This window comes from Littorina saxatilis, linkage group LG11, assembly GCF_037325665.1.
Source record: "Littorina saxatilis isolate snail1 linkage group LG11, US_GU_Lsax_2.0, whole genome shotgun sequence".
In the NCBI taxonomy this organism is placed as follows: Eukaryota; Metazoa; Mollusca; class Gastropoda; order Littorinimorpha; family Littorinidae; genus Littorina; species Littorina saxatilis.
The window spans coordinates 36,083,761-36,153,373 of NC_090255.1; the positions used below are offsets into that span (position 1 = coordinate 36,083,761).

At 41.9% G+C, this 69,613-nt stretch overlaps 2 protein-coding genes and 1 long non-coding RNA gene across 5 annotated transcripts in view; 1 reads left to right on the forward strand and 2 right to left on the reverse strand.

The window, feature by feature from the left end:
• Positions 1-29,346: 29,346 nt before the first annotated feature.
• On the reverse strand, positions 29,347-47,933 carry LOC138980369 (sodium/glucose cotransporter 2-like). Of its 2 annotated transcripts, XM_070353237.1 has the most exons (6): positions 47,554-47,933; positions 44,829-44,897; positions 40,861-40,965; positions 40,161-40,220; positions 39,533-39,607; positions 36,845-37,502 (listed from the first exon to the last, which is right to left on the reverse strand). In XM_070353237.1, the coding sequence occupies exons 1-6, from the start codon at positions 47,632-47,634 to the stop codon at positions 37,389-37,391; spliced, it is 504 nt and encodes a 167-aa protein (XP_070209338.1). In that variant the 5' UTR covers positions 47,635-47,933; the 3' UTR covers positions 36,845-37,388. The 2 variants fall into 2 exon arrangements, with proteins under 2 accessions (XP_070209339.1, XP_070209338.1); XM_070353238.1 differs by lacking the exons at positions 36,845-37,502; positions 39,533-39,607 and adding an exon at positions 29,347-29,755.
• A 7,000-nt stretch (positions 47,934-54,933) lies between these two features.
• On the forward strand, positions 54,934-57,986 carry LOC138980364 (uncharacterized). Of its 2 annotated transcripts, XR_011460307.1 has the most exons (5): positions 54,934-55,575; positions 55,981-56,121; positions 56,699-56,768; positions 57,060-57,282; positions 57,534-57,986. It is a non-coding gene; the product is annotated as an uncharacterized lncRNA (long non-coding RNA). The 2 variants fall into 2 exon arrangements; XR_011460306.1 differs by lacking the exon at positions 57,534-57,986 and having other exon boundaries at positions 57,060-57,395.
• Positions 57,987-64,567: 6,581 nt separating this feature from the next.
• Positions 64,568-69,613, reverse strand: part of LOC138980905 (eggshell protein-like) — a 9,242-nt gene continuing 4,196 nt past the window's right edge. Inside the window, exon 4 of the mRNA XM_070353773.1 lies at positions 64,568-66,058. Within this exon, the coding sequence (XP_070209874.1) occupies positions 65,765-66,058 (294 nt within the window). The 3' untranslated portion in view covers positions 64,568-65,764. The remainder of the gene's footprint in view (positions 66,059-69,613) is intronic.

Sequence of the window (69,613 nt, forward strand, 5' to 3'; positions counted from 1 at the left end):
AGAATATGGGGGGGGGGGGGGGGGGGGGGGGGGAGGGGAGATTAGTTGTGTGTGCGACTTTGAAAACGTAGAATGGAACTCCGCATAAAAGAACGTTCCAACGTAAAATCAAACTAACTCCTTTATACCGTATTTTGCCATGTTTAGGCACGGTCATGAAAGGGGTTCCAATGGTGCAGCCATAGTCGTATTTTTAGAGTATGCACAAACACACGCCTCATCCCCTAGATCATTGGTGACCTGAAGAAAGCAGTTAGAGCTGGGTTCAACGCCATGCCTATTCAGGAAAGCTTCCGCGCCATTGACAATTTCGGAGGTGTAATTTGATAAAGGTAAATGTCCGACCATTTTACCTATAGACTCGAAACTTTGTAGAATGGTCGTGGACGAACTAAAGTTCATGCACAACAGCTATCAAAATATTTGTTAAATTCAAATGACTGAAAAAATAACCCCTTCGTTGTAAAGTTTCACTTGCGCAATATGCGCAAATTTAATCAATGATATGAACGCATTCATCCATGGGAAATGTCCTGATCCTGCCTGCAATTGCTGTATTGAAGGCATTGATTGTCTAATGTTGATTAATGTATACTATGTCATTTGAATTACCCCAAATCCACTCATATACAGAAAAATGAACGACTGAAACGGGAATCAAAGGTGGGAGCAGCAACTTCAATCACGGTATCATCAGTGGAAGAAAAGTGACTAAAAAGGAGGAAGCACCAATCCACACATAAGGCCAAAAAAAAATTGTCTGTTTAGGGTAACCCGACCGACCCTATCGATTTGGCGCCGACCCAAAAACTTTTTTTTGATTTCAAAAATAAAAAAGAAAAAAAAAAGAGGTATTATAAGTGAATTTGAACATACACTATAGAATCTCTCTTTCTCTCTCTCTCTTTCTCTCCCTTTCTCTCTGTTTTATTTATACGTTAGTTTTGAAACATGTATTCATCAAATATAAAAAGTGAATGTTCAGCCAACATAGCATTTACACACAAAAAAACAAAAAACAAAAAAACAAAACAAAAAAACCTACCTACCTACCGACCCTTCTTTTTTTGGTCATGTTACCCTAAACAGACAATTTTTTTTTTGGGCCTAATCACAGTAACATGTAACACAAGGTGACTCGGATGAAGCAGCCACCCAATGTATTATGACAATGAGCAATCTGCACAAAACATAAAACCCTCAAAGCGATGTTCCTTAAAATAAAATGGTATCCAGGTCACTTGGGTTCAGTTATGTCATAGCATAAAACAGCTCACTGCTCCCATGAATTGTTCTGAGCCTTGCAATGATAAGTAAAGCAATGAGAGCAGATCTGATGCAGTGCACTGTCAATCATTGGCCGGCTGAAATATACTGCAATCTTGATGCAAATTACCATGTAATTTTCTTGGTGATATGGTCATCACTGTAGGCAGTAAAAGATCACCCAACGTTTTGCAATGAAGAACAATGAAGTTATTAGTAACAGACGAATAAAGATTGAAAATTGTCAAATGCAATGGGGCTGGATCTCCCTGTTGAAGAACTTTGAGCAAAAGACCGCAAATGAGCTAACAAAGAATACTGTACGAAAGTACGAAATGTTACATGCCACTGCAAGATCTCCCTGTTGAGAAACTTTGAGTAAAAGATACCCATTTTATTGCAAAGAAGACATACAGAATAACATGTATATGAACAGAGTGCAAAGAATTCAAACAAAGAAGACCCGACATTTTTAAAATTATGTCAAATGCAGAGTGGCGGAAAATGTGTTTCGTGAGGAACTTACAGCACACACAAACACAACTATTTGCAAAGTGTAAAAACAACACGAAGAGAGTGAGAAGAACGAGTAACAATTAAAAACATTGCAAGAAATAACAAAATGTCATATGCAGTGACGATTCTGCTGCGGAACTTTTAGTTTTAGTAACAAGTTACGAAGTTCCTGTAAATAGTTAACACGGTGTTCAAACAACATGAACAAAATGAGAAAAAGAGCAAAATAAATGCAATGGTGACAGTTCTTCGCGTACAGAAATGTTCAGTGTGTCGGTGACCAAAACAAGGAATTCTTGTGAAACCTAGACATATTGCATAACACCAGCGGCGGAGCACGCAAGAATAATGGTTCTATATGAAGACTCGACAGAGTAAACCCTATCATTATCTCCAAAGCGCTTCCAGTAGAGGCTGCCCGCGCTCGTTCACTGATACAAAAAGGTACCAAGTGTCGGTGTCTAACTGTCCCTCTCAGCGGGAGAGTTGCTTTGTCATAACCCCCTCCGTCCACTTCTGTTGTTTCAATGCCGGGGTGAGGTCAACGGTCAATCACAGCCCACCCCAGTCGCGAGACACTCAGCTGGTCGTGGGCTTTGCTTTGCTTAATCCGAATGTTGTACTCCGATGTAAGTAGACATAATGATAAAGAAAATTTGCTGATTCAAATCAGCAGGTTCCCAGACGTTCCTTCATGTAATTTTTAGGTGAATGGTCAAAGTGGTTTCTTGCACACACTCAGTCATCTTGCACAACAATGCAACACAAAGGAACTTAGTCGATAAATATCGACAGGGGGCCGACAAATGGTTTAAATGTGAAATGTGTGTATATGGGTGTGGGTCTGAAACAAACAAACAAACAAACCATGTGAACCCCAAAGTCATGCGCCCACACGAACACACACACACACACACCCACGCGCGGGCGCTGTAGAACACACACATAATATAGTAAATACTTCAACACAGTGTGCGTATAATGTTGTATTTGTTTAGTTTCACTTTCAAAGAAACCACAAAAAAAGAAATCAACATGAACAACTTCAGAGCTCTTACTTTGATTACAAACTGCATGATTTGGATAAAAGTTGATCGGTTTGATCTAATGCTGATTTCAGTTTTTTTCAGCGGCATAAGTCAGTGCTTCGTCTCGTATCGAAAACAAAAGCAGACGACAAATTTAGTCAGTTGGAGTTGTCTCCCGTACTCCTGTAGCATGCACTGATCTAAAAATAATCCACTATTCAGTTTAGATCAGTGCGCTGCACCGAGACGGTTCGGGAATTCCCAACAATCGAAAAGATCCGCACACGGTACTGGCAACTTCAGTGTCAGCTGAACACGAGAGCGTTCGGTCTTTTAGAAGATTTGTATCTTGAAATGAAAATTAACGAATATCGCGCTGTCCGAAGGAATGGAGTACATATCGGACAATGACCACGCTCAGGCTAAAACGCATAGGACATCTGACCGACATGCGGCAATGTGAATCGGACATTTGGGGATTTTCATCTATGTCCGATGTCCGACGCCTAACGACATCCCTGCCTACATTATTCTGATTGATCACAACCAAACCTACTATCATTGGACACATCCAAATGCAAGCGTCTGTTCTTGAAAATTTCCCACTGATCTAAAAATAAAACCAGTGCAATTTCCTCGGTCGGGCTTTGCCACAGAAACTCACGGTTTAGTAAAATGTACAATGTATTTTCTGATTTGTGCGCAAAAGCTTTTTTTTCTTTTTTCTGTTTTTTAACATAACAATCACATTTGTAAAAAAAAATGTTAAATTAGAAAATAAATAACATTTTGGTTCATGATTTTTCCTACACCTGTGCTGAAAATAAGAAATAAAAATGTTGGTATATAAGTCACTCAAATACAGGTAAGTATGCATGGCTCGGTTTGAGTTTGTTGAGGTTGACCCTGCACAATTCTATCTCTGATGTTTTTGTTGAACAATTTTGTAATTCACAACTTCCTGTGTTACACAAACTCAGTGATGACCAATTTTGCCTTCACACCTCCCATAGGGTGACGGATTTCACAACTTTCTACAGATGAACAACAATGTTGCCTTCACCCCTCCCATAGGGTGACGGATGTCATAACTTTCTGTGTACACAAACTGATGACGACATAAGCGCATGCGCAAACGCCTGCCGACACCCATAAGCTTTCAGCTATACATACATGTGAGCCAACGCCAGCGTAGTACTAATTTTAGGCTTATGGTCCTAGAATTAACACGGCTTGTGTGTGTGTGTGTGTGTGTGTGTGTGTGTGTGTGTGTGTGTGTGTGTGTGTGTGTATGTGTGTGTGTGTGTATGTGTGTGAGAGAGAGAGCGAGAGAGAGCGAGAGAGAGAGAGAGAGAGAGAGAGAGAGAGAGAGAGAGAAAGACAGACACACACACACAGAGAAAGAGACAGAGAGTGTTTGTGATAGCGTGTGTGTGAGCGTGCGTACGTGTATGCGTGCGAGCGTACGTACGTGTGTTTTATTTTAGCTCTCGTTTGTTTATTTCCTGGTGTGGTAAGCCTTCAGAATACAATTTTGGTAGACTCATTTACTGAGAAACCACACACTATTTTCCCCCACAATACCCTCGTTCCCAAAGACCCACGGAGCCTCCACCCTCACCCTGTCCCACGGCCTACCAACTCATGACGGGTACTATGGCCACCAGCCTGCCAACCCGGACAATCACCCGTGTCCCGTGTTGGAGCGTCGTTACGTGGAGCAGTATGAATGCAGGGCGCCTTCGGAAGCCACCGATGCCATCTGCGATGTTCTACAAGACATCATGGAACGACAAGGATGTGATATTGGTGAGTGGAGAGAATGAATCTAAAAACAAGAAAAGTAAGTTGTTGGACGTTTAATTTGACCAAAAAAATCTAACATTCACAAATATTTCGACCCAACGGTCTTTTCAGTGCACAGACAAACACTAATTAGACAACACTTAGCTTGACGAAATGTGCGGCCGCAAGTGTTTGATATGATAATGTTAATTCTATTTTATCTTATTTTATTATGCCGGTTAGCAGTGAGTTCACTACATTCCAAAAACATATAAATATGTTATATTTGGATTAAAAACAAGCTCTGAAAATTAAAAATATAACAATTATGATCAAAATTAAATTTCCTTGTCGGTTCCTGATTCGAAAAACAAAAAGATATGATATGTTTGGATTAAAAATGTGTATGATGTGCATGATGTGTTGTTTGAATCTGACAGTGATTGTATGAATTTTGTATACATGTATTGTTGTCACGCGCTTTGAACTTCTGATAAGGCGCTTTATAAATGCCCGTTATTGTTATTACACCCCTGGTATAGGGGTGTGTATAGGATTCGGTCGATGTGTTTGTGTGTGTGTTTGTGTTCGCATATAGATCTCAAGAATGAACGGACCGATCGTCACCAAACTTGGTGAACAGGTTATATACATTCCTGAGACGGTCCTTACAAAAATTGGGACCAGTCAAACACACGGTTAGGGAGTTATTGGTGGATTAAAATTATACGACTTATAGACGGACACCCCCGTTGGTCAAAGGGAAATAACCTTTTCAGTTGGTGGCAGTGAGAATGGTTATTTCCCTTTGACCAACGGGGGTGTTTTTCCTACCTCGGAGGAATTTCTTGTTATTATTAAAAACACGCTCAGAAAGTTAAAACCAAGAGAGGTGCAGAAAAGCGTGCTATCCTTCTCAGCGCAACTACTACCCCGTTCTTCTTGTCAATTTCACTGCCTTTGCCACGAGCGGTGGACTGACGATACTACGAGTATACCGGGTCTTGCTGAAAAATTGCATTGCGTTCAGTTTCTTTCTGTGAGTTCGACAGGTTGACTTGTTCTTGTTTCTTCAGTCCGTGAAGCAGCACGTCTGTCTTCTGCCCTTTTCTTGCCGCGGCGTATCTGTGACGGGGTTTTGCGTCTGGGAGTGAGAGAGGAAGAGTGTTTTTTTTTGTTTTTTGTTTTTTTTGTTGAAGAAACGGTTTGTAGACCTGTCTTTTCGGTTATAAAACCATATGTTTTTGATTTTCTTGATTTAATGACGCTATATCGTGCCCTTTTAATCAATCGAACAATAAGATTATATAACAAACTTATAAAACCATATCATTAGTGGACAATTTAGGAGTGTGATGCTGTGGTACCCTTTGTCTAAACACCGCGAAGTGAGGTATGTATTGTTTACTTTTTATATTTAGTCAAGTTTTGACTAAATATTTTAACATCGAGGGGGAATCGAAACGAGGGTCGTGGTGTATGTGCGTGTGTCTGTCTGTCTGTGTGTGTGTGTGTAGAGCGATTCAGACTAAACTACTGGACCGATCTTTATGAAATTTGACATGAGAGTTCCTGGGTATGAAATCCCCGAACTTTTTTTTTTCATTTTTTTGATAAATGTCTTTGATGACGTCATATTCGGCTTTTCGTGAAAGTTGAGGCGGCACTGTCACGGCCTCATTTTTCAACGAAATTGGTTGAAATTTTGGTCAGGTAATCTTCGACGAAGCCCGGACTTCGGTATTGCATTTCAGCTAGGTGGTTTAAAAATTAATTAATGACTTTGGTCATTAAAAATCTGAAAATTGTAAAAAAAAATAAAAATTTATAAAACGATCCAAATTTACGTTCATCTTATTCTCCATCATTTGCTGATTCCAAAAACATATACATATGTTATATTCGGATTAAAAACAAGCTCTGAAAATTAAATATATAAAAATTATTATCAAAATTAAATTGTCCAAATCAACTTAAAAACACTTTCATCTTATTCCTTGTCGTTTCCTGATTTCAAAAACATATAGATATGATATGTTTGGATTAAAAACACGCTCAGAAAGTTAAAACAAAGAGAGGTACAGAAAAGCGTGCTATCCTTCTTAGCGCAACTACTACCCCGCTCTTCTTGTCAATTTCACTGCCTTTGCCATGAGCGGTGGACTGACGATGCTACGAGTCTAATACGGTCTTGCTGAAAAATGGCATTGCGTTCAGTTTCATTCTGTGAGTTCGACAGCTACTTGACTAAATATTCTATTTTCGCCTTACGCGACTTGTTTGTTCTATATGACGGTTCTCATTTATAATTCAATAGTGGTATCTCCTTTCTCCTTTCTCCGGTTAGTCCTTGAACTACGGAAATAACTCTGTCGGGTTGGATGGGCTATGAAATAGTTTATACTATGGCTTCCATTAAGGCAAACTTGTTACACGTGCCCTTTATCCACGTGTTTGAGACACACCCCTCGGTAGTGAATGACCTATAGATACGTAATGTCACGTGGGAAAGTTTGCCTCAATAAAAGCAGGAGTAATCACCCTTTCACAATCCATACAAAACCGACAGAGTTATTTCCGAACATCGTCTATTGTGTTGATATCCAGCTGCAGCTAGATGAGCCTACGAGCAGTGTCAGAACCATCTTTTTTGGAACGTTTTTTTTTGTTTTGTTTATAAAACTAACACCTTACTTTTCTGAACAACATTCAGTAACGGGTCTCTTCGACATTTGTCTTTACACTACGCAGATGATGGTTTTGTGTGTCATGGTTCTGACAATTTACTTTGAATACACACATTCATTTGACAACGAGTCTAGCGTTGTGGATGCTTGGGAAAACAGAAAAAGGTTCCTGTACGTGTGAACGAACTATCTTTATCACTCAAGGGCGAAGATTTTAGGCACAAAATTGGTTACATTTAAAAACAAACAATCTCAAACATGACCCGGACAGAAGTTATTTTATAGTCAACACTAACAGTACAATGTTACAAAGTACTGCATTACATGTACGGATAAATACCACAGAAGAAGAAAAACCCCAAACAAACGATAAAAACAAATTACATGTGTGTGTGTGTGTGTGTGTGTGTGTGTGTGTGTGTGTGTGTGTGTTTGTTTTCATGTATGTGTGTGTGTGTGTGTGTGTGTGTTTGTGTGTGTGTGTGTGTGCGTGTGTATGCGCGTGTGTGTGTGTATGTGTGTGTGTGTGTGTGTGTGTGTGTCAGTATGCGCGCTAGTGTGGACTGGCCTTCACACGATGGCAGCTCCGTTTACTTGCGCAATTACAGTATAAGCGGAGGCGATTGGTCTTTGAACATTACAATTAACGTACGACGGTTACCTCATTTTTTTTTTTAAGAGTTGGTGTGGGCACGCAAGGGTGTGTGTGTGTGTGTGTGTGTGTGTGTGTGTGTGTGTGTGTGTGTGTGTGAGTTGGTGCGTATGTGTGTGCGCATGTGTGTGTGTACGTGTGACAGAGAGGGACAGAAAGAGTCTTTGTGTGTGCATGTGGGTGTGCTTGTGCAAGAGTGGTTGGTTCAGTGTGATTGTCAGTATATCTTTGTACATATTGTAACTCCCTTTGTCTAAAGGGCTTTTTAAGCTGATGACAATAAACCCTCAGAGCGTGTCTCTCTCTCTCTCTCTCTCTCTCTCTCTCTCTCTCTCTCTCTCTCTCTCTCTCTCTCTCTCTCTCTCTCTCTCTCTCTCTCTCTCTCTCTAACAAAGCAATGTTACAGTCGGCAAAGTGCATGACCAAAAAAGTCGGAGGTGACGCTGAAGGTAGAAGTGCGTCCTCATGGTTTGATGTTGAATGTTTGGAAAAGAAGCGATCTGCGAGACGGTTGCTGAGAAGTTACCAAAGAATTAAAACAGAAGATAAAGAAGAAAAAGAGATAGCAAAGCAAAAGTACGCTGAAGTCAGAAAGGAGTATAAAGACCTTCTTCGAACAAAGCGAACAGAGTACAGGTCAAAACAAGTTCATAACTTATTGCTCTCTGCTGATAAACCAATGGAATTTTGGAAGGAAATAAGGAAATGTAATAGAAAAGAGGTGCACTCCAACTCCGTACCAAAAGAGGCATGGTACGAACATTTTAAGGATGTTTTAAACACCGATACAATTGAAGGTGAACCCGAAGACGATCAGTTGCCTGATACAGGTATCAGTGACGAAATTCTTGACAGTGAAATAACTGAAATTGAAATTAGTAAAGCAATCAGAAATTTGAAAAATGGTAAAGCGGCAGGGTTTGATGGTGTGTCGAATGAAATGTTGAAAGTGTCTGAAAGTCTTATTTTACCCTTTTTAGTTAAATTGTTCAACAACATTCTCGAGAAGGGGGTGTACCCAAGAGAGTGGTCCAAGGCCATTATTGTGCCGTTACATAAAAAAGGAGACTGTGATAACCCTGATAATTACAGAGGAATTTCCCTCACCAGTACGGTGAGCAAAATGTTTATGTCTGTTCTGAACGACCGCCTGTCTGTGTGGTCAGAAAATAATAACATTTTCAGGCATGAAAATTCTCCGTATTTTCCGTATTTTTGAAAAAAATAAACCGTATTTTTTTTTAATTTCCGTATTTTTCCTTTTTTTTTTTTTTTTTTAATTTTTTTTTTTTTTTTTTTTTTTTTTTTTTTTTTTTCCTAGTCACAGTTATAGTAAAATAGTTTTGGGGCCATGTTTGAATCCAATTTTAAGGCTCAGATAGCCCCAGATTGCACCAAATTGCACCCTTGAAAAAAAAAATTTCCGGGGGAGCATGCCCCCGGACCCCCCTAGAAGTCTTGGCGCTTTGCGCCTGCGAAACTTGGCGCTACGCGCCTTCGAATTTTTTTTTCAGTATTTTTTTTTTCTTTTCAGTTTTCATGCCTGATTTTAGATGAAAGCCAGGCTGGCTTCCGGAGGAATTACTCAACTATTGATCATGTGTTTACCCTTTACGCTTGCGTCCAGAAACAATTTTCACAAAAGGCCAAACTGTATGTAGCCTACATAGATTTTTGTAAGGCTTACGATAGCATTAAGCGCCCCGTGCTCTGGTCAGTGCTTTTTCGATTAGGCATACAAGGCAAAATATTTAAGGTGTTAAAGAGCATGTATGAAAATGTGAAAGCATGCGTGCGGTGCGGAAACGAATACACTGATTTCTTTGAATGTATGCAAGGCCTTAAGCAAGGTTGTGTAACCTCACCGACAATTTTCTCGTTTCTGATCAACGAACTGGCACAGGATGTCATACAACGAGGCAGACATGGGATACGTTTATCTCCGTCTGAGTTAGAACTGTTTGTAATGCTTTTTGCTGACGACATTGCGTTGTTATCCAGCACTGTAGTAGGCCTACAAAACCAGCTTAATGTCCTGCGCTGCTCTGCAGATAAACTGTGTCTGAACGTGAACTTGACAAAGACTAAGGTCATGGTTTTTAGAAAGGGCGGGCACATTGCACAGAAAGAGTAACAGCTATTGTGTTTTCAGCGTAGCAATAGGGTCCGATATTTAGACGAGACAAGTATAATGCGACGAGTCGAAGACGAGTCGCATTATACTTGTTCGAGTCTAAATATCGGACCCTATTGCTACGCTGAAAACATAATAGCGATTATATAGCTGTTATGACCTTGATTTGTTGTTCCAAACTTACAAAATGACAGTTTTTGCGTCGATGCGTTGATCTCAGGTTTTGATAGCAGACAAACGTCTTACGCGCATCATGTTCGCGCAGACATGCACACCGCTACACGCTTTCTGACTTTGGAAGAAAAACTGACTCCAAGTGCATTCGATTTCACAACACAGTTGTTGAAACAGCTTTTTAAGTTGTCAGTGTATGCTGTTGTCGATAGAAACATCGCCGCGTGGTACAGATGTGTAAACAGGAACCATGCGTCGGCCATTTTTGACTCACATGCGAAGCAAAAGTGAGTCTATGTACTCACCCGAGTCGTCCGTCCGTCCGTCCGTCCGGACGTCCGTCCGTCCGTCCGGAAAACTTTAACGTTGGATATTTCTTGGACACTATTCAGTCTATCAGTACCAAATTTGGCAAGATGGTGTATGATGACAAGGCCCCAAAAAACATACATAGCATCTTGACCTTGCTTCAAGGTCAAGGTCGCAGGGGCCATAAATGTTGCCTAAAAAACAGCTATTTTTCATATTTTTCCCATTTTCTCTGAAGTTTTTGAGATTCAATACCTCACCTATATATGATATATAGGGCAAAGTAAGCCCCATCTTTTGATACCAGTTTGGTTTACCTTGCTTCAAGGTCAAGGTCACAGGAGCTCTTCAAAGTTGGATTGTATACATATTTTGAAGTGACCTTGACCCTGAACTATGGAAGATAACTGTTTCAAACTTAAAAATTATGTGGGGCACATGTTATGCTTTCATCATGAGACACATTCGGTCACATGTGATCAAGGTCAAGGTCATTTTGACCCTTATGAAATGTGACCAAAATAAGGTAGTGAACCACTAAAAGTGACCATATCTCATGGTAGAAAGAGCCAATAAGCACCATTGTACTTCCTATGTCTTGAATTAACAGCTTTGTGTTGCATGACCTTGGATGACCTTGACCTTGGGTTAAGGTCACATGTATTTTGGTAGGAAAAATGTGTAAAGCATGTGAGTCGTATGGGCTTTGCCCTTCTTGTTCTCAATATGCTTTTGGATATTGAGTAAAATGGCCGACTTCCGCCGCATTATGCTTTGATGATCGGAAGAGACCATCCAATCACAGCCCCCGAATTCCCCCACGTGTTCATCAGAATAGCTATATAAGTGGTTCTACGGAATGGATCGTCTTGAGATTGTGAACTCGTTTAAATATCTCGGTGTAACCCTTTCCACCCAACTGAGCTGGAACATTGCAGTAGAAACAAAGACAACCATGGCGAAAAAGGGAGTGATCGAAATCGTTAGATTACTGAACAGACTTGGCTGCCATTCGGCAAAGGTGTTTTTCAAACTGTTTGACGCACGGATCGCCCCTATGCTCTTGTATGGTTCAGAGCTATGGGGATATGGAAAGTATGACTCTGTGGAAAGGGTCCACCTGTTTGCGTGTAAAAAGTTTCTGAAAGTGACAATTCGAACTCCAAACAACATTGTGTATGGTGAATTGGGAAGACATCCGCTGAATATTAACTCTGCAGTCAGATGTGCGAAATACTGGTTTACACTGCAGAAGCAACCTGATTCAAGATATTCCAAGATTGCATATAAAGCTTTATGTAATTTGGCATCGAAGGGCCACACAAATTGGGTCTCACATGTGCAGAGTCTTTTATGTTGTAATGGTTTTGCTGCTGTGTGGATGTACGGAACGGTTGGGAATGAGAAGTGTTTCTTACAAGAGTTAAAAAGACGTTTACAAGATTGTTTTTGTCAAGAATGGTTCTCCTTTTTAGAATGCAGTGAACGTTTCGACATTTATAATTGTTACAAAACATGCTTGGAAAAAGAGAAATACATTGAATTAATCGAAGATATTAAGTACAGAGTTGCTCTTACTCGTTTCCGCGCAGGAGTATCCGAAATCAACGCTCACAAGTTTCGGTACGCACCAAACCAAACGACAAGAAACTGTCCTCTCTGTACAGCTGATAAAGAAGATGAACACCATGTTGTATTTTTATGTCCTTTTTATCAAGACCTTCGAGCAAAGTATTTGAAAATCTCGAACTCTAAGACGCTGCAACAACAACTTGTGTATTTCTGTGGCAATATTGATGAAAATGTGATGAACAGCTTCAGCAGATTTGTGTTCTTCATGCTACAGAAGAGACGAACCCTTATAAATGAGGTTCAGTGACATGTCATCAGGGTTTTAGTGTATTTGTTGAATTTTATGCGTGACTATAATTTATAACTGTGCAGATACTATTGCTGTTATTTTAACCACTATTGTAAGGGGCTGTGGCCTTAGACAATTAAAGATTTGTTCTTGTTCTTGTTCTTGTTCTTGTTCTCTCTCTCTCGGCTCTCTCTCTCGGCTCTCTCTCTCTCTCTCTCTCTCTCTCTCTCTCTCAGTTCGCTGCTCTACCGGTATGTATGTTTCTCTGTCAGTCTCTCAAGCACGCACGTACGCACACTCACGCACGCAAACACACAAACACACACTTACACACATACTCACACACACACACACACACACAGTGGTTCAGCGGTGCAACATGAACTCTAAATACTTGATATTAACGAAGCTTATTGATTCTGTGCGTGTGTCAGTGTTTGTGTGCTGGTTGATATGTACACTATCATTATCATACCAAAAACGGGTTTTTCGAGGAAGGGGGGTGAAGGGGTGCGGGGGGCGGGGTTTTTTGGTTGGTACCACATGCTAACTCATTGTCCCAGCGATGATCGCACATCTCCCTTTCACACAAATGTACTTTTGAGTCTCCTTGTCACTCTGTCACTCTTTCCTCCACGCACTTTCTTTACTTTAGAGCCTTCCCAGCCCCCCCCCCCCCCCCCCCTCCTCCTTCTGCACCCCCACCCAACCCCCCGCACTCCGTTCACGATTTTTGCCAGTAATAGAAGGTCTGTTTTCGACGCTGAAGTCAGCACAAAGTTGCAGCCAGAGAAACTCGTGAAAAGCGTGCGGAGCACGGGATAATGCGTAACACGTTCGTTTCAAAGCCTGAGTCGTTTCATTTGTCGTTTGCAAGTCTGGCGGGTAACTTCTAGTAGACAGAGACGACTCGATCTGCGCGCGATAAATTACAAGTCCAGTATGATTAAATAACGCTGTACGGAATTCGTGTATACAGTTGTGACTGTCAGTGACTCGGCTAATTCTCGAACATTCTCTCGGTCTCCAAGCAGCACGTCGAGTCAAGTTTCTTCCATATCAAATCATTTTTTTCATGCAGAAGCGTCGCCTGTGCCACGTGTTCAAGCCAATGGCGACAGGGACCTGAGGTAAGACGAAACTGATTTTATTTCCTTGGCTTTTCTGTGTAACACAGACCATCCCATTGTTTCTCTGGTGCTGTTTGCGTCATTTTTGAACGACAAAGAAATTCACGTTTAAAGAGATCTGTCTGTATCGTTCAAAATGCTGTTTGTGTGAACGCGGCTAAAGTTCAAGATTACCACGAAATGCATTCGTACAGTTCATCGGAGTTCATTCTGTTACATGCATTTAACACACTAAAATTCAAGATTACCCATATGAAAACATCTATTTGTCTGTGTCCTCTCGTCGTTGGTTTTGTAGTTTGTACAGTGGAAACCACACCTCGCGCCCCCTAATTGGCGTAGAGGCGCGTCCCCCGGGTGGTGGAAGGGGGAGCCTTCTCTACTAACTTCTGAGAGAAGGTCGCATCACTCTCGATGCCGTGAACCTAATTAGGATCTTTTTCTTGTTTCTTTATTTCTGCCTCCCCAAAGTCCTTTTACTTTCCTTTTCTCACCCATAAAATTCTTCACTTATTACCCTTGTTAAGTGGTTCTTGTATAGAATATAGTCAATGTTTGTAAAGATTTTAGTCAAGCAGTATGTAAGAAATGTTTAGTCCTTTGTGCTCTGCTGGAAACTTGCATTCTCCCAGTAAGGTCATATATTGTACTACGTTGCAAGCCCCTGGAGCAATGTTTTGATTAGTGCTTTTGTGAACAAGAAACACTTAACAAGTGGCTCTATCCCATCTCCCCCCTTTCCCCTATCCCATCTCCCCCCTTTCCCTCGTCGCGATATAACCTTCGTGGTTGAAAACGACGTTAAACACCAAATAAAGAAAGTGAAAACCACCTTTCAAGACTGACCCTCCCAACCTGATTGTAAGAATCGCCCCTTTCATTTAATGACCTTGTTTTCCGGATTTTTAGGGACTTCCTTTACTCCGTAACCCCCCCCCCCCCCCCTTCTTCCAGAAGAAAAGTACACGCCAGTGAATACAGCATACACTTGCGTGACATGTAAAATTAACTTCAGACTAAATGTATCTCCGCAAATGTCAAGCGCTACAATAATATTGGGAGTTATTCGGGAGATTTTGCCGTTATCTTTCTGGGACAAGTAAGAAAGCTGACCGAGAGGAGATGGTAATGTGCATATGCGTCCAATATTCGCTTGAACGAATATAGGCCTACTGATCCTAATATCAACATTTTGTTTTCAGATTTCTGTTCCACACTGCGCCGCGTGACTGGTTTTCCCAGAGTTGAAACAGCGCCGCAGCCACCGACAGCTCCCATGGGGTCGCCTTCACGCGGCGGGAGTGTTTCCACCGAGCTACCCCACCCCTTTACTTTTGAAAACGACGTTAAACACCAAATAAAGCAAGTAAAGAAACCCCTTTACTTCTTCTTTTGTCTTATTTCTGACTTACCAGTCCTTTCACCTATATTTCCTTCCAAGAAAACTCGCCCTGCATGCTGTTTTCCAATTCCTTTCTTGTTATCTTATTTCTACCTGACTGGATCCATCACCTTTATTTCACTTACCAAAAGTCTTTTCCACATCCTTATTTCTCTGCCCCCCGCATGTCGTAAGAGGCGACTAACGGATTCTGTTTCTCCTTTTACCCTTGTTAAGTGGTTCTTGTATAGAATATAGTCAATGTTTGTAAAGATTTTAGTCAAGCAGTATGTAAGAAATGTTTAGTCCTTTGTACTGGAAACTTGCATTCTCCCAGTAAGGTCATATATTGTACTGCGTTGCAAGCCCCTGGAGCAATTTTTTGATTAAGTGCTTTTGTGAACAAGAAACAATTAACAAGTGGCTCTATCCCATCTCCCCCCCTTTTCCCCTATCCCATCTCCCCCCTTTCCCTCGTCGCGATATAACCTTCGTGGTTGAAAACGACGTTAAACACCAAATAAAGCGAAGCCACCGACACTCAACACCGCCTCCTTGTGGGGCTGTGAGAAACGGGTTTAGGGCAAGACGGCAATGCAACACTTTCAGGCACCTGCGTACTTCCTACTGCTATGTCTGCAAGTGGTGCATCTGTCCAGCGCCTCAATACGCCAGTATCACGTGGACAAGTTTTGAGCAGGTAATGAGACATCACTGAATAAAACTCATTTATTTTCAAACTTTTTATCGAGATGCACAAACATTCATGGCAGATAAGTTAAGAACAGGTAATCAGAAATTCCTGATAAAGTTTTTCTTACGGATTTCTTAATTTCTTAACTATTAATTTCTGGTTTCAAACCAACGATAATTTTGAATCCAAAGTCCTGTCTCATGTCCCAAACTCTTGACATACAGGTAAGTTTCACCCAACGAACAGACTTTTCATTTCTTTAATTCAATGCAACTGTTTGTACCTAACACTGGTACTTGATCGCTATGGTGAAAATCTGAAAGAACAAACAAAAACCACTCTCAGAACATTTGTGACCCTCCACCACGGAATGAGTGGCATGTCACCTGACCTTTGCATGATTTTCATATTTTTACATTTTCATGACGAGATTTTTATGCTCTATTCAGTGGTGAAAACCGTTTAGAAAAGAGCGAAAACTGTTTGAGTTGTAAGCCTGTGACTAAGGTGACACACACACTGTTACCAGACACTCCCCGGACTTATATTAAGCCTAGCGCAGAACCGCGCGAGGTGACATGCGACTTATTTCGTGGTGGAGGGGCATATTTCTGAGACAAATACTTTTCCAACTCAAGGAAAGTAATAAAAATCACACACTAAACCACCTTGAAGTGGAGTACACCAAAAACGAAATGAACAAATATCCAAAAAATAGAACATTGTACGATTTCCAACAATTGAAAGGCAGCAAGAGAAAGAGTGAGTTTCATTTTGAGTTTGACAGATTGACTAAATGTTGTAATTTTGCCTTATGCAACATTTTTTTCTTTCAGCTTGACGAAAGGGACGGGATGAAGTCCACCCTTGGAATTTTAACTAACAATTGAAATATGTTATTTGTATTTTTGACCAAAATATGACGTTTTACACATATCTTGCAAGAACCTTGATTTCCTTGATTTGTGTCAAATATATTTTTTCTCAAAAATACAAATTACCTATTATTGTAAATGTAACATTTATTTTTAACATGGCTGCTTCCGTGGTTATCATTATACCTGACGGTGTTGTATTGTTGGTTGTGCTTGACAGAAGCGGAACGCAGAGAAACGTTTGGCCAGAGAGCTACTGGTGTTCCTGGAGCAGACGACAGGACATGAACTGTCGTTTGACTATGTCGTCGCCCAGTACAGGCACCACTTCAAAAAAAACCTGCGCTGTTCTGATTTCGGTTTACCAGGTTTTAGGCCCTGTACGAGAGTCTGTCGCACATTGTGGAGGTATGAACAAGTTTTTCTGCAGATATGTCTCGTTTTGTTCACGTGCGACTCACTTAATTAATCAGTGTTATAGTAATGAGCGGTGGTCATATCTTTGACTGGGTGACGATTTGTTTTTTATTTAAAGGGCGGTCCGAAAAAAGCGTCGTATTTTCTTTTTTTTTATTTTTTTTTTTATCTCATTTGACTGCAAAGAGAGATTTGGACATTTGTTCACCAAACAATAGCTGATTGGTGGAAGATAATGTCTTGCATATTTGGTAGAAACGGGTCTGCCCTTAGTAGTTGATAATTTTCTTGTGTTGAATGCCTTCAGACGGACACGTAGAAAGGATGTGTGAAGCCAGGATTCCCTAACACTCGAGCAGAACCCTGAGATGTCTCGTTGTTCTATGCTTTCAGGTTGACTCTGTGAGCCGAGTGCTGCGCCTCCCAGGCAACGCAGCAGCTCGGCTCACCTCCCTTTTCAACGAGGCTGCAGAGGGCACCCCGTTGCCCCTGGAGGAGATGTGCCGTAGGTACAGAATGACCTACGGCACAGACCTGGATCCCCAGGAGGTCCTGGCCATGAGGGACACTTTGGAGGTGAGACATGATAGTACTATGTGCTCACGCGTCGAAGCTGTTATCTGTTTACTTAACTTAGCCCCTGGTTTATTTTTAGTTTTTGTCGTGATATTTTTGCAGGTGCATTGACTATTTCCGGCTTCAGTGTATGAGTGTGTTCTGCGCGAACTCAGAATCCGGTTTCATTCTAGAATGGACCGGGTCCAGGTTGGAATTCTAACCCTGCGCAAGTACAGGGGTGCCATTCTAGAATGAAACCTTTGAATAAAGGGGGCCGTAATGTTTGTAGGTAAGACAGAGTTGTCTTCCCTTGAATTATCTCCACCTGCACCTTCCCTTTGATAAAATGGGGCTGATTTGTCTACCCCTGAAAAAAATCCTTTGGCGATCTTGCGATGTCAATGTCATGTCAAGAAAGTTGACACTCCTGAGTACGCAATAAACAAAGGCAGACCATAGCAAGGGGGACTACCAGGGCGGTATTGTTTGCAGGGCAGTTGTTTTTGTGATGAGAGCCGGTTGCGGCCGCTTGCAATGTCAGCGCTGTCTCCCTCTCGGAAATGTCCGGTTTCTTGACAATTTTTTTGACAGACAGACAGACAGTCAGACCGACTAACCGACAGACAGACCAACAGAAGGACAGAGTGAGTTATAGAGCTGTTGTCACAGGTTTAAAAAAAAGTTGACATTATATCTTCACAATTCAGAAGACCAACTTCATGTATATGAATAAGATTAAAAGTTACAAGCGAGATCGGCAAAACACTGTCAGTCCGGAAATTTCCGTTCGTAGCGATCAGTGCTGAGTGTCTCTCAAAATCGTAATCACTTTCAGAACATCACAATCCCAATTCACGATGTCTTTGAGTAAAGTGTAAAAAAACCAACAAAAAAACCCAACCAAACACACAAAAAACAAAAACAAACAGAAAATCCACATTTGTGGCTTTGGCTGTGTGATAGTCTAACTGAAATGACTATTCCAACTTGGACCCAAATTCCAACCTTGCGCACGGCCGATTCTAGAATGGACCAGCAACAAGGGTTTCATTCTAGAATGGTACCCCTGTACTTGCGCAGGGTTAGAATTCCAACCTGGACCCGGTCCATTCTAGAATGAAACCGGATTCTAAGTTCGCGCAGAACAACTGCATCTGTTTGTGTGTGTACGTGCAGTTTGTGTGTGTGCGTGTGTGCGTGTGTGTGCCACTTCACGACTTGAGTTCTATTTCTTCCCTGATATAAATAGAATACTTATATTTGTGAACTGTCTCACTTTCAACAGTTATACTTTGTATGAGTCGAGCTTCGGGTTGGAAATAAATCGCACATAACACACATCGCACATCACGCTTCTTCTGCGAACATAACTTCTTTGCTGGCGTTAGTTTCGTTGTGCGCGCGCATCCGAGCGGGCAAGAGAAAATGAGGTGGGCTTTGTTCTTCTCTCTACATCTAGCTAATATTATCATGGCTGAGCTATATTTTTGTGAAAAATAAATAACATTGCTTCAATGAAAAGCTTATACAAAAATACAAATTACCTATTGTTAATGTAACATTTATTTTTTAACATGGCTGCTTCCGTGGTTATCCTTATACCTGACGGTGTTGTATTGTTGGTTGTGCTTGACAGAAGCGGAACGCAGAGAACAGTTTGGCCAGGAGCTACTGGAGCAGACGACAGCACACCAACTGTCGTTTGACAGTGTCGGGACGCTATACAGGCGCCAGTTCCACACAAATCTGCGATGCAGTGATTTTGGTTTCACCAGGTTCAAGGCCCTATATGAGAGCCTTGCTCACATTGTGGAGGTATGAACAAGTTTTTTCTGCAAATATCTGTCTCGTTTTGTTCATGTGCGACTCACTTAAGTAATCAGTGTTATAGTAATGAGCGGTGGTCATATCTTTGACTGGGTGACGATTTGTTTTTTATTTAGAGAGCGGTCCAAAAAAAGCGTCTTGATTTCTTTTTTTATCTCATTTTTGACTGCAAAGAGAGATTTGGACATTTGTTCACCAAACAATAGCTGATTGGTGGAAGATAATGTCTTGCATATTTGGTAGAAACGGGTCTGCCCTTAGTGGTTGAAAATTTTCTTGTGTTAAATGCCTTTAGACCGACACGTAGAAAGGATGTGTGAAGCCAGGATTCCCTAACACACTCGAGCAGAACGCTGAGATGTCTCTTTGTTCTATGCCTTCAGGTTGACTGTGGGCCGAGTGCTGCGCCTCCCAGGCAATGCAGCAGCTCGGCTCACCTCCCTCCTCAACGAGGCTGCAGATGGCCTCCCGTTGCCCCTGGAGGAGCTGTGCCATATAGGTACAGAATGACCAACGGCACAGACCTGGACCCCCAGGAGGTCCTCGCCATGGACACTTTGCAGGTATGATTACCAGCTGTTATTTGAACTCCTATGGACTCAAAACAAGTCGGGTAAGGCAAAACTACTACAATTAGTCAAGCTGTTGAACTTGCGGACTGAAACGCACTGAATTTTTTCACTAAGACAATACAGCTTCGTCGAGAATGAAGTCGCTCTTTTATTTCGTGAAAAATGAAGTGAAATTGGCAAGCCAGAATAGGGCGATAGCATATTGCGCTAAGCACGCTTTCCTGTATTTGTTTGTTCGTTTTTAACTCTGAGCTTTTTTTCTTAAACGACAACCTATATCTATATATTTTTGGAATCAGTAAATGATAAAGAATAAGATGCAATACTTTTTCGGTCGATTTCATAAATTATAATCGTAGCACTAATTAATTTATTTGTGTTATTTGTGATCAAATTTTAAGAGTAAACATGACATATGTATATATTTTCAGATTCAAACTTTGATGAAAAATACGATGCAATCAATTTAAAATCGGTTTAAAAAAATTGAAATTAATGACAACTTTAATGAGCAAAATCAAAAATGAATTATAAAGCCTCCAAGCTGAAATGCAATACCAAAGTCCTGGATTCGTCAAAGATAACTGGACCAAAATTTCAGCCAATTTGGTTAAAAGATAAGAGCGTGACAGTGCTGCCTCAACTGTCACGAAGACCCGCCATAGAGCATAAAAGCCATTTGCATTTGTCCTGGTGTGGATAGCATACATACAACCATGCACTACTTACAGATACAGATGTACCATGCAGTATAGTAAAAGGCCCAAAGGCTAACAAGTCTTAAGTTGTTGAAAGAGCCTTAAATCGCGTGAAGCCGAAATCTGAACACCGAAGAGGTCTTTTGTAGTGGCGCCTGTACTCCTTGACGTAGAGGTCTTTTGTAGTGGCGCCTGTACGCCTTGACGACGTAGAGGTCTTTTGTAGTGGCGCCTGTACGCCTTGACGACGTAGAGGTCTTTTGTAGTGGCGCCTGTACTCCTTGACGACGTAGAGGTCTTTTGTAGTGACGCCTGTACTCCTTGACGACGCTGTCAAACGACATTTGCTCCGCTCTTGTCTGTCCGAGGAGGACCAAGAGTTCCTGACCAAAGATGTTTGATCGTTCGGCTTCTGTCAAGCACAACCAAAAATACAACACCGTCAGGTTTGATAATAACCACAGAAGAAGCCATGTTAAAAATAAATGTTAATCAATCAATCAATGAGACTTATATCGCGCATATTCCGTGGGTACAGTTCTAGGCGCTCTGCAGTGATGCCGTGTGAGATGAAATTTTATACGGCCAGTAGATTGCAGCCATTTCGGCGCATATTTACCTTTCACGGCCTATTATTCCAAGTCACACGGGTATAGGTAGACAATTATTAACTGTGCCTAAGCAATTTTGCAAGGAAAGACCCTTTTGTCAATCGTGGGATCTTTAACGTGCACACCCAATGTAGTGTACACGGGGGGTGGGTTCGGACACAGAAGAGTCTGCACACAAAATTGACTCTGAAATAAATTTCCGCCGAACATGGGATCGAACTCACGCTGACAGCGGCCAACTGAAAATCAAATCCTGGCGCGCTACCAACTGAGCTATATCCCCGCAATAATAGGTAACATGTATTTTTGACACAGATCAAGAACATCAAGGTTCTTGCAAGATCATATTTTGGACAAAAATACAAATAAATTTCAATTGTTTGAGTTAGAATTCCAAGGGTGGACTTCATCCCGTCCCTCCCGTCAAGCTCAAAGGAAAAAGAAAAATGTTGCGTAAAGCAAAATTACAACATTTAGTCAATCTGTCAAACTCAAAATGAAACTCTCACTCACTCTCTTGCTGCCTTTCAATTGTTGGAATTCGTACAATGTTCAATTTTTTGGATGTTTGTTCATTTCGTTTTTGGTGTACTCCACTTCAAGGTGGTTTAGTGAGTGTGATTTTTATTACTTTCCTTGAGTTGGAAAAGTATTTGTCTCACAAATATGCCCCTCCACCACGAAATGAGTCGCATGTCACCTCGCGCGGTTCTGCGCTAGGCTTAATATAAGTCCGCGGAGTGTCTGCAAACAGTAGCTAGATTTAGAGAGAACAAAGCCCACCACTTTCTCTTCGCCACCTCATTTTCTCTTGCCCGCTCGGATGCGCGCGCACAACGAAACTCAACGCCAGCAAAGAAGTTATGTTCGCAGAAGAAGCGCGATGTGTGGTATGTGCGATTTATTTGCAACCCGAAGCTCGACTCATACAATTGAAAGTGAGACAGTTCACAAATATAAGTATTCTATTTATATTAGGGAAGAAATAGAACTCTCAAGTCATGAAGTGACACACACACACACGCACACACACACAGCCCGTACACAAACAGATGCACTCATACACTGAAGCCGGAAATAGTCATAAATGCACCTGCACAAATATCACTACAAAAACTAAAAATAATCCAGGGGCTAAGATTAGTAAACAGATAACAGCTTCGACGCGTGAGCATATAGTACTATCATGTCTCACCTGCAAAGTGTCGCTCATGGTCAGGACCTCCTGGGGGTCCAGGTCTGTGCCGTAGGTCATTCTGTACCTATGGCACAGCTCCCCCAGTGGCAACGGGAGGCCACCTGCAGCCTCGTTGAGGAGGGAGGTGAGCCGAGCTGCTGCGTTGCCTGGGAGGCGCAGCACTCGGCCCACAGAGTCAACCTGAAGGCATAGAACAAAGAGACATCTCAGCGTTTGGCTCGAGTGTGTTGGGGAATCTTGGATTCACACATCCTTTCTACGTGTCGGTCTGAAGGCATTCAACACAAGAACATTATTAACTACTAAGGGCAGACCCGTTCCTACGAAATTTGCAAGACATTATCTTCCACCAATCAGGTTTGGTGTACAAATGTCCAAATCTCTCTTTGCAGTCAAAAATGAGATAAAAAAGAAAATAAGACGCTTTTTTTGGACCGCCTTCTAAATAAAAAAAACAAATTGTCACCCAGTCAAAGATATGACCACCGCTCATTACTATACTGACGTCCAAAAGAAACGCGAAAAACAGTGTCTAGTGTCATTTATTGTCTAATAAAAAAAATCGTACAAAAATTTAAATTTCATTATTAATGTCCAATTGTTGGTAGAGTAGAACACTGACTTATGGTCCATAACACCGTACGGTTGCGGAGACGATGCGTTATTAGCGCTTAACAGAACAGTCAATAGCGTGTGTGGCCCCCATTAGCATCGATGACGGCCTGGCATCGGCGGTGCATTGAGCGGACCAACGTGTTGCTGGCTTGCCTGGGAATGTTGGTCCAGGCTTGCCGGACGGCCCGATCAAGATCAGCGACAGTTGTGGGCCTTGGGACCACCCTGTTGAGCTGTGTCTGGAGCAAGTCCCAAAATTGCTCAATAGGGTTCATGTCAGGAGATAACGCTGGCCAAGGCATCACCTGGATGCCTGAGCGGTGCAGGAGATCCTGAGTGGCCCTGGCGGTGTGGGGGCGCGCGTTGTCGTGCTGGAAAACCCAGTTTCCATGGGCTTGAAAAAAGGGCAGCACATGAGGGTGCAGCACCTGGTCCATCTAGCGCTGCGCTGTTACGCCCTTGCCGGGTCCAGGACCCAGGCCTTGGAAGATGACGGGACCTAGCACCTGATTGTGGCCGATGGCGCCCCACAACATGAGGCTGTGCCCACCCCAGGCGTTGTTCTCCACGACACAGTTGTCAGCATAGCGGTAACCACTTCTTCTCCATACCCGAACACGCCCGTCGGCATGGTCAATGCAAAAACGGCTTTCATCGCTGAAAAGCACGTTCTGCCAGCAAACATTGTTCCAATTGAGGTGGCCTTGCGCCCAAAGCAGGCGTGCCTGTCTATGGCGCACGGTGAGGACGGGTCCCCTGGCTGGACGGCAGTTCCTCAGCCCCCTGAAGCGCAGTCGCCGGCTGGCCGTTTGCCTAGAAATGGGTGCCTGGTGTGTCCCTATAACAGTTCTGGCTGTTTCTGCAGCTGTTCTGAAGGGATGTGTAACATGGCTGCGGAAAATGTGCCGATCTTGCCTTGGCGTCGTCACTCGGGGTCTGCCGCTTCGCTCGGCATCAGTAGTAGAGCCAGTTATCACAAACCACTGCAGGAGACGATAAATGGTGGATATGTGACATTGGAAAGTCGCAGGCACGGCTTCCGGCGTGTCCCCAGCCTCCAGACGTCCAATGGCTCTCTCGCGTTCAGCAGAAGTGAGTCTTGGCATGGTGATAGCGTCGAATGAGGGACTGATGAAACCTGTAACTTTGTGCCATTTTTATCCTCTAGTGACAGTGAACACCACTCACTGATCAGCTTTTGTGATTTTCTTGCACGTGCAGCTGAACTGCACAAGAAAAATGTCTCCGCTAACTCGGGCTTTACGTGGATTGCAAGTGCGCTGATGCGGTAAAATTCACAATACACCTTCCTCAAACATCGGTCTTGATATACTGGCTGCCAAAAATAACGCAACTTTTGTTAATCCAGAAAAACATTATTTGTGAAATAAATATTTTTCGCGTTTCTTTTGGACGTCAGTATATAACACTGATTACTAAAGTGAGTCGCACATGAACAAAACGGACAGATATCTTCAGAAAAACTTGTTCATACCTCCACAATGTCTGACAGACTCTCGTACAGGGCCTTAAATCGGGTAAAACCCAAATCCGAACAGCGCAGGGGTTTTTGGAAGTGGCGCCTGTACTGGGCGACGACACCGTCAAAGCACAGCTCGTGCCCTGTTGTAAGCTCCAGGAGCACCACTAGCTCCTGTCCAAAGGTTTCCCTTCGTTCCGCTTCTGTCAAGCACAACCAACAATACAACACCGTCAGGTATAATGATAACCACGGAAGAAGCCATGTTAAAATAAATGCTACATTAACAATATTAGGTCATTTGTATTTTTGAGAAAAAAATATATTTGACACAGATCAAGAAAATCAAGGTTCTTGCAAGATATGTGTAAAACGTCATATTTTGGTCAAAAATACAAATAACATATTTCAATTGTTTAAGTTAGAATTCCAAGGGTGGACTTCATCCCGTCCCTCCCGTCAAGCTCAAAGGAAAAAGAAAAATGTTGCGTAAGGCAAAATTACAACATTTAGTCAATCTGTAAAACTCACAGAATGAAACTGAACGCACTGTATTTTGTCAACAAGACATAACAGCTTTGTCAATCCCACGGCATAGACATCGCTCACTTTTCCAGTGCAACATGAAGTGAAATTGACAAGCCAGTATGGCACAATATCGTATTGAAACGGGTCAATCCAAGGTCAGAACAGCGCAAAGCACGCCTGAAGTGGCGTCGATATGCGGGGACAACCTTTGCGAACGTTATTGTTTTTAGGGCATACCATTTAATTCAAATTTAGTTTTCCTGTGTTTTGACATCATTTTCTTCATGCATTCGTTCTTGAATCGCATTTACTGCTGCAGAGACGAAACAATAAATTACCATCCAGACACAAACCACAAACGTTCAAGATGAAGAAATATTAGCACTATTTTTGAGTCACTTGAGAAAAAGTGACTATGTAACGGTCAGTGTTAGTCTGTCCGGACGGCCGTCCGGCTGGCCGGCCGTCCGTAGACACCACCTTAACGTTGGACTTTTCTCGGAAACTATCAAAGCGATCGGGCTCATATTTTGTTTAGTCGTGACCTCCAATGACCTCTACACTTTAACGATGGTTTCGTTGACCTTTGACCTTTTTCAAGGTCACAGGTCAGCGTCAAAGGAAAAATTAGACATTTTATATCTTTGACAAAGTTCATCGGATGTGATTGAAACTTTGTAGGATTATTCTTTACATCAAAGTATTTACATCTGTAGCCTTTTACGAACGTTATCAGAAAAACAAGGGAGATAACTAGCCTTTTCTGTTCGGCAACACACAACTTAACGTTGGGCTTTTCTCGGAAACTATAAAAGTGACCGGGCTCAAATTTTATGTGAACGTGACTCCCAGTGACCTCTACACTTTGACGTCTGCTTTGGTGACCTTTGACCTTTTTCAAGGTCACAGGTATGTCTTGAAGGAAAAAAATTGAAATATCATATCTCTGAAACTATTCATCGGATTTGATTCAAACTTTATAGGATTATTCTTTACATCAAATTATTCAGGTATGCATTGTGTTGTGAATAGCAATTTCTTCCTGTCCATCTGATGCCTCATATAATATTCAGAACTGCGAAAGTGACTCGATCGAGCGTTTGCTCTTCTTGTCTTACTTTGGTTTTACAACCATGACCTCAAGATTTCTGTAAGAGCACACACTATTGAATGGCATAATTTACGCTTTTGACTGCGTTTTGCCTTAAAGGACATTGTTGTGCTGCTTATACTCGTCTAAATACTCGTGCGAGTCAATGAAAACCAATCCATACTACATAATAAACATCACAAGACAAAAAGATCTTTGTCTTGATCGCAGATTAAAGCCAATTGGCAGCGTGAAACTTGCTTTGCTTCTTTTTGAAAAGACTTGACTCAGTAAAAGGGGCTCTAACTCTACCACACAGCTTACAATCCTGGCAGCTATTTTCGAACATCTCCTTCAACAACACCGGCACGGTTGGCCTAGTGGTGAGGCGTCCGCCCCGTGATCGGGAGGTCGTGGGTTCGAACCCCGGCCGTGTCATACCTAAGACTTTAAAATTGGTAATCTAGTGGCTGCTCCGCCTGGCGTCTGGCATTATGGGGTTAGTGCTAGGACTGGTTGGTCCGGTGTCAGAATAATGTGACTGGGTGAGACATGAAGCCTGTGCTGCGACTTCTGTCTTGTGTGTGGCGCACGTTATATGTCAAAGCAACACCGCCCTGATATGGCCCTTCGTGGTCGGCTGGGCGTTAAGCAAACAAACAAACAAAAACCCTCAACAATAGGAAAGCACGATTTCATAACCTGATATAGAATGTGACTTTCTTTGTAGCACTGAATGAAATCTAAATGTCTCTCATAACTGTCCATATGACATGTAACGTCACCTCCGCAGGGCTAATAATATTGGGAGAAAGCCGCACAACAGTGGGGAACAAAAACAAGATGGCTGAAAGTCTTACCCCAATGTCCAGGCTCAGCTGGGAGAAGTTTTCCCTGTTAGCTGTTTGCCTGCATGTCCCACATGTCACTGAAATGAAGCAGAAGCATGAATTCATAGACAACAATGATGACACACACCTCCCGCAGTGGGGCACAGTGGGGCACAGTGGGGCACAGTGGGGCACAGTGGGGCACTGTGGGGCACTGTGGGGCACTGTGGGGCACAGTGGGGCACAGTGGGGCACTGCGGTTATGAAATTAAAGGCCCCTCCTGTTTTTGGAACCGCAGGAGCTTTCTAGTTTGCTGTTAGGTAGATTTTTGGTTCCTCTTTCCTGTCATGCTCTCTTTTTCTTCATGAATTCTTTTCTTTTTTCTGCCTTCTTGCTCATTCACCTATATTTTTTCCAAAAATCTCATCTCTTGCCGCTTGTCTCGCGATTCATGTATAGTTTAATCTGTTAGTGTTCTGATGTAAGTCCAGCAGTAGATAGGTTAAGCCTATTTTAACATACTGGAAACTGGTAATCTTCCAGTAGGTATTAATTTAGTTTTACTAAAGCCTGCTGGGACACAAGTAATGGGTTAGTGCATTTGTAAACAGGAATCGCTTGACAAGTGGCCCCCTTCATCCCCCCCTTCCTCGTCCTGATATGGCTCTGCGTAGTCGGCTGGACGTTAAGCAACAAATAAACAAACACAATGAAGACACACACCATTGCAATTGTTACTGACATCATTTGTTTACATATGTGATAAGGTGGAGTGGAAGGGGGGATAGGCCAGGAAGTATTCACATGAGACGCCGAGACAGAGGTTGATCTAACATGTCTTTATTAAAATACACCAGAAGAAGGCAGTGTAGTTCACTCTTCAATGCAGAATTAAACAAACAAGTTATGGCGGGGCCGTTCAACAAATCGCCGGTCTCAAATCGCTTAACACACACACAGACCGCCCAGGGTCTTGTCACCTTCGCGTCACGGGTCAGACTGACCGCCTCACGCTATCGGGGGCCGAATGCGCGCGCACAATACGAATTAACCAATCAGCATGTAAACATTCAACCAACCACGACACATGCATCCTAAGCACAAGTACAACAAAGACATACAGTGATACACACATGGTCGCCTCACGGGGAATAAACGGGACAGGGCTTGGCAGAGAAAAGCAAAGACAGTGGCCGTGAAATCTCCAAACGGCTACACATAAATTGCAGATGGTAAGCAAAGTATTATGGTCTATATTTTCTTTTAAGTGATGATCTTGGCAGGGTAACACAATTACAAAGACCCCTTACACTGGGTGTTTTTATATAAAAAAAACCATTTACAAGAGAAAGGGTGCAGAAGTGTGGGTCTATAGTTGAACTCCATTCATTGACTGTTTTTCTGATATTCAAACCAACCATAATTTTAACTTCTAAGGGAAATAACTCAGGCCTCTAGTCTTGAACATTCCTAACTTTCAACCTTGCTCGGATCTGTGGTGTTCTGATCACAATTGCACTCGCTGGGGAGTTTTGTTTATTCTGCCATTTCTTTTCTTTAATTCATATCAGCCTTGAATGACTCTACGGGGGTTGAAAGGGTATAACACGATAAAATCATTTTATCAAATGTCAGCCTTGAATGACCCTACGGGGTTGAAAGGGTATAACACAATACCATCCTTTTATCAAATGACGTTGGCCTTGAATGACCCTACGGGGTTGAAAGGGTATAAAAATAATACAATCTTTTTATCAAACGTATATAAGCCTTGAATTACCCTACGGGGTTGAAAGGGTATAACACAATACAATCCTTTTATCAAATGATGTCAGCCTTGAATAACCCTACGGTGTTGTAGCACCGAGTTAAGTGTTACGGTGCCTGTGCAAGGCTACAAAGAGTGCCTGAAATCACATGAACAGGAATCTCAAATATCTGTACATGTATCGTTACAAATTTCTTTACCAGTATCAACTTAGTACCATCAAAAACAATTGTAATTAATACCCCTCCGCGGGTTAGGGGGAAGAATGTACCCGATGCTCCCCAACATATAACGTAAGAGGCGACTAACGGATTCTGCTTTTACCCTTGAGTGTTTCTTGTATAGAATATAGTCAATTTTTGTAAAGATTTTAGTCAGGCAGTATGTAAGAAGTTAAGTCCTTTGTACTGGAAACTTGCATTCTTCAGATCATTGAATCACAGACATGCCTCCCCCCTCCCCCCCTGCGCGTCAAACCGGAAGCTAACGAGTTGAACTTTCTCACCTCCAATGGTGAAGATGGCGGCCACTGCCAATAGAATGATGACAGCCACGTAGAGGTTCAACTCCGGCAATGCTTGTGTCAGGAAGATGGCCCCGGAATACAAGTCAGCCTGCAAAGAACATTCACTTAATTATTTTATAACTTGATTAAGTAACAAGTTTAAACACCAACATAAGTCAACTTCTGCGCAAAAAATAAATCAAAATAATTAATTGATGAATTAAAATTAACATTTGAATACTAAGATATGTCAACTTCTTGGTTAAACTACTCAGTTATCAATCATCCGTCAAACCAATCAGTTTACGTTGATGATGTCACGGGTTCCACACAAAAAAGCAGGGTTTGATGTAACTTGTAAACCATCAATTTTAAGTTTTAAATTGAAGTTTTAACATCGCCTTGTTTCATGGAAAAATCAATTTCACACACACAAAAACACACACAAAACAAAACATTCGGAGATCTTTGTGAAGACGTAGAGAAGCAAAGCCAGCACAGACGGGTAGATACGAATCCTCTGTCCGCCGAACCGCTTCCGCAGGTATTCTGGCATCGTGAACACCTGCACAGGTAAAAAGGTATACATGTTACATTTCTTTAATTTCAATCTTAAATCGTGAAAATAGAAACAGAACGCGAGGATTCTTTCACTTCTCCAGAAAAGTCCAGCAAGAAGACAAAGAAGAACAGAATGCGTTGGCTTCAATCCATAATAATACAACATAAAGTATCGTTTAAACTCTGTGTGCACAGTAAAACATGCGTTGGCTTCAGTCCATAATAATACAACATAAAGTATCGTTTAAACTCTGTGTGCACAGTAAAACATGCGTTGGCTTCAATCCATAATAATACAACATAAAGTATCGCTTAAACTCTGTGTGAACAGTAAAACATGCGTTGGCTTCAATCCATAATAATACAACATAAAGTATCGCTTAAAGGCCAACATCCGCGGGAATTTTTCTCCTGGAGCGACCTAAACTTGAACCCGTCGCTATTCTTGGATGTCTGTTTACTTCGTGTTGCACGCAAAAATTGAGCGACTTCCTTGCCGCGTGGATTGACGAAGCTGTTTTATTCTCGTGACTGAAAACACTGCAGTGCGTGCAGTTTTATTTTGTGGGTTCGACAGATTGACTAAATCAGTAAATGTTGTAATTTCACTTTCACGAATTAGGAATCGACAAGGAATAAGATGAAAGTGTTTTTAAATTGATTTCGAAAAAAAAATTTTGATAATAATTTTGATATATTTAATTTTCAGAGCTTGTTTTTAATCCGAATATAACATATTTATATGTTTTGGGAATCAGCAAATGATGGAGAATAAGATAAACGTAAATTTGGATCGTTTTATAAATTTTTATTTTTTTTTACAATTTTCAGATTTTTAATGACCAAAGTCATTAATTAATTTTTAAGCCACCAAGCTGAAATGCAATACCGAAGTCCGGGCTTCGTCGAAGATTACTTGACCAAAATTTCAACCAATTTGGTTGAAAAATGAGGGCGTGACAGTGCCGCCTCAACTTTCACGAAAAGCCGGATATGACGTCATCAAAGACATTTATCAAAAAAATGAAAAAAACGTTCGGGGATTTCATACCCAGGAACTCTCATGTCAAATTTCATAAAGATCGGTTCAGTAGTTTAGTCTGAATCGCTCTACACACACACACACACACAGACACACACACACACACACACACACACACACACACACACGCACATACACCACGACCCTCGTTTCGATTCCCCCCTCGATGTTAAAATATTTAGTCAAAACTTGACTAAATATAAAAAGAATAGAGATAAAGAAAAGCGTGCTATCCTTCTCAGTGCAACTACTACCCCGCTCTTCTTGTCAATTTCACTGCGGTGGACTGACGATGCTACGAGTATACGCTCTTGCTGTAAAAATGCAGTGAGTTCAGTTTCATTCTGTTAGTTCGACAGCTTGACTAAATGTTGTAATTTCGCCTTACGCGACTTGTTTTCTTTTGTACATTCTCAGCAGAATTCTTTTAGTTCAACCCAATGTACTGCCCAGATAACATCTTGTTTACTGTCGGCGTTGTTTTCATGCATTGTACCACGTTCTATGATGTTTTGGATACATAAATAACAAGTCGCGTGAAGCGAAATTATAAACAAGTCGCGTAAGGCGAAAATACAATATTTAGTCAAGTAGCTGTCGAACTCACAGAATGAAACTGAACGCAATGCCATTTTTCAGCAAGACCGTATACTCGTAGCATCGTCAGTCCACCGCTCATGGCAAAGGCAGTGAAATTGACAAGAAGAGCGGGGTAGTAGTTGCGCTAAGAAGGATAGCACGCTTTTCTGTACCTCTCTTTGTTTTAACTTTCTGAGCGTGTTTTTAATCCAAACATATATCTATATGTTTTTGGAATCAGGAACCGACAAGGAATAAGATGAAAGTGTTTTTAAATTGATTTGGACAATTTAATTTTGATAATAATTTTTATATATTTAATTTTCAGAGCTTGTTTTTAATCCGAATATAACATATTTATATGTTTTTGGAATCAGCAAATGATGGAGAATAAGATAAACGTAAATTTGGATCGTTTTATAAATTTTTATTTTTTTTTACAATTTTCAGATTTTTAATGACCAAAGTCATTAATTAATTTTTAAGCCACCAAGCTGAAATGCAATACCGAAGTCCGGGCTTCGTCGAAGATTACTTGACCAAAATTTCAACCAATTTGGTTGAAAAATGAGGGCGTGACAGTGCCGCCTCAACTTTCACGAAAAGCCGGATATGACGTCATCAAAGACATTTATCAAAAAAATGAAAAAAACGTATGGGGATTTCATACCCAGGAACTCTCATGTCAAATTTCATAAAGATCGGTCCAGTAGTTTAGTCTGAATCGCTTTACACACACACACACACAGACAGACAGACACACACACACACACACACACACACGCACATACACCACGACCCTCGTTTCGATTCCCCCTCGATGTTAAAATATTTAGTCAAAACTTGACTAAATATAAAAACGCTGGCGCTGGACCCGAGTACTCTTTAGACTGGCTCGCTCCCTCAGTATGAAAGTTTTTGTCTTGTGCACGTGGATTTAAAAAAAAAAAATATTTTTATTTATTTTACACAATTAAAAAAATTATTAGAGTAAAATAAAACATTAAAACGTTCATAATAAACAATAGTAAACAAGAATTAAAAAAAAACACACAAAAAACATAGACCACACATGCCGGGAATCGAACCCGGATCACTTTGGCCATAGGTGGACGTGCTACGACAACTTTACTAGAGTTGTGCGCCTTGAATCACTGTGTCCCTGTCGCTCTCTCTCGTGCTCTCTGTCTCTCTTTCAGTCTCACCGAGACCAAAAACTGCATTGTAGTTTCTTTGCCGAGACCAAATCCCCACCCGCTGCTGCGCTGGCTGGCTTGCAAATCGTCTCGCATGCGATACGCATGCTTTTCTCGTGATCGGCGGTTCTTTTTGGCGAACTGCCTCGGGTTCAAGTTTAGGTCGCTCCAGGAGAAAAATTCCTGTGGATGTTGGCCTTTAAACTCTGTGTGAACAGTAAAACATGCGTTGGCTTCAATCCATAATAATACAACATAAAGTATCGCTTAAACTCTGTGTGCACAGTAAAACATGCGTTGGCTTCAATCCATAATAATACAACATAAAGTATCGCTTAAACTCTGTGTGCACAGTAAAACATGCGTTGATTTTGTTAAGCTAAACGGAGTTAATTAGATTCCGACTAAAATACCTGTCTTTCACTAATTATTCATCCATTCTTTTCTTTATTGGTGTTCTGGGATTTAAAAGTTGTTGATGGATAGTAGCCTTCAATGCAAGATTTCATGTGAAAGTATGAAAAACGCCAGCGATCTGCATCTCGAATGTTTAATCGAATGTTTAAATGTTATATTTGCATGTTTTCGTGCAATATTGTTCTGTATATGTGAGGCAGGCTTAAAGACAGTTTCCTATTTTATAAAGACAGACCATAGATATCCCTTGACAGGATCGCCAACTCTGCGCGCGCGCCAACGCAGGCCCTGTTTCGAACTTCCGTCTGCGGCTGCGAGAGGTTTTGACAGTAACTTTACTTCCGGTGCAGTCTTTCAACACATGGAGAAGAAGGAGAATTTCGAAGGAGCGGTGGAGTTTGTGGCTGAGGTATGTGAAAAGCAAACAAACCAATACAAAAAGATCATTGCTGATGATTGAAATGAGTCATGTGAATCAACAATAAAGATTCATTGTGGACGGCACGTCATTATTTTTGTTTTTAACACTTGAAACGCGAGAGCATCTGACACACTGGTAAATCCGAAGCTGTGCACGCAAGCTGATCAGCAGATCGTTTTTCTGCAGAATTCTCGCTCACATCGGCCACTATTTTAGCTCAGCGAACCGACAAATTTGCAGCAGAACAATTTCTGAATGTTAGAAATTCGGCTGTAGATTTATAGATACCCTTTCTATTCCATGGTTGTTGTTTTTTCAGGGGGAAAGTACCGACATCTCAATCGCTGAAAAGATGACAGCATCACCACAAAAGAAACTGCAAGAATTGCCAAAAGTAAGTAAAAATATTGACAGATCTATGTAAAAGACTATGAAAATTTAGAACTGGAACAACAGATATTCAAGAAATAACAGATAAGTGATATATTATAACTGAACCATTGATTGATTTGAATGTACATCATGCATGGAAGTTAAAAATGGTGCAGGAACTGAAGTCAGATCAACACATCAAAACGATTAGTGCAATATATTTGTTTTCTTTCCCCTCCAGCATAATTCTGTTTTGATATATGCTTGATGTCTTCTGTTGTTTTTAAATTCATTGTCACTTCTAAATTACATGCTTTATTGCAGAACGCTTGTGCATCTATCAAGAATGACAACTGCCTTTCACCGGAGCTCAGAGGGCTTGTCGACCAATTCAGTAATTGAAAAGTAAGTTTTTGAGTAAGGCGGTATAAAAAAAATCAGCTTGCAAAGTCCCAGTACCTGAAAGATCACTTTCATTCATAGTTTTCGAGCAAAAATACTGCTTCGTTGCACAGAGAGGCTACTGTTTACAAATATTTTAGGTACATGCCTGCCACTACACTATTTCAGGTACATGCCTGCCACTACAATATTTCATGTGTTTTTTAGGATCATTAATAGCACATGTCATAGTTGTAAGACATAAGGATTCATGAAAGTGGTTTGTCAACACGTTCTATAACGACAAATGGAATACAAAATTTAATATGTTCACATCCATTCATGTAAAGTGTAGTTTTGGGTTGTTGTCGTGTGTTGGTTTTGATTGTGTGCATGCATCCACATCTTCAGTTTCACTCTTGGGTTGATTTCTGCTATATTTGTGTGTTGTTTTAATAATATTTTATTTTCTGTGTTTTAGGTCCAGATCTGGAAGAGAAACTTCTGCTTCTTCATGACTGCCTAGTTCCCTGAGGCAAGGTTGGGAATGCTGCCAAAAAGAAGGCGTGGGCCAGGTACTACTCTGCTTTTTCAACCCAGCATTCAGGCATTACTGAGTTGACAGTATCCCCTGCAGTTTCAGCCTGGATTGCCTTGAACATGTTTATACTGTTGGTGTCTTAAAGGCCTATGAAGAAAAACTAGGGAACCAGTAAGTGCATTAGAAATCAAAGAGGATGAAGAGTACAATGCAAAGTATGTTGGAGTATGTGTTGCCAAAAAGCTAAAACAGAGAGTTTGGTGTCTCCAAAAGAGTGCGTACAGAGATGAGAAATTGCAGTGTTTGGAAGCCCTGACTTGCGCACCTGAATTTTACACGGTCTCGAATAGCAGCTAGCATCTGCTGAAGAGACATTAAACCCCAAAAACCAACCAACCTGAATTTTACAGTGAAACCACCCCTGACATGACAAGCATGCTGAACAAGGGCAAACTGACCTTTGTCAAGCCCAATGTATTGCAGATGTGTCTGTCCATGCAACACAAAGCAGAAATCTTAAACAGAATGAGGCAAAGCGTTGATGATATCAAATAACCAAAGGGAAGTAATTGCTCTTTATTCATACGACATGACTGTGTAATAGAGTAAGCGAGAGTTGTACAAAACCTTTTCTCCTGGCACCTGAGAGAATAACAAGCATTGAAATATACAAGCAACTTTCATCCTCTCGTGCCAGGAGAAAAGGTTCTGTACAACTCTCGCTTAATCTATTACACATGTCGTATGCATAAAGAGCGATTACTTCCCTTTGGTGATTTGATGTCCATGGAACATATTTTCTGTGAAACCTGTGCATCAACACACAGGCAAAAGCAGATGACTTTATTGAACCATGCAGGAACAGTGATGCTGTTCCGGTGTGTTTTTATGACACTTTGTATTCATTTGATCTTTCACAAGCTGTTCAAGAAGACACTTTGCAAAATGTTCTGGTTTTTTTTAAATAAGACTCCACCACAAACTGAAGACAATGATGGACAAAATGAAATGTACATGGAAAGTAAAGACTGAGGAAAAAGCTGAAAACATACAATGTTGGACAAAATGAAATGCACATGTAAAGAAAGGAGTTTGAGGAAAAAGCTGAAAACATACAATGTTGAGAACAATCAGGAAGGATCTCTGTAGTGTGTTGTGTATGATCTTTCTTCATGCAGTACAAACTATCCTATCTGATCAAGTGCATGTACATTGAATTTGAACTTCTTGATTGTTGTCTTAGGTGTCAATTTTTGGTGTTAAAATCTGCTGTCGTTAAAATGTACTTCTCTTCCTATTTCAGTATTTGGTTCAGTATTGTATCACATGGCTTGTTCAGTGGCCTGTTCTGTATTTTCATGAGTCCATGTAAATTTAAGTCTGCAACATGAAAATTTGAAACATTCATTTTGCTATGGTTCAAACCTAATTCCTTTGTGTACTTGTTCAAGATATAATTTTGACAGCGAGATATTTTGCAAACAGTTTTCATTTCAAAATCAATTGTCAGCCACTTGATAAATGTCTTGCATCGATGCGTCTGATTGTTTTTATGTTGACCACTATGTACACTGGAATTTGCTTTGCTTTCCTAATAGAACATGTTCAGTCGCATACCAGCAACACTTTGTTATAACCTTGAATGGTTGAAAACGACGTTAAACACCAAATAAATAAAGAAAGAAAGCAACACTTTGTTAACGTTTGAATGGAATTGGAAGTTGTATGAACTCAAATAGAGCATATGTATCTTTGGTCACAGTGACACACACACACACCATACAGTGACAATTAATGCAGGGCCGGACTAGGGCTACCAGGGGGGGGGGGATTATGGGGGTTGCGCAACCCCCCCTCCCCCCCTAAACATGTACCTCACTTATTTAAAAAAAATGTAGTATTGTTTATTTTATGCCGTTTCATGCAAGGAGCGACCATTTTCCTATCTCAGAATATGACCTACCCTTCAGCTTAAGGGGGCGTTGCCCCCTGACCCCCACAAGGGGCAGAGGAACATCCCCCTGGACCACCATTGGCAACCTCCGCCCCCCCCCTCCTCTTTGCTTAGTCCGGCCCTGTAATGTACCAACATTCACTATCTCACTCAGTCTCAATTCACACAATTCAATTTGACACAAGAAAGATTCCTATTTATACACATGCATATATTTAATCAATGAAGTAGATACATTCTCAAACAAAGTTTCAACATGTTGCACCCAAATTAAAGCATAAATTCTTGTGACATTTAATTTAATTAATTAATTAACGGGAATTAATCAATGCTTTAATTTGGGAGTTTGAAATTTGTCGCAATAATTTCTTGGTCAAGTTTATTTACATTCTCTGCTAAAGAGCTTTACAGTCAAATCCAAATTTCCACACCTAACCTATAAAACACAACATTCCAAATGAAAAAAAAATCATTCTCTTGGCTCAGAATTGGTGTTGAATAATTGTAACACAAAGCGATTTACTGAAAATGTTACTTGTCACTCACTTCAACACTGTCGCCAAGCCAGTCTAAACTGCAGCACGCTGCTTCGGGGGGGACTTTTTCCTTTACACTTTAAATCCAAACACCATCAGCTGCGTAGAAAAATCACTGAAAATGCTGACTCAAAGTCAAAGTCAAACCTTAACCAAGCTGGCCTCCAGGCTCCAGCACAACAACCTTAACCACCTGGTTCACCTCGTTCTTCGCGAGGCACCACGACTCGGGAAGCTGCTGAACATCACGACACAGTTCTTCAAAGTTGTAGTTGCAACAACCTCTGGCAATTCTGGTGCGGGACGGTATGTCTGAAAAAAAGCAGAACAATAAACCCTTAGTAAAACTAAATTTCTAGAGAAATAAGTCTAACTGTCCATACAAATAGCTGGATGATAGCTAATTAATGGCAGTTGATAGACGTTTGAAGTTGAACGATTTGGTGGAGAATAGGTCGACAAGCTCTCTGAGCTCCGGTGAAAGGCAGTTGAAAGGCAGAAAGAACAAGCGTTCTGCAATAAAGCATGCAATTTAGAAGTGACAATGAATTTAAAAACAACAGAAGACATCAAGCATATATATCAAAGCAGAATTATGCTAGAGGGGAGAGAAAACAAATATATTGCACTGATCTTTTTGATGTGTTGATCTGACTTCAGTTCCTGCACCATTTTTAACTTCCATGCATGATGTATACTGTTCAAAAAAAGAAACACATAGCTTGTAATATTTGGTTAATTTAGTTATATGGCTACAAGGATATCCACCAAACTGCAGAAAATGTTTATCTGGTCGTCGACCTTTCGTCCATTGCCACAAGTGAGCTCTGCACGTGACGCATGCGTTATCAGTGGCTACAATGTCAAAATTGCTCATTTGGCATGACCACTCGTCATGCTTCAGTGAAATCTCGTAAAACTCGGGGAATATTGAGCTCTCACCATGTCTTCCAAAACCCATAAAAGCGGATTGTTCGCCACAAAGAAATCAGACGACAATTCAGCGACGAAAGATGGCCCGATTGAGCAGAGAAGACCGCCAAATTGCATTGGGTCGTTTACAAGCAGGCCAAAGTCAAAGTGCAATCGCCAGGCACTTCCACGTGTCCCAGAGCACCATCAGTAGACTGTGGGTCAGGTTTCAAGCCACTGGCTCCGTTGCTGACTGGCCACGAGCGGGAAGACCAAGGGCGACAACTGCTGCTCACGACCGCTTCATACGGCTCCGCCACCTCCGGAATCGTTTCCTGTCGGCCTCACCTTCTGTCCAGGCTCTCCCCGGGCCACACCGATTATCGGACCAGACCGTGCGGAACCGCCTGCATGAAGCTGGTTTGAGAGCTCGCAGACCTCACAGAGGAGCTGTCCTCACCCGCCGCCATCGCCAGAACCGAGTGCAGTGGGGCAACCAGCACCTTCGCTGGACCGTCCGGAATCACTGGAGACACGTGTGGTTCAGCGACGAGTCCTACTTCCTGCTCCAGCGACATGATGGTCGGAGGAGGGTCTACCGGAGAGTAAACGAACGTTACGCGCCCAACTGTGTGGATGAGGCACCCGTTCATGGTGGTGGAGGCGTCATGGTGTGGGGGGCGATCAATACCGCTGGAAGGAGCACCCTGGTGCACGTCCAAGGGCGCATAACTGCCCAGCGATACGTGGAGGAAATTCTGCGCCCACACGCCCTTCCTCTTCTGGCTGACCAGGATGCCATATTCCAGCAGGACAACGCTCGCCCGCACACAGCACGACTCACCACCCAGTTCCTCACCGACCACCATGTCCAGGTGCTTCCCTGGCCATCCATGTCGCCAGACATGAACCCGATAGAACACCTCTGGGATGAATTGGACAGACGTGTGCGCAGGCGAGAAGAAGCGCCGGCAAATCACCGCGATCTATTGCAGGCACTTCAGGAGGAGTGGGACACCATCCCACAGCAAGATATCCGGCATCTGATCCAGTCCATGCCCAGAAGGTGCCGGGCAGTTGTTGCTGCTCAAGGCAGTCACACCCCCTACTGACTTGACAGCCTCGGCACCCAATCGTATTGATTGACTGATTGATTTGAAGATGCAAATGAACTGTGTGTGCATTCAACTGTGTCCATACCAAATTTCAAAGAAATAATCTAAATATTGGATTTTCTGTTAATTTTTTCGAAAAATAAAACAAATTTGGCAAGTAGCAACTATGCGTTTCTTTTTTTGAACAGTATAGTATTCAAATCAATCAATGGTTCAGTTATAATTTTTCACTTATCGGTTATTTCTTGAATATCTGTTGTTCCAGTTCTAAATTTTCATAGTCTTTTACATAGATCTGTCAATATTTTTACTTACTTTTGGCAATTCTTGCAGTTTCTTTTGTGGTGATGCTGTCATCTTTTCAGCGATTGAGATGTCGGTACTTTCCCCCTGAAAAAACAACAACCATGGAATAGAAAGGGTATCTATAAACCTACAGCCGAATTTCTAACATTCAGAAATTGTTCTGTTGCAAATTTGTCGGTTCGCTGAGCTAAAATAGTGGCCGATGTGAGCGAGATATCTGCAGAAAAACGATCTGCTGATCAGCTTGCGTGCACAGCTTCGGATTTACCAGTGTGTCAGATGCTCTCGCGTTTCAAGTGTTAAAAACAAAAATAATGACGTGCCGTCCACAATGAATCTTTATTGTTGATTCACATGACTCATTTCAATCATCAGCAATGATCTTTTTGTACTGGTTTGTTTGCTTTTCACATACCTCAGCCACAAACTCCACCTCCCCTTCGAAATTCTCCTTCTCCATGTGTTGAAAGACTGCACCGGAAGTAAAGTTACTGTCAAAATCGTCTTTTCCGCTTTCCGCTACTTGCTGAGCGCGCGCAACGAGTTGGCGATCCTGTCAATACACATCTATGGACAGACAAAGTATTTGTTCTTGTTCTTGTTCTCTTTTTTTTTTTTTGCTTTAAAAAATACTCACCCCGGCAGCAACGTACACTGGTACGAACAGCCATCCTAGGATCATCAGGATGAAAATGGCCTGTAAAACAGAACAGATCCTGTACAGAGACCTTCACGGAGGAACTCATCACAAATCTTAGTTTCTGAGGAAATATAGCCCCACAAGAGGTTGCATTAAAACACACCATCTCCTTACCCCCCCCCCCCCCCCCCCCCCTCAAAGTACGCGCACCCTAATACTCTGGTTTCGTCTCCTCCTCTGCTACCCGCTCCCCGACAGACAGACAACACACACACGCACACACACACGCACACGCACGCACACACACACACACTCACACCCCACCCCCCCACACACACACACACACCCCACCCCCCCACCACACACACACACACACTCACACCCCACCGCCACCACACACACACACACTCACACCCCACCACACACACTCACACCCCACCCCACCCCCACACACACAGACACACACACAGACACACACACACTCACACCCCACCCCCCACCATACACACACACACACTCACACCCCACCCCCCACCACACACACACAAACACCACACAATCTAAACATGCTGTAAAAATAAAACACGTTCTAGAACAGACAACTAACGCACTTGCAATACTTGACTTCTGTTCAAATAGGACTATCACATTCCGTTAATTTTGACATTTGTTTCAATAACCGCGATGTGTAACTCACGTTCAGCTCGAAGACGGCTATACCGATACCACCGGCTGCACCGGACCCGGCCAGCCCCACGAAGTGACCGCTGCCAATGTTACTGGCGAACAGGGAGGCTCCCACCTGAAGAATAAGAAACACAAGTTAGTTAAGAAACAAAGGACAATACAAATTGTCATCATTTTCACGAGTTTTCATTCACAAGCACCTGGGAAATAAATCTCATGTTCCCCGGGGAATAAATCCCCGGTTACCATAGTTGCAGTATGAGTTATTTCTAATATGCTGACTGTTAGCAAATGATAACAAGACATGTCGAGAAAAAAGATATCAAAATGAGCCTTTAGGCGAATTTTGATAGCGTTTTCGAGACATGTCTTGTTATCATTTGCTAACAGTCAGCATATTAGTAATAACGGTTTTATTATCCGTGCGTGGTAACAAACATAATACCCGAAGCGACCCTGCAAGTAAAGTGTCGCCATTTTGGCTTGGTTGGTTACAAGGTAAACAGAGCAAACAAAACAAACATCCAGCACACTTTCAGCTTTCAAGTAATCTTTCCCAAAAAGTTTAATTCACAACGTGTCCCTTCTTTTCTGTGCATAGTATCATAAAAACACTCAACAACAACAAAAACCAGAACACAGACTCGAAAATGCTAACAAACAGAAAGTCCGAAATTGGAACGGACAGTTCTCGGAAGAGCCATCTCAAATGTTGCACATTTGTGTTGCGCATGCGCAGTTGAATGCGGTTAAATGTCGGTGGAATTGAATGTTGATCGTTGCATGCGAGAGGTCACAGTGATGGAACATTGGCGGATTTGGTCTCGTTGGAGGCATGGCAGGTTCGTATTCCGGATCGAAAAGAGCTGCTACCTCGTCGTTGCTGAGTTCCACGTCCTGTCGGATCGTCTGCTGGCTTGTGACAGTCGCCGATGCAACGAGACGACCCCGTTCGATTCTGCTTCCCTTCGAAGTTTTGGCTTGTTCTCCCCGCGAAGTATGACTTGGGAGCAGTGCCAACTGCCTATTCTCTGTGAGCTGGGACGACATAGCAGCTGCCATCTCTAGTTTTTTGGCGGTGGATGTTTTTTGGTAAGATCTAACAGTTTTGTGACCGGTGACACTGATAATGTCAATTGGACTGAAGTTCTTGTCTGCGAGTAGTGTTGCACCCGTCGCTCGCACGCTGTGGTTTGTGTAGATCTATATCTGCGACAATTGACACAGCTCACTTCTTCATAGTGTGGACGCCCATGGGTCTGTTGTCATACCATGTTTCGTCATCTCCATGGAACGTATTGTCAATTGCCAAAGATGCTCACACTTTGGATTTAGCAGAGACAGGGACTTGTAGCTGTACACTTACTGGACAGCTGCTGTCCCCAGTCTCTGGCATGACTCCAGTCACAAGTTCTTCGTCTCCAGCTCTGTGATTCTTGGTAAGTTCATCAAACCGTTTGATTACGTATTGTTTCCCTGTTGTTTGATCCATCTTCACTTCGAAGGTGTCTTTCGTCATTTTTTCAAAGTTTTCCAGGCCCCGTCTAAAAAATAAAACCGGACATCTAACTGAACCTTGTTCAAAAGGCCAGTGGGGGTGTTGGGAGACTTGAATTTTGATGCGTATAGGTTTTTTAGATCTTCTTGATTGATGGCAGGTTTGTTTGTCATGTTGCCAAAAGCACATAGGTGTAGTCTGCTACTGACAGCACCAAAAAGAGTTGCTTCCCTTTACTCAGTATTAAACTTACTTGCCATTCTATTTCCCTCCCACCGACAGAATTTGCTTTTTAGCACATTTTACATAGTAAATTGCACGAGAAAAATGTCAAAAAGTGACATTCAGTAGAACAATTCACCCTGATGTTTTTTATATTAATTTTTATTTTGTCGTGGTGATTTTTAATGCGTTATACAAAAAGGGTCCCGCCTTGAACGTTATAACATTTAACAGGTCACCTAGAATCAGTCCTGATTGGTCACATAGCCATAAAGGGCACTAGAAGGATAATAAGAAGCCCTATTACATGGATAATCAAAAGCAAACCCAATAGAAACGCTCGAGGATTCTTCGGCTCTTTTCATTGGCGTTTCCCCAGACCTAAACAGACAACACTGCTTTGCCAAGTTCCAAATACGAACTGGCAAATGTAAACAAAAAACAAAACTACCTCATCAAAGGTCATACATTTATGCTTTATCGCAAACAAATGAAACCTATCGATATGTTTTATCTTCTCACAAAGTCATGGAGTGCGTGTATCTCTGTTTGGAGACTTGAAACACGAACGTCAAGTTTTAGTCAAACCAATTGTCCCCTGACACACACATTTTGACCCGTGCACAAGACGTTGTATCAATAAACTAAGCGCAAATAAAAAAATAATAATAAAAAAGCAAAGAACATAGCAACAAGAAATGAAGACATCTGACAAAGCCGAGCAAGCAGAATGACAAGTCTAATGAAAAACAGAGAGGCAATGAGAAACAAGATCGCGATTATCTTTCCTTCGCGGCACGATGCAAATCGTTTGTGTCCTTTGACCCAATTCGTGCAGTGCTGCACGATGCAAATCTTCTGTGACCTTTGACTCAACGTAGCTTCAATATTCGATTACTAATATTTACCACTGAAAACCGAGGGGTGGAATACCGAGAGGGGCAGGGTGGTAGGGCGATGGTGAAATGTAATGAAGAGACACGTGTAGCAATAAGAGAAAACCGATTCTGCAATAACACAAACAAGAACAAAAAACCCAACACTGACCTATATGAATATTTAATCAATAATATGATCGTCTGCGTTGCAGGTGTGCAAGTGAAGGGTTGGGGGGGGGGGTAACTTGATCATTAATTTGTGTGTGTCAATGTTTGTGTTCATGGACTGATTGTGGGGGAGGGGGAGGGTGGGGTGGGGTGTGTTTCAGGTTTTGGTGTGGGTATGAAACGAGCAAAACAATACCCACACCACAAAATCTTGGAGGCAAAAAACACTCGCCGTCGCATCATTTTGTCCGCACAATAATATATGCACCAACAACCGGAAAGAAAGGTGACAATGGAAAAAGACTCATCTTTGCTTCCAGCGATTCCTTGCCCCCGACTCGAACGTCGCACGATAATCCACATAACAGATCTGTTGTGAGATGGTCAACGCTGACTGTGCAAGCAAATCACCTCGTTTGAAATACGACAATCCCATCGCTCGAATGCAACATATGGGCACTATCGTCTCAAAGGCGCTTACTGTTGGTTTCACACACCACTCTGTAGTCGAAACCTACAGAACTTCGCATCCTCAAACCTGACATACTTGTCTCAACATTATAAACTCAAATCACACACAGTAAGTTGCTTTCGCACGCCAGCTTTGAACAACGTGCTGGAGCCCCGAACATGCATTATAATAACAGAACTCGCGTTTCAAACCATGGCTCCCTGTGTTGATTTTTCACTTAATGTTGAACCACCAAAATGATGACAAAAACGATGTTTGATGGTTTGTTGCCAGACCAGCTTTTTTGTCGGTCCTCGGGGGGCATATCGACTTTTGTTTCATATTTATTGACCGAGGCCTTCGGCCTTGGTCAATAAATATGAAACAAAAGACGATATGCTCCTCCTCGGACCGACAAAAAAGCTGGTCTGTCAACAACCCATCAAACATCTTATAGTATCAGATTTGTTTTTGACTGGCAGACAGGCAGAAAGAGATCGGCAGACGTCTGCGGACAGCCGAGAAATGGACCCGAGCACAAGCACACATACGCGCAAACTGACGGACAGACAGACAGACAGACAGACAGACAACAGAAAGCCAGACCGACAGACAGACTACGAAACGCACACAAGAATGTCGATCGAAAGACAGACAAGCAGAGACACGCATGACCTCGCGCAAAAAAACCGATAATTGTTTTGGGAGACCTTCAGCTAATAAAGACAGACAGACAGACAGTCAGACAGACGGATACTCACCGGGACCCAGTGCATAGACCTTCCAGCCAAGAAGTAACCGCCAATGCTGCCTCTGTTTCGACATGACGACTGAAACACACAGCAAACAATTCATGTTGAATTAACTTTGAAGATTAAGTGAAAAAGAAAATATGAGAGAGATAGAGAGAGAGAGAGAGAGAATGAGAGAGAGAGAGAGAGAGAGCGAGACAGAGAGAGAGAGCGAGACAGACAGGCAGACACACACCGATAAAGTGTTCAACGTATAGCTTTGAGGCCACGTTGATACTGACATTAATTTTGTTATCAATGACGAATTCCTTGCGTGGAAATTATTTTCTCAAGACAAAGGCAAACATATATGTTTGTTTTTACAGTTAGTCAAGTTTTGACTAAATGTTTTAACATAGAGGGGGAATCGAGACGAGGGTCGCTCGTGGTGTGTGTGTGTGTGTGTGTGTGTGTGTGTGTGTGTGTGTGTGTGTGTGTGTAGAGCGATTGAGAGTAAACTACTGGACCGATCTTTATGAAATTTGACATGAGAGTTCCTGGGTATGATATCCCCGGACATTTTTTTTCATTTTTTCGATAAATGTCTTTGATGACGTCATATCCGGCTTTTTGTAAAAGTTGAGGCGGCACTGTCACACCCTCATTTTTCAATCAAATTGATTGAAATTTTGGCCAAGCAATCTTCGACGAAGGCCAGACTTCAGTATTACATTTCAGCTTGGTGGCCTAAAAATCAATTAATGACTTTGGTCATTAAAAATCTGAAAATTGTAATTAAAATTATTTTTTTATAAAACGATCCAAATTTACGTTCATCTTATTCTTCATCATTTTCTGATTCCAAAAACATATAAATATGTTATATTCGGATTAAAAACAAGGTCTGAAAATAAAATATAAAAATTATTATCAAAATCAAATGTCCGCAATCGATTTAAAAACAATTTCATCTTATTCCTTGTCGGTTCCTGATTCCAAAAACATATAGATATGATATGTTTGGATTAAAAACACGCTCAGAAAGTTAACACGAAGAGAGGTAAAGAAAAGCGTGCTATGCAGCACAGCGAAACCACTACCGCGCTGAACAGGCTCGTCAGTTTCACTCCGTTTTGCACAAGCCGAGCGGCGGACTTCGGTCACTGTGAAAAATTGCATTGCGTTCAGTTTCATTCTTGAGTTCCACAGCTTGACTAAATGAAGTAATTTTGCCTTACGCGACTTGTTTCTTTTGTTTGTGCAAGGGCCATCCTAGACAAAAGCCTGGACGGATCTGTCATAATTGTGAAGGTTGTAACTGTTTACATCTAAAATGGTGCTTCATGCCCCACAGGTCAGATTGTTTACACGGGAGGGAGTGAGCATTTACAGTTGCCTTGATCCTTGCCCTCGTCAAGGCTGATCGAGACACCCAGACATGACATGAGGGAAGATGAAAGGGAACGGAGGAGCAGTGCTACGCGATCGAAGTGTGTATTATGTACACGCGGTGTTCCTCCAGAAAAGACCGAAGCGACATGTGACGTCAGTCGTTCAGTGGGGCCTTTAGGAATCGCACATTCGCGGGCGGGAGCTGGAGGGGGGAGGATTGTAAGGACGCCATTTGACCAGTTGTTGCCATTGTACATAATACGACTTACGTAGTGCTATTGCTATTCTGGTCAAGCCACGGAAAGTAGTTCAGTGCTCTTCAGTCACCCTCAGCCGAACAGTTCAAAGCAGGCTTTGCTGAAAATGACTAGCCCCCTTTGTATTTACAAAAGACAGCCTAGTCCGCTTACGTTCAGGCCGACAGGCGTACAAAGTACTCTTCGTTTGTGCACCAATGACTTTGATAATTCAGGCACATGCACAAACACGGAGAAGGTCTTCGTATCACCGCCCTTCGCCAATTGTTGTCTGATTCGGGGTCAGGACCAATTACTCTCAAAGCATGAATATGTGTCAAGAGTTGCTGCGCATGACAAAACCTGCTTACTAAGTGTTACACGATTCGCTATGCTTCAATTGGAATACAAATGTCGGAATACCGGGGCTGAGGTGTCAGTGTTTTTAGTGACTTTAAAAACATCAAAACTTGTGTTCTCAGGGAAATGAAGCCACCGTGAAAAATTGTGATAGTGCAAAGGTAACATGCGCCTTTAGTCGCCTTGTGTGGTGAGATACGTGCGCGATATAAATCCTCGTAAATAAATAAAAATAAAATAAAATTACGTACTCGCGATTCTGAGCTTCGTCTTTGGCATGTTCACTTAGTTTTAAACAATTTTATTCAGAAAACTGCAAATAACAACGCATTAATGTCGCATACAATCAAGTAAATAAATAGAGCACAACTAGCTAAAGCTTATAAACGTGCCCTTAAAAGTAATATATTGTCTGGTTTGGCGGACGAAAACAACGTATACGGAAAGGTTTCACTTCAAGGGCCAATAGGAAAAAAGAGGAGAAAACACCTTCAGGAGAAATGGACAGGACAAGGAACCGGAGAGGGGGGAGGGGGGGGGGGGCTAGATAAAGGTAGAAAACTCAGGGAGCCTGTGTGTTTGAAACTCATTGCATATCAAACCACCTCCCATTCCCACGAATCGGGTTGCTTACTTAGCACTTGTTTCCATGTTGTAAATAGTCAAGAAGCCACAAACATTCCATTACTTTGCAAACATCAACCCTCTCACCCACAAAACACAATAAAGTAGAGCAAAACAAGAATGAGTCATCGTCTCATACTCACGATTATGCCCACGCTGATGACAGCGATGAAATAGGCGATGATGACGAGGATGTCTCCCCAATGCAGACGACTTTCCGCCATCGTCAACGACCACGACTACAACAGGCTGATTATAGAACGACGAAGCTCTCCTGTCTGATCACCGCCACACCACCAATACCGCTGCTGACAGTTGTGATATGCGTTCTTTAAATTCAACGTGTGCCGCTCCGCATTGTTCAGAATCCTTCGCGGAGGCACTGCACAAGAAGTGGAACAAAATGCATTACATTTAGTCAAACATGTCGCAAAATCGAAAGCCTATAGGTTGCGGAAAAGTCAGTCACCAGAACGTAAACAAAAACATGAAGTGAGTTTTCACAAAGACAGAGGTTCAGAGTCAAGTCAAGTCAAGTCAAGTTTTATTAGTCCATAACCCCTGGGGGCATTTTGAACAATAAATACAATCAATACAATCATGATATATGCTAATATAATAAATTAAAAAAAACAGATAATGAAAAACTGTTACAGATTCTATTAATAAAGTCCAAAATATTCTTTAGCAATTTCTTTTTGTTAGTAGCAAACAACTTTTTAAATTTAAGTGCATTAGGTTTTTTCCAATAGTAAGGTGGTAACAACCCAGCTCTTTCTTTTTGACAAATAAATAATGGAATTCATCACCTATGTCTTGTGATACACATTTGGTGCAAGTTCTTTCTGACCTCGGGATGTTAAGATAACGTTCTTTCTGTACAGGCAAATTGTAGTTTAATGTTCTAAACTTCATCATTGAAACACATTGCTGATATGGCAGGTGTGTGACATAGTCTTCACATGCACAAATATTTTTAAACATTCGATAATTCCAAAACATATTTTTAGTTCCAATTTCTGTAAACCATTTATGGATATACTGGTCATACAAGCTTCTTTTTACTTTCTCTTTAAACCATGCGCTTGAATATTGAACATTTTCTTGAAAAGTCCAAAGGCCAGAGAGACCAATTTCATTTAAAGGGCAGCTGTCCGGTTGTGGCTCTCAAAATCTGTTCCTTAGAATGAGTTCAAAGTCAAGTCAAACAGTTTATTTACCAAATGCAAAGCACAGGATTTTGTTATGGTGTATGCATAAAACTTCACACTCCTTCCACACGCATATATCATAACAACTATGTACAGATAAAGTGTTCAATTCCACTGAGCCTACTACGTGCGCACACCAACCAGACAGTTCAAAACGGACTGGTTGTTCTTCCAGCACCAATTTGACAGGAGCAATCCCAGGTTGCATGGATAAAGATAAATGAATTCCCTAAAAATCATATCTAAAAATATAGTCATCAATATAATAAATCCGAGTACATGCTAACACAGTTAATCACAGGACACAACCCTTACATCTATTAAGATATTTCATTTAAGGATACTCGATCCATTTCAAAACTTTAACTGACACATATCACAGATCTAACATTAAGAACGATCCACCATTGAGGCCGCAAGGACTGCCTCAGGAAAGAAACTGTTTCTGAAACGAGAAGTCCTGCTCTTCAGAGCGCGGAAGCGCTTGCCTGACGGGAGGAGCTCGAACAGATGGCTGGCTGGGTGAGATGAGTCTGCCACTATACCCCTAACTCTCTTTGCTAAACGTGAGCTGTACAGTGAGGCGACTGACGGAAGTTCGCAACCCACAATACGAGACGCTTGTCTGACAATGCGCTCCAGCTCTTCCTTGTTCCTAGCACTGGAACCGCTAAACCACACGGTGACTGAAAAACACAGAATGCTTTCTACAGTGGCCCTATAGAACTGCTTTTGGATGGCTTGGTTCAGTCTAAATTTCTTCAGCTGTCTAAGGAAGTGAAGCCTCTGCTGACACTTCTTGATAATGGGCTCTGTGTTTTTGTCCCATGTGAGGTCGCTCGAGATGATTGTGCCTAAAAATCTAAAGGAGTCGACCTGGTCAACACTTACACCGTTGATCTCTAAAGGGGTGAGTGCGAGTTTGTTCTTTCTAAAATCTACAATCATTTCTTTGGTTTTAGAGACATTGAGCTCTAAGTTGTTGTCAGAGCACCAGCCAACCAACTGTTCCACCTCCTCTCTATACTGCTTATGTTGATGCCATAGAGAGTTATCATGTAACTGAAACTATACTTAAAAGTTACTTGGTGATTTTGACAGCTTGATAACACAAGTCCGAAGACTTTAGACATGCTACAATGTCTTTAATCGAAGAAAGTTTGCATTCTTGGCCGAGTCAATGCAGCCCGCTCGAAAATTACTTCCCTTGGACGCGTGACGTCAGCCGCGGAATCGGCCGGGTTGAACGGTGCTCTCTTTATGCCGTGTAATGGGCGCAATCGGGTTGTCTAGTCAAGCCCTCAAGCATACTTCATGGGTAGGTGAAGAGAAACTTAGGATGGGGTGACTTCTCCCAGGCCAAAATTTCGCAGTAAAAAACGGAGTTCATAACATGTCTTCTGTCCCCCTCCTGCTTTTGTTCCACTTGAACCCTGTTTTTGTTCAACTTATTGGCAGATATTGTCACGCGTCGAGGAACACACACACAAACACACTCACACACACACACACACACACACACACACACACACACACACACACACACACACACACACACACGTGTTATCACACATATGGAGGTCTCCCTATTGACGTCATCACTTCGTGCGCACCGGGGTTTGGAGGGCAAGAGGTCACCGCGCCGCTTAGCGAAAACATGGAAGCGTGGTGCCGATCGCGAAGTTTCGCTGCGGCGATTCCGTATTTGCGTCGACGATTTGGTTAAATTTCATTCAAGATGGTGAATACTTGTTGCATAATGTTTCCTTTTTATCCGACACCTGAAAGACAGTATTAATTTGATTTGATGGGGTTGTTATGTACAACTAGAAACACATTTTTCATTGTCTGCGATGTTCTGCCTAGCATGTGTGTACAGTTTTATGCAATTCGACTGAAATGTGTGATTGAAAAAAAAATGCAACACTATTTACTTTTGATCTCAAGTCTGAATCTTTTTTTTTTAATTGGACCAATGTGCAGTTTTATGTTATTTTTGTATTTGACTGGTATCTACCTGATTTGAAACTGTTTACAGTGATGCTAAACCTGAACAGAACTGTGTACAGTTACTTTTATGTTTTTTGACAAGTGTGTGATTTTAAACAAAAACAACACTGTTTATGTGGATGCCAAACCTGAAACACAGTATTAATTTGACTTATGTATCTGTATGACTTGTGCTGGCGTGCATGTGTGTAGTTACTTTGTTTGCTTCCTGGCTCAAGTGTGTATTATTCAAAACATTTTTCTAGGGCTCAACACTATTCCTTATTTGATTTTGAGATCTGATGCTAAGTGTGTGGGTGTGTGTACAGTTCTTTTCTTTTTTACACTTTGACGGTATTGATGTGTAAACTGTTACCATTCATTGATTCTAACCCTCAACAGCAGTATTAATTTGGCTAATGATTGGAAACACTAATTCACTTATTGTCTGAGATGTGCTTTTTGACTGAAGTGTGCAATTTGAAACAGATTCAACACTGTTCATATTGATGCCATAGCTTTTTGACTGAAGTGTGCAATTTGAAACAGATTCAACACTGCTTATGTTGATGCCATAGCTTTTTGACTGGTTAGCATGTCTTTACAGTTTATGATTTTTTATTTAAGCAAGTGATTTTAGTAAGAACTAATAAATACCTTGACAAGTGTGTGCTTTAAAGTGAAAATTTGTAAAATTGCAGTTTAGCTGTAAGAGTTCTCACGGTCAGAGGGGGGGGGGGGGGTAAGATCTAGGGCAGAGGGATGGGAACGGAAGAATTAGGAAATCTGACAGTTGACGGCTAGCAGGGGTAGCGGCGGGGAGGGGAGGGCAGGTAGAGTGCGGATGGTGGGTATGCGTGGGCGTGAGAAAGTAGTCACTGAGGAAGGGAGGGTGAAACTCTGGAACTGGAGGGAACTGAGGGTTAGTTGTAGGTCACTCAGTCGCCAGCCGCGCTACAGCAAAGCAGCAATTTCAATTCGGCATGGAGTTTTCGCTATCCGAGTGGATAGAGAAACACGAAATTGGAGAGGATGTGCAAGCTGCATTGAAAAAAGAAGGCTTGCTTGGCCAAAAGGCCCATAAGTGCCTTTGCTTGATTGAAAACCAGGACTTGAAAGACCTGCGGTTGTGCAAGGCAGACTTTCTGCTTTTGAAGGAAGCAGTGAAAGAGATACAAGAAGACAATGGTGGCGGGCCTTTGTGTGGACCAACAATCGGTGTCCCCCTAGGGGCTCCAGCTCAGAAACAAAAGCAGAGCCGAATGACTTTGGATGATCTGCTACAGCCTGTCCAGGGTCAAGGCAAACAGACCCGGTCGGACAGGGTCGACCTGGACCCAAGCGTGTACCTGACAGCCAGGAGAAAAGACTCAGGTGAGTCAGCCCTTAGGGTGGTGGATTTTATTTCATCAGCGGCAAGGGAGAGTGAAGAGATCGACCTGGGTGGAGGGATATCTCTGAAAATGGCAGGGCAAAAACAAAAGCTCGAAAGAGTGAGCCCAGCTATGTGGATGGCGGCCAACGGCCGAATAATGGCGGAACTCATCAAAAACGGAGAGTTGGACACCGAAGAGTCAGTGTTTGATTACATTGCTTACACGGTGAAGGTGTCGGAGCTGGCGTGCAGATACACGTGGGCTTCTGTACTCATGTACGACGACGAGTACAGGAGTCTGCAGGCGGCGACCGGCCATCGATGGGGGGCCGATACTCCTCACCTGTCAGTGGTGGCGTTGCGGGAGAAGCCCATAGGGACAGGACAACAGCGCCAGCAACCTGGTACCAACGTGGCGGCACCGAACAAGCGTCGGACTAACGCGAAGGGAATACCGTTCTGCCTACAGTGGAACAAAGGGAACTGCACCTACGGCGACAGGTGCAACTTTGACCATAGTTGTGCTACCTGTGTTAAGGCGGACCATCCGTCTAAAGATCACGCACTGGCAGGCAGCGGTAAAGCAGCGGCCGCGGCGACTACTAGCATCGCCTAGGACAACGCGCAGCAGGCTTCAGCAAGGGTAGGTCCCCCACTTTCCAGCTTAGTTAGAACTGAAAAAACTTTTTCTGGGAATTTTGTTGGAAAAACAGGGTCCATAAATAGCAAATTAGACGTGTGGGAAGAAGAACTGCGGCATGATAGAGACAGAAAATATTTGCTAGACGGAATTAGACACGGATTTCGTTTGATACCTGAAAACATAGCGGTAGATAAGGTTGAAGTTAGAAATCATCAGTCAGCCAAACAACATAAAGACGGGGTCGAGAAAGAACTCCTAGACCAGATTAGCAAAGGACATTATATTGTTACTAACACTAAGCCAGACATTGTGAGTGCATTGGCAGCAATACCTAAAGATGATGGTGATATACGGGTCATTCACGACCCCAGCAGGCCACGTGGGGCAGCTATGAATGATTATGTCTCTGCTGACCCAGTTCAGTTCCAAACTCTAGAAGAGGCTTGTAGACTAGCAAAACCTGGGTACTGGTGTGCAAAAGTGGATTTAAAATCAGCGTATCGCTCAGTCGCCATTCATCCTGATAATTACAGCGTAACGGGATTGAAATGGAAGTTTCATAATGACACTCACTCTACGTATATGTTTGATACTCGCTTGCCCTTTGGGTCCTGTCTGGGACCCTCTATATTTCACCGCTTGTCACAAGCTGTAAGGAGGTGCATGGCCAGGAAAGGTTACAAAGATGTGGTAGTTTACATAGATGATTTCTTGATAGTAGCCCCTACGTACGACACGTGCAACGCAGCGCTGCATTGTCTGATTAGGTTGTTGCGTAAGTTAGGGTTCCTTATTAGCTGGAAAAAAGTGGTGGGGCCAACCCAGAAAATCACCTTTCTGGGGGTGGACATCGACACGCGGGCGAGCACCTTGTCCTTGGGTAAAGACAAACTCAACAAACTGGAAGAGCGGCTTCGGCAGTTTCAGCATAGAAAGCGGGCAACGAAACTCCAATTGCAGAGCATAGCTGGGCTTCTTAATTGGGCGTGCCAGGCAGTGCGAGGAGGAACATTTTTTCTTCGCCCTATTCTGGACTTAATCGCCCCGCTGCAGCAGCAAAGCCACAAGGTCAGATTGACCTCAGGCTTTAAAGGCGATCTCTCGTGGTGGCTTACTTATCTACGAGTTTTCAACGGAACTGTGTTTTTCAACGAGCAAACAAATGTGCGCGTACATGTGGACGCTTGTAATCAAGCAGCGGGTGCATTCTGCCAAGGGGATTGGCTCTATACTGTGTTTCACTGTGATCTGCCAGCAGCGGAAAAGCTGCATATAAATTATAAAGAGGTTTGTGCAGTTTTTCAGGCTGTGAAGCAGTGGGCCCCCTTGTGGAGAGGCAGAACGGTAATAGTGCAAACTGATAGTACCGTCACAAAAGGCATTATCAACAAGGGACGTTCGCGAAATGCGTTTGTGAACAGGCTTCTCAGGCAAATGTTTTGGATATGTGCGAAACATGACTGTGTTGTGCGGGCTATTTCTGTGTCAGGAAGCATCAATATTGTGGCTGATACTGTGTCTCGGTTGCATGAACGAGACAACATAGCTAAGTTGTTTGTGTTGTTGTCCAATTGGTGGCATGGTAAAGGTGGAGAAATATTTGATTTAACCAAACATATGTCTACTAAGGCTTTGTTATGTCTGTCCATTAGGAGAGTCAAGTGGTCTCAAGGTTGAGCTCAGACGGGAAGTGGCGATTTTTCGAGGACAGACATTTGCGACAAACACTAAAAGAACATATTCGACGCATCTGAGGATTTACCTTGACTTTTGTGAAAAACTGTGTATTGCGCCGGTGCCTGCTGATGAAGAGACTGTTACATTATATGCTGCATATTTAGCGCGCACTCGAAAGCCTTCAACTGTGAGACAATACCTTAACATTGTGAGGCTGTTGCACATAGAGTGTGGATTGGTCAACCCAATGCAAGACTCGTGGCTTGTGAAAAGTACACTAAAAGGCATTGAACGGATTAAAGGATGTGCTGTGCAGCGGAAGACACCCATAACACCAGAGGTGTTAATGAAAAGGAAAGTTGCGTTTGCATGTAACACAGGACTGCATATTTTGGGCAGCATGTCTTGTCCTCTTTTTCGGGTTGTTACGCAAGTCCAATGTGTTCGGCCAGGTGTTTGACCCTGAGAAGCAATTGACAAGGGACAGTTTTATTGCTGACGAGAATGGGTCTTTAAAGGCCTACTAAAGTGCAACATTTTTATTCGCCTAAAACATGTGTAATAGCAATCTGGTAAATGTTCCGAAGACCGTTTTGTACAATTTTGTGTGGCTGATTTTTTGTTGAATAAAAACCGATTCCGCGCACCTGTCCATTCTGCGAGAGACAGCCCCCGGTGCCAGTGACGTCATGAGTGTAACACGGCCTACAAGAGCAACATGGCCGACGGTGATAGTAGCGCTGCCACTGCTAGTACGTATGTTCCAAAAGAGATTCCATCTTCGAAGCAGAGAAGATATGGCTTCGCCTGTGCTGTCGCTGAGTGCAGCAACAATCATGGTAAGGGCCATACCATGCACAGGTTTCCTGATGATACCGAAACTCGGAGGCAGTGGGTCAAGTTTGTGCAAACTTCCAGAGCGGATTTTGGTCCGAAGTTTGGGACACCAAATCCAAATTCGAGAATATGCAGTTTGCATTTTAACTCTGACTGCTATCCTGCAAAAGTTGCACTTGCAGCAAGCTTTGGATTAAACACGAGTTGTAGGCTAGTTCCAAAGTCAGTGCCTACAGTGCAGAAGCCATGTCGTCTGCTACCATTGACGGCAACATCACTTTTGACGGCGACGAAGTCAAGTACTGTCACCTCAGTATCCAGAGCCAGGTGCACTGTGACAGAATTGACAATGGCTATCACAACGCCGATTTGTACCACCACTGTGGGCCAAAGTGTGAGCAGAGGAGCTTTTGCTAAACGGGAACGCCAAAGGGTAAGGAGAAAAATTATGAAGTTGCACAATGTTTGGAGTCATTACATTTAATTTCTGACAAATTTACATTCATTGTGCATTTGTACAAATGTCACTGCATGGTTTTCGTCAACTTTCTTCCAATATTATTCTTGTGTATTGACTGAGAATATTCTTACTGGACATGAAGATCAAGATATTTTAAAATTTCATGATCAGGCAATGCACCTGAAGAAGGAAAGACCGTCAGTATGAGCATTGATTATGAATATGAAGAGTGTTAGTGAGAATGTTAGTGTGGGAATGAGAGGGTGTATGCATCATGGTCAAGATAGTGCACTAGCTATTAGAAAATAAAGTTTTGATGTTTTGTCTCTTAGTCGATGGGTGGTTGGTATAATTTTGGGGGAATGCTTTTGTTTGCAGGTTGTTGCAGACATGTTGGCGGGTGCGACTCCTGATATTCAGTCCTGTGATGATTCAACTGATTCACCACAAACTCATATTGATGTGATTGTGACTGATCAGCCTCTCAGCGATACCCTACATGTCAGCACTCAGACAGAGGTATAGTTCTCGGGTTGGCCAGTATAGATCTGTTTGTTGTCACATTCAGTCTTGTCAGTGTTATTTCAATCAATTTTTGTGATTACACATCTTCTTTACATTTTATCAACTTAGCCAATATACTTCCTTCTGTTTTAGAACTGCTTCGTGTTCTTTGTAAAATATAAAATCAATAAATTGGTGTGTGCAATTATCAAGCAACCAATTTGCAAATGAACTTATTCAGGCATGGGAATTGAAAAAAGTCAAAAAGGCTGAAAATATTTAAGTAATGGCAATGTCGAAGGCGCAAAGCGCCTAGCCTTACTAGGGGGGTCCGGAATTTTTTTCTCAACAAAGAATGGTGCAATTTGGTGTCATCTGAGCTCCAAATTTGCCATTAAATTCAGTTTTTAGAACCATTTTTGCCTCCCCCACTTAATTTTTCGGTGGACACTTTTGCTTTTTCGGCGGAACAAAAAAATAATTCGGCGGAAATTTGCCTTTCGGCGGACAATTCCCATGCCTGCTTATTCTATGCTTAAATTACTATTAGCTATGTCATTATCAGATATATATATATATATTCCCCTTCCAGATGCATTGCAAAGTAAAAAGAAACAAGAAAGTTCAAGTCACTCCAAGGCCTTCTTCTACTGCAACAAAAAGTAAGTAAAACAAAAAGTAGGTAAATCACTGTTAAAATAAGGTTCAAGTCTTGTTTCAAATATTATTTTTAAACTGTAAAAAATAAAGGTGATTGGGCATTCAATCATGAAAGCATCAGACCATCTGCACTGTGGTGTTTGTCATTTTTATTTTTTCACATGCACACACTTGAAGTTCATGGTTCATGATTTGTGGCATGGTTCAAGTCAGAATAGCTAGTCAAACATTGGAACACATACATTTATGCTCTTTTCGACACTCACACATGTATGCAATTTTCCGTTAAAAAGGTGTGCAGTGTGATTTACGACAAAGCCTACCAGGAATCAACAAGGGTACACAATGCTGCATTGATGTGTATAGGAGCTGAGACAGGTCACCCGACAATGACAGTGACCCACCTGGCAGTGACCCAGAATCTCATATCAGCGAACCAGAGCAGGATGATGAATATACTCCATCCTGTGATGAGGCAGTTGATATGCACAGCGAGGGCGACCATGAAATGGACTGGTAAGCCTAATTGAGTAGAAATCTGTACTTTTTTTCTCATTGAGCAAGGGCCCGCTTCCCTTTACCAGGCCCTCAACAATTCATTTACTACAGTGATACCCCTTTTTTAGACCCCCCCCCCTTTACAACGGAAAATTCTCCCCTTTAACTATGTTAGACCTAGTTTTCTAAGTTCGGTTTTTTTAGATCTTTAAATGATTCCACTGTTAATGATAGAGAGATAGAAATTATATTGTGTTGCACTGTTTCAGGACCATTCTTGCTACTCTGCATTTTAACGAGAACAGCAACAGGGAGCAGGCAACTGATGGTGCGGGAAAGGCTCGATTCAATGTTGGCTTCAGGAAGTCCAAAAAAGACTATTCCCTCTGGGAAGTGAAAGTGGATTGCACTTTTTTTAAACAATTTTGTCAGTTTTGCATGCAAAGACTTTATGTTGTCATTCCGGCAGTCATTTTGCCTTTTCATGTCAAACAAGGAGGTATACAACTTACAAGCACGAGAGAAAGAAGCTGCATGAGTATGAAAGTCAGTGCCTCAAATAGAGGAAGAAATAAGACTGAATCCCTTTTTGATTGAAATAAATGTATTGACTTGTTTTAAAGTTCAAGATCAAAAGCCCACACATAACAAAAATATACAAACATACGTGCAAAAGTTTTAGCTAACTGTGCATTGCTATTTTTTTTCAAAGGGGTCATTAAGAGCAGTCTTTGTGTATTTTTGCAGTATATGTGGAGAGACTGATGCTGCGGGTTGTCGATTTGACATCCAATAACACTACTCAGGAGATATAGCGATACATCCAGGAACAGCGAGGCGCTCAACCGTTGCCACCACCACTCTTTGCTGATTTCGAAAAGCCCAACAAGATTGAGGCAGTCGCAGAATTCAAGTCTCGATTCAGCAAATTCTAACACAATTAACAGTATGTAGGGGAGGCAACCCAGGATGCAGAGTAATACAGTTCACACCTTCTTCCCCCATCACAGCACCCATCTCCTCTATCTCGGTACAGCAGCAACACTCCTTGATTGTGTCCATAACACTACAGTTCCCACACTGGCACCTCATAAAAAAAAAGATAGCACAGAATAATTTATTTGTGCATAAGATCATATTTCTTCATGCTCAATAAAAATTAAGTTGTGCATTGTTTAAACATCTTCATTTTGCTTTGAATTATTTGTGTATACATCTGTGTGCATGTGTGCTGAAAAATCGTGTGAATGGTTGACATGCCGAGGTGTAAAGCCACTTCTTCAGAACAATTGCAACAAAAAATGTGAGCAACAAGCAAACTGGTCATGCACTGTGCAAACTGCAATGACAATTAAGGAAACCAAGTTGACACTTTTCATCATTCATGTGTCAGCCTTCTCTCATGTTTACACTAAAGACACACTACTTCCAGTAATCACTGTTGTACATTGACATGAATAAATGTGATTTGGATTAAAACAACCGGGCTGACGTCCTAAGGCCTAAAAAAAAAAATAGGTGTGGTTACGGTAACCCGACCTACCCTATTTTTAGGGGCCGATCCTATAACTTTTTATTACATTTGTCAAAAAAACACAAAAAAAAACGAGTGCAAAAAAACGCAATGAAAGCGAAAGCGCCCGTGTCGCACACTTATTTCCCTGTCAAGTACCGTACTTTCCGGGTCATAAGGCGCGACTTTTTTCCTCGAGTTCGACCCCTGCGTCTTGTATAACGAAGCGCCTAATCCGTGTATGAAATACAAAAAAATCAAAGAGACCGCTTGAGCACCAGTCAAACAACTTGTGATAATGCATGTTTCAGCTACTAGGTACTGCCCTGCCTTTGATCTGGCCGCACACACAGATTTCCACTCTGTTAAACTCGGTCACTGACCGGTCACTGACCCCGATGCAGGAAGTGTTTCCTCTCTCAGATATGACAGGGGAACCACCTCTCATGGCAAAAACTGGGTCATTGACCCCTGGGAAGAAGGTCGTGTCTTTTAACAAGGCCACCCAGCTATCACAATGCCTTTGGTCACTGACCCCGATGCAGGAAATGTTTCCTCTCTCAGATATGACAGGGGAACCACCTCTCATGGCAAAAACTGGGTCATTTTGGTGCGCCCTATTGGCCCCCTGCGTCCAATGGGTGACTGGATTTTTTTTTAAAGAAGGGGGTGCGTCTTAGATAACAAAGCGCCTTGTCACCCGGAAAGTACGGTAGGTTTAATTTGTACACATTAGAAAAAAAAGTTTAAAAAAAAAAAGTGATTGCCTACCTACCTACCCTATTTCTTTTGGCTATGTTACCGTAACCACACCTATTTTTTTTTTGGCCTAATCACAGTCACACTGAGACGCATCTTTAGTACTTTACGTACAGATTGCAAAATTATCTGCACATCAACTGAAGATTGACAAAATGAAAAGCTATTCTTTACAATCGCAACTGTCGTCGCTAGTTCAAGATGATCGAAATCAGGGGTTTGCACAACAAAAATCAATACACTTATACAGAATCTCAATCGTACGGTGTGATGTATACATACCAATGCGTTCCCTGACAACAGACGACTGCGATCAACCTCTTCTGCTGGTCTTTCGGTCTTTCGTCTTCATCACTCGAACCAACTGGTATGGCTCTATGCCTATCGCTCCAGAATACGGTAGTTCCGATGTTTCCAACTCCGATTCAAAGTCATTGCTTTCGCACGAAAGCTGCAATTCAGACTCATCATCCGCGTTTGTGTACTCTGCAGTCTCTGGTAGCCATCAACCACTCATGACGTCACTGGCAGGGGAGAGAAGCAGTAGCAAAAAATTGTCTGTTGCTTCCCTTCTCGCTGATTACAGGTGAGATTGAGCACTTTCTCAGGCCGACTACGGGTGATCGGAGCGGAAGAAATTGTTTTGTTTAATATATTTGGTATCCTGTTATGCAGCTCTTTCCATTGAAGCAATAAAAATGTTGCACTTTAGTAGGCCTTTAACTGTGGTGGTCCGTTGGAGCAAAACAATTCAGCGGCGAGAACGGACTCACACTATCGTGTTACCAAGCATAGCACCACACCCTCTCTGTCCAGTGACAGCTGTTGTGAAATCGTTCCAGTGCACTACGCCCGCTGCTCCAAACTCTCAGGCCTTTCCAATGGCCAGCTCGAAATTCGATGCCAAATTAAAAACACTGGCAGGCAAAGATTACTCTAGCCATAGCTTCCGAAGAGGTGGTGCCACCCACGCTCTCAGTTGTGGGATTCCCGGTGAGGTCATTAAGGTGCTTGGGGACTGGCAGTCAAACTGTTACCTTTCCTATTTGGATCAGCTGCCATGCAAAATGCTGGACTTCTACCGACATATGTTTGCAAAGAAACTCTAACAAAAATGGTTCTCCCTTGGTTCGAATTTTGGGTGGAGGAATGGGTGCCTCCCCTTCATTTGGGTGAACATTGACCTGAAGGTCATGTGTCAGTGTTTATTCAATGTGCAATATAAATAAATAAAGAGGCCCCCATGCTTTGTATCCCAAAATTTAAAACAGATTTGAAACAGATTCAACACTGTTCATGTTGATGCCATAGCTTTTTGACTGAAGTGTAAAATTTGAAACAGATTCAACACTGCTTATGTTGATGCCATAGCTTTTTGACTGGTTAGCATGTCTTTACAGTTTATGATTTTTTATTTAAGCATGTGATTTTAGTAAGAACTAATAAATACCTTGACAAGTGTGTGCTTTAAAACAGAAACATAACTTCTGTGGATGCCAAACCAGAAAAACAGTATTAATTTTACTTATGTATCTATCTGATTTGTGCTGGCAGGAATGTGTGTATTTACTTTTTTGTTTTTGCTTTCTGACTGAAGTGTGTATTATTGAAAACATTTTCAAGGGCTCAACACTGTTCCTTATTTGATCTTGAGATATGATGCTTAGTATGTGGGTGCATGTACAGTTCTTTTCTTTTTACACTTTGACAGTATTGATGTGTGAACAGTTATTGTTCATTGATTCCAAACCTCAACAGCAGTATTAATTTTGCTAATGATTGAAACACCGATTCACTCGCTTTTTGACTGAAATGTGCAGTTTGAAACAAGATTCAACACTGCTTATGTTAATGCCATAGCTTTTTGACTCAAGTGTGTGCCTTAATCAATGCTGGTTAGCATGTCTGTATAGTTTATGCTCTTTTTTTTTATTGAAGCATGTGATTTTAGTAAGAACTAATAAATACATTGTTTTTGCCGTAACGTTTTTGTTCTTAAGACTTTTTTTTAAGCTTGCGTGTGTCTTATCTGAGACATGTCTTAATTGTGAAGAATCTGGTGAGTGATTGTCAGAATGAGTGTGTATCTGTGTAATGGCTCCTTTGTTTAGTCAACAAAGTTAATATGTTGAGCCCAGCTGTCCTAAACGGAAAAATATGTGTCTGGTTTGTCTCAAAACAGTAACGTTTCACAAAATTGATCAAAACTGTTGAAAACACACCTACTGGAGCTAACAAAGGCAGAGATTAGGTACAAATCAAAAGTAATGTGTTAAATATCACACTCACACCAGCTTCACATTCACAGAGTGACAGATTGGTAAAAATTAAAATACATATAATGTGTTCAACGCTTTATTTAACTGAACTGTCATTGTCAACATATATAAAAATTAAAAACAAAAAACACGTAACACTGAATTCAGGGAAATTTTTAGTTACTGTCTTCAGCAGCACTAAAGTAAAAAAGAAATAGAAAAAAATAAAAAAGAAGAACAAAAAAACCACACACATTACACATTTACAGGTTCACAATAAATGTTCAAGGTAATATCAAAGTAAGCACTAAAGCAGACACCAGACTTGATCCCAAAAAGGAAAAAAGAATCGCTTCTCCAAACATAAACATACAAAGTTAGAAATACCATTTCTCGAATAACAATGAAATGAAAACTCACACACACTGAAGCAGAAATAATAGGTAATCTAAAACTAAAGAGCTTCACACATAAACATACAAAGTTAGAAATAGAACTACAAGTTCTTGAATAATAACAAAATGAAAACTCATGCACACACTCCCGAATCATCGAGCGGCGCACTGACGCTAGCCGTTCCGCTTCTTGCCCTCCAAACCATTTCTGCGTATCACGTGACACCGCTCCGAAGTACGCAAAAGGGAGACCTCCATACACACACACACACACACACACACACACACACACATACGTGTTATCACACACACACACACACACACACACACTCACACATACACACTCACGTATGCACACAAACACGCACGCACGCACACGCACGAGTGACGCACACACGCACGCACACGTACGCACGCAATCACAAACACACGCACACAAACACATGCGCACACACACACGCATGCACGCGCACACACACACACACACACACACACACTCAGGTACGCACGCAAGCAGGAACGCACGCACGCACGCACACGCACGAGTGACGCACACAGGAACGCACGCATGCACACGCACGAGTGACGTACACACGCACGCACACGTACGTACGTACGCACGCACACAATCTCGCACGCACATACATACAGACACACACACACACACACACACACACACACACACACACATATATATATATATGCACACACATGCGCGCTCACACGCGCACGCAGTTAAACATAATTGTTAAACAAAATTAATTGTGAATTGTACATTATAGATTTCTAAAACCATATTTTGGAGGCAAGTTGATACATTTTTTTTAATATTGTTTGCTGAATGAATGAAGCTATCTTGCGTTGTCACATTGCGATTTTGATAAATTAAAAGATAACTAAACTGACCACACACACACACAATCACTTACCTCAGTGCAAATTCCAGGGTGCTTGACCCACCTGCTAAGATGCTTTCCTTGACCGGCGGTCACATACATTAATGTTGTCCCATAAAATCATACAACCAACTTGTGATTTCTTCTCCGAACTGTCTGCTTATCATGCACTATAGCGACTGCACAAAACACTACCCAGAACAAACACTGCGGGTTAGTGGGGCGGTGAGAATAAAAAATCTTCTGTTTGCTTTGCAATAAGTCACGTTCGCAGCCCTTACTTGCAATAAGGTAGGGACTGGGTGGCCGAGTGGTAACGCACTTGCGTTCAGAAGCGAGAGGTTGAGAGTTCGACCCTGGGTCAGGGCGTTAGCAATTTTCTCCCCCCTTTCCTAACCTAGGTGGTGGGTTCGAGTGCTAGTCTTTCGGATGAGACGAAAAACCGAGGCCCCTTCGTGTACACTACATTGGGGTGTGCACGTTAAAGATCCCACGATTGACAAAAGGGTCTTTCCTGGCAAAATTGTATAGGTATAGATAAAAATGTCCACCAAAATACCCGTGTGACTTGGAATAATAGGCCGTGAAAAGTAGGATATGCGCCAAAATGGCTGCGATCTGCTGGCCGATGTGAATGCGTGATGTATTGTGTAAACAAATTCCATCTCACACGGCATCAATAAATTCCTGCGCCTTGAATATGTGCACGATATAAATTGCATACAATAAAAATAAAATAAATAAAAACATAAATCCCTGCGCTTAGAACTGTACCCACGGAATACGCGCGATATAAGCCTCATATTGATTGATTGATTGCATTGTGTATGAAAGTTGTCGTGGTTGTGTGTGTCTACCCACACTGTACAAGATCTATTTTTGGTTCCAAGGGAAAGCAAAAGTGCGTTTCCAGAAACGCACACTTGAACTCAGACATGAACTTGTCCCTTTTTGTTTGGGAGGAAAACCTGTCAGCTTTGGTGATCAATAATCGCATGCTCAGTCTTTTCAAAGCATGACCTTGGTCGTTATTGTTTACTCGTTGCTAGGTGTGTGTGTATGTGTGTGTGTGTGTGTGTGTGTGTGTGTGTGTGTGTGTGTGTGTATGTATGTGCGTGTGTGTGTGCATGTGTGTGTGTTTGTGCATGTGTTTGTGTGTGTATGTGTGTGTGTGTGTGTGTATGTGTGTGTGTGTGTGTGTGTGTGTGTGTGTGTGTGTGTGTGTGTGGAAGGTGTATACAACGTGTAAAGTATCCAACAAAAAGTACGTCATTCTCTGTATAATTATGTTAGAGATTACAAAGTGAAATCTAGACGCTGCCTTAAAGTTTGTGTGTGTGTGTGTTAGTTGATCCTGATCCAAATCCAGATCCTAGTTCAGATGCGGATCCTGATTCTAATCAAGATCTTAATCTAGATAAGACACAGACATAGACATGCAAAACTTTCTCATTCAGATCCATGGCTTCACAGTTTGTTTGTTTTGGGCCGTGTAGAGCCTTTATTCCAAAACATCCCGAGTATTTACTTAACACTTTCACTCCACACACAGAATCTAATAAACTCAACACAAAATTCATAATTTCTTATATCATTCTCGACGGCAGCAACTAACACCTAAGCAAATAAGAAATTTAAAAAATAGACTGCCAACGTTCCAAAATTCAGAATGAAATAACAAGAAAGGTACGTTTGTTGGAACGTTTAATTATTGACAAAACAAAACGTTACGTTCACCTCACTTTTTTTTCATTTAGTCAAGTTTTGACGAAATGTTTTAACATAGAGGGGGAATCGAGACGAGGGTCGTGGTGAGTGTGTGTGTGTGTGTGTGTGTGTGTGTGTGTGTGTGTGTGTGTATGTGTGTGTGTGTGTGTGTGTGTGTGTGTGTGTGTGTGTGTAGAGCGATTCAGAGTAAACTACTAATGAGAGTTCCTGGGTATGATATCCTCAGACGTTTTTTTCATTTTTTTGATAAATGTCTTTGATGACGTCATATCCGGCATTTTGTAAAAGTAGAGGCGGCACTGTCACACCCTCATTTTTCAATAAAATTGATTGAAATTTTGGCCAAGCAATCTTCGACGAATCGAAGGCCGGACTTTTTTTTAATGCATTTCAGCTTGGAGGCTTAAAAATTAATTCATGACTTTGGTCATTAAAAATCTGAAAATTGTAATTAAATTGTTGTTTTTTATAAAACGATTCAAAATTACGTTTATCTTATTCTTCATCATTTTCTGATTCCAAAAACATATAAATATGTTATATTCGGATTAACAACAAGCTCTGAAAATTAAAAATATAAAAAATATGATTAAAATAAAATTTCCGAAATCTTATTTCTTGTCCGTTTCTGATTTCAAAAACATATAGATATGATATGTTTGGATTAAAAACACGTTCAGAACGTTAAAAAGAATAGAGATATAGAAAAGCGTGCAACCGCTACCGCGCTTTTCTGGATTGTCAATTTCACTGCCTTTGCGACGAGCGGTGGACAGACGATGCTACGAGTGTACGGTCTTGCGGAAATGCAGTGCGTTCAGTTTTATTCTGTGATTTCGACTGAGCTTGACGAGATGTTGTATTTTCGCCTTACGCGACTTGTTGTATTCTAAAAAAAATGACATACGACACAGTCCAACCAACCCCCTCACTCTTCTTCTCTCTCTCCGTTTAGCCAGTAGCAGTACCATCAGCGACAGTATCACTGTTATCAGCCGACGGCTGGTCCAAGAAGGGCCCAGTGCCAAAACCAGTACCGACGCCTCCCGCAACGCCAAAACCGGGGAGGTTGCCAATGCTGGTGCAGAGGCCACCGCTGTTTCCACCGTTGAAGCCATTATTGAAGCCACCATTGAAGCCATTATTGAAGCCATTATTGAAGCCACCGTTGAAGTTGTTCTGAACACACACAGTGCCTGGACAGCAGGGTCCTCGTCTTCCGCAGGTGTCGCCCTGTCTGGTGCACTGAAAATAGACCATAGCATGCTGAAAATAGACCAGTGCATGCTGAAAATAGACCATATCATGCAGAAAGTAGACCATAGCATGCTGAATACAGACCATAGCATGCTTAACATAGACCATGGCATGTTGAAAATAGACCATACAGTGTTGACAATAGACCACGAGCAAATTGCCCTTATAATTGTCTTTGTATGTCTGGTACACAGAAAATAGACCATAGCATGCTGACAATAGACCATAGCATGCTGAAAATAGACCATAGCATGCTGAAAATAGACCATAGCATGCAGAAAATAGACCATAGCATGTTGAAAACAGACCACACAAAGTTGAAAATAGACCACGAGCAAACTGCAATACAAAATCGTCTTCGTATGTCTGGTACACTGAAAATAGACCATAATATGCTGAAAATAGACCACGGGCAAACTGCAATACAACATCGTCTTCGTATATCTGGTACACTGAAAATAGACCATAGCATGCAGAAAATAGATCACGAGCAAACTGCAATATAAAAACGTCTTCGTATGTCTGGTACACTGAAAATAGACCATAGCATGCTGAAAAAAGACCACGAGCAAACTTCAATACAAATTGTCCTCGTATATCTGGTACACTGAAAATAGACCATAGCATGCAGAAAATAGATCACGAGCAAACTGCAATAAAACAAATGTCTTCGTATGTCTGGTACATTGAAAATAGACCATAGCAAGTTCAAAATAGACCACGAGCAAACTGCAATAACAATTGTCTTCGTATGTCTGGTACACTGAAAATAGATCATAGCATGCTGAAAATCGATCACGAGCAAACTGCAATATAAAAACGTCTTCGTATGTCTGGTACACTGAAAATTTACCATAGCATTCTGAAAATAGATCACGAGCAAACTGCAATTAAAGTCTTCTTATTCCCCCCTCTGCTTCTTTACCTCTGTAAACTTGTAGAGCTAGTTATTTTTCGATAATGACCCAGCAACCAAACAAATAACGAGCCAGCAACAGCCTGAATCCTCGATAGTGCAATGGGTTGAGAAGCTGTTCTGTTTTGGTACTACTTTTGCGACTGAAAAGTTCCGAACGCTCTATACGTACGAAATATACATCTCTGGAGCAAACAATACAAACATACCGCATTTAAATTAACAACTACAGGCCTGAACACATGAATCTCCATATAAAATCCATGAGTTAGGTTGTTTTCTGAATCTAGATCTGCCGTGCACACACCGTTCATCACAAGCAGATTCCCAAGGCAAGTAATTCATACTCTTGCCGACAAGAGTAGTTCCCCTTCATTTAACGCAGTTTCTTCGACAACACTGACTGCAATCCGACGGTCAGTTTTCAACAATATTTCATTTTATAAACAGATCACACGCAACCAAATGCACACATCTCATCAATTTAAACAACATAAAGCGGTTTCATACACTATTTTCCCCAGAAAACTGAACTTCATACAGTAATTAACGTTGGAACACGGGTGCAAAAGTTCGTCTGCTAGTCCTATTTGACGAAAGAACATTATCCGAAACGATACTAAAACATAAACAGAACACACAATATCTGCCTTTACCGCCACAGCAGAATAACAGCATATCTGTGTACTTGATTTTAGTCTAAAACAGGGACACTGACAAGAAGTGTTAACAGAATGGAATGATTTGCACGGAACTATACAACCGCGCATTAATCGATCGCCTGCGCAGGTTGACTGGTTGAGTGATTCGGATTCGATCAAACTTTCGCACAAAAACTCCTGTTTTCTTTGAATAACTGAAGAAAGGAGGAATAAAGAGGTTACACACCTCGTCTCAGTGATTATTAAAAATAATGGTCTCAGTTCGCGGTCATGAAAAAGCTCGCTGAAGCTCGCATTTTTCATGATCCGCCAACTTCGACCATTATTTTTAATAATCACTGAGACTCGGCATGTAACCTCTACATCGTATGTGTGGCCCACTGAAAATAGAACATAGCATGCTGAAAAAAGACCACGAGGAAACTGCAATACAAATTGTCCTCGTATATCTGGTACACTGAAATTAGACCATAGCATGCAGAAAATAGATAATGAGCAAACTGCAATAAAAACCGTCTTCGTATGTCTCGTACACTGAGACTGGGTGGCCGAGTGGTAACGCACTTGCGCTCGGAAGCGAGAGGTTGCGAGTTCGACCCTGGGTCAGGGCGTTAGCAATTTTCTCCCCCCTTTCCTAACCTAGGTGGTGGGTTCAAGTGCTAGTCTTTCGGATGAGACGAAAAACCGAGGTCCCTTCGTGTACACTACATTGGGGTGTGCACGTTAAAGATCCCACGATTGACAAAAGGGTCTTTCCTGGCAAAATTGTATAGGCATAGATAAAAATGTCCACCAATAATACCCGTGTGACTTGGAATAATAGGCCGTGAAAAGTAGGATATTATTATTATTATTGTGATCATTTTCATGCGCCTAATCTAGATATAGCCCTAGGCGCTTACATATTAATTTCTGCCGTTTGAAATGGAATTTTTTACAGACAGACAGACAAACAGACATTTTTTACACACAATATATAACGCATTTACATCGGCCAGTAAAGCTCAGTAGCCTATTAGGCGAGCATTCACCTTTCACGGCCTTTATTCCAAGTCAAACGGGTATAAGGTGGACATTTTTATCTATGCCTATACAATTTTGCCAGGAAAGACCCTTTTGTCAATCGTGGGATCTTTAACGTGCACACCCCAATGTAGTGTACACGAAGGGACCTCGGTTTTTCGTCTCATCCAAAAGACTAGCACTTGAACCGAAATGGCTGCGATCTGCTGGCCGATGTGAATGCGTGATGTATTGTGTAAAAAAAATCCATCTCACACGGCATAAATAAATCCATGCGCCTTGAATATGTGCGCGATATAAATTGCATTACAAAAATAAAAAAATAAAAAAAATACCTGCGCTTAGAACTGTACCCACGGAATACGCGCGATATAAGCCTCATATTGATTGATCATATTGATTGAAAATAGACCACGGCCAAACTTCCATGAGAGTCGTCTTCCACAGATTCGCTAGGTCTGATACACTGAAAATAGACCACGACCAAAAGTCAATGACAATGGACTAACGTGGATTCGGTTTGTCTGGTACACTGAAAATAGACCACGACCAAACTTCCATGACAGTCGTCTTCCACAGATTCGCTAGGTCTGATACACTGAAAATAGACCACGACCAAACGTCAATGACAATGGACTAACGTGGATTCGGTTTGTCTGGTACACTGAAAATAGACCACGACCAAACTTCAGTAATAATTATCTTTCAAAGATGTCGCCCCGTCTACACTGAAGTACATTGAAAATAGACCACGACCACATTTAATTTGTACAGGCTTCTATATAGACTAAGAACATCCTTCTATTTCAATAACCGCCCAAAATAAACAGCAGAGAAGGAATCTTTTGTTTTTGGAAGGTTCCCTGTCTTTTTTTTCGGATTTCTCTTTCATGTTTCCGTTTCGTAACCGTTTTTATCCAATTAGTAAAACACGGGTGTTTT

Coding starts and splice junctions, on each gene's coding strand:
- LOC138980369 (XM_070353237.1), bottom strand. CDS start 47,634: ATGGCGGAAAGTCGTCTGCATTGGGGAGACATCCTCGTCATCATCGCC. Junction 39,608..40,160: donor CAGTGTACGTTGCTGCCGGG/GTGAGTATTTTT, acceptor TTGTTTTTTCAG/GGGGAAAGTACCGACATCTC. Junction 37,503..39,532: donor AACTGCAAGAATTGCCAAAA/GTAAGTAAAAAT, acceptor GCTTTTTTTCAG/ACATACCGTCCCGCACCAGA.